The 72,089-nt window shown below is 37.9% G+C and overlaps 1 protein-coding gene across 1 annotated transcript; it reads left to right on the forward strand.

The window, feature by feature from the left end:
- Window positions 1–8,914: 8,914 nt before the first annotated feature.
- On the forward strand, window positions 8,915–51,865 carry LOC127640086 (ankyrin repeat domain-containing protein 27-like; the record flags this gene model as incomplete). The annotated part of the gene is made up of 28 exons (XM_052122481.1): window positions 8,915–8,926; window positions 9,507–9,617; window positions 9,703–9,859; window positions 12,347–12,501; window positions 18,208–18,267; window positions 18,342–18,395; window positions 18,518–18,583; window positions 19,061–19,137; window positions 30,962–31,089; window positions 32,550–32,628; window positions 35,636–35,768; window positions 38,621–38,704; window positions 38,991–39,115; window positions 40,020–40,102; window positions 40,235–40,350; window positions 40,589–40,681; window positions 43,416–43,613; window positions 44,527–44,586; window positions 45,281–45,400; window positions 45,899–45,943; window positions 46,038–46,157; window positions 46,369–46,566; window positions 47,064–47,183; window positions 48,122–48,295; window positions 48,388–48,484; window positions 48,601–48,679; window positions 48,970–49,021; window positions 49,922–51,865. Coding segments are annotated over 28 exons (3,189 nt in total), but the record flags the coding sequence as incomplete, so codon positions are not given.
- Window positions 51,866–72,089: the final 20,224 nt, after the last annotated feature.

Genomic DNA, 72,089 nt, shown 5'->3' on the forward strand with positions numbered 1-72,089 from the left:
GCGTGAAAATGCCAGTAACTGAGCAGATTGTGAAATACTCAGACCGGCCAGTCTGGCACCAACAACCATGCCACGCTCAAAATTGCTTAAATCACCTTTCTTTCCCATTCTGACATTCAGTTTGGAGTTCAGGAGATTGTCTTGACCAGGACCACACCCCTAAATGCATTGAAGCAACTGCCATGTGATTGGTTGATTAGATAATTGCATTAATGAGAAATTGAACAGGTGTTCCTAATAATCCTTTAGGTGAGTGTATATGATAATAATTGAAAAAAGATTGGCCCTTTTCTTTGAGGACAGTCAAATTACATTTCTTAACAAGTTTAAGAAAATTCACCTGTGTGCTTAGAGTTGGCCTGATTTGACTTTTATAATGTTTCAGTTTGAAAATACTCATTACAACTGCAGCCCATGTGAATCCTTCGAAAAGTGTGCACATTGTGGCTCTGTGTGCTAACAAAACTCAAACGTTGGCATAAATTTGAGGCCTGTTTGAAAAATTATTTATGCTATTCCATTTGTTGACGCTGTAGTGGTGCAGAAATTACACAAATTAAAAGTATACTAAAAGTTAGCGCGTGTCCCATTATAGTGAGTATAGTTGGGGATTTCTGTGAGCGTGTCTCAGTTTAATGTCATCCGGAAAACACGGTCTGCTCGGATCTGGTCCGGATAACCGGAGCCTGGTTCCCCTCAGCCCAATCCGTTATGGCCCAGAGGAATAGATCACATGGCACATCTCACATTTTTCAGGGTCTTAGCAGACAGTCATCCAGACAATAGTCCCATAATACTCAGATTGAGAGGTGGAGGACCTACTGCAAGTTAGGAATATCAGGTTCTTGTCCCCTGGAGCATCCATGTGATTTTTTTAAATTTTATTTTATTCTTCTTCTGGACACCCTGAAATTGATCCTCATGGCTTTCCTCTTCCTCATCCATCATTTGAAGGATTTAAAGAGGAAACTATTCATAGTGTCGCAAGCTCTCTTTAGCTATCATAAAGATGTGAGTACATTTTGGTCTTGTCAGATATTCTAGCATTCCCATCTCTGTACCTGTTTGGATTATTTTATGCACTTCAATTTGTTCTCTCAAAGAATAATCTTGTCTTTAATCTTTAAAGGTCAAAACATTACACACACATTTAAAGGAAATGAGCAGAATTTTCTGTTTGTTTTGTCTCCCACCTAAGTCTGGACATAACTGGGGAATTCCTGTAGTAAAAACTTGACCAAGACTGGGTCAAAGATATAAATGTTGTGAGCAGAACTGGAGCTATCATAATGATATTTTTTTTTCTTTTCTGAGACGGTGAATATTTATGGTCTTTTTTTCTTTTTTTTACTCCTATTACTGTTGTTGAAGGGTCATATTATAACAAATCAAATTGTCCTTGAAAGATATGAGCTTGATGCTCTATGAAAACATACTGTAATTTTCTGAACTAAAAATTGTCATCCCGTCCAAAAAGGTCATTTATTGGAACTAATACTCAATTACACAAAGTAAAATTTTGCCAATTTCATCATTTTCTGCAGACGTTTCTCTCTCCTTATGGTCATTCATATTTATGTAATAAATACAGATGTAATTTCTGTAGTTGCATCCACTGAAAGACTTTCTTGCCTGTTTCAAAAAGCTTGTGAAAGTGACAGCACTTTGGATCATGAAAAAACTTTTAACCAAATAGTACATAGGTAAACGGCAATGGTGTTGATGTCAAAGTTGTTGTGATCAGATAATATCATATTAGATGGATAGGTGGCTACCAAGCCTCATAATGGTTTACATGACAGCAGGACTATCTAGCCAATAGCCTGCTAATACTTTCCAACTAGCTGATTTTAGAATTGTGATTCAGTTAGCTTATGGTGTGTGTAACTTTGCCAAACTTGGTGCGTTTTTAGAGAGACATACCTGATCCGATTGTCTAGATGATTGTCTCAAACCAGCCCATCTGGCACAACTATCATGCCATGGTCCAAATCACTGAGATTACATTTTGCCCCATTCTGATGGTTGATGTGAACATAAACTGAAGCTCCTGACCCGTATCTGCATTTATTTATGCACTGAACTGCTGCCAAACGATTGGCTGATTAGATAATCACATGGAGTATTTCTGTAACTAGAATTTACTCTGAATGGTGCCATAAACAAAATACATCCAATAAGTGGCAGTTCTGTGGATGGAAATACCTTTTTGATGAGAGAGTTCAACAGAGAATGGCCAGACTGGTTTGAACTGACAAAGCCTACGGTAGCGATCTGTTGAGAAGAATATCATCACAGAATGCTATTCTGATATGTGAGTTAGTTCTGTTTAATATAATAGCCTATAATATGACTTTTCATTAGCCTAGTTAACCATCTGGGGTCTGAGGGTGTATTCAGCACAAACTGGGCTACAATAATATATGAGCAACATGTGTGTACATGTTTGTATTTTTGAGAAAATAATGTTTATGCATGATTGAAATAAGGCCATATAACACATACTAAACATTTGTCCACAAGCCTTTTGAGAACTGGATCTTGTAGCCTAGAGTTTTTGCTACAAAATGATGTGAAAACCATCCTGATCACTCATTCATACAAAACAATATAGTAATTGAACTTTTGTAAGACAATTTTAGTGTTGAAAGGTAATATGCGAGGAGGCGTGAACTATCACAAATATATATTTGTTTCACACCTGAGGATAAAAAAAGACCACTCCCCGGGGCCTATCAATGAGGAATGTGACAGAGAATGAATGTGAGTAGACTTAATGATCAAAATCAAGTTTTAAGTTAAAAGAAGTAATCTGACTATACATTTTCTTTACATAAAGACTTTACTTAATTTTAGACCTACACTACCATTTAAAAGAATCTCTTCTGCTCACCAAGACTGCACTTCTTTGATCCAAAATACAGTAAAAATGGTGATATTTTAACTATTTTTACAATTTAAAAGAATAGTTTTCTATTTGAATATATTGTAAAATGCAATTTGTGATCAAAGCTGAATTTTCAGCATCATTACTGCAGTCTTCAGTGTCACATGATCCTTCAGAAATCATTATAATATGCTTATTTTCTAATATGGGCATATTTAAAGTGCATTTTACTCATTTAACCTGAACACATATTTGCAAGCACAAGCTTTGTTGATAATGAGGCAGCATAAACAGTAGTTAAAATATTATCTAAACATTCATATTATTTTTATATCATATTTATATCATACAGCATACAATTTAAATACCTGCTTTAGCCGAAACAGCATTTGTAACTAAAACTTGCTTATTAGGACATATTTCAATACTCTGAATCCTGGCTGGCAAGTCTGGAAACAGTCCCACTAGTAAAATATGTGCATGTTTATATAAAATAGCATGTCAACTAATATGTAAGTAAAACTGAAAGACTTATTCGAAATTGTATCCTCGGCTGGATCAAGTCACTCAAATACAAACTTTCATCTGAGTCCCGCTCTTCTTCTGAGGAAAATTGTAACTCTTCTTCACTATATAGGAGTTTTCTCACTTGTGTATCGTGCTGTCTTTCAAACGAGCAAAAAAGTGAATGAACTTTGTTTTTAAGGCACAGTCGGGTGCGTTTACCATTTGCATTTATCGCCTCAGCACATTACTGTATGAATAGCGCGTTCTGCTGTTGGGTGTGATCACATTTGAGATAAATTAGCTGAGCCAGGAGAAACTGTACATTGCTTTGTTTCATACAGATTACATTGCAGGAGAATATTTGTTTTAAATTTTAATTGTTTTATTTAAAAGTAGAAATCTTAAGCTTTCTTTAGACATATGTTTCATGTTTGTGTGATAAGTATTCGTGGAGTTTCAGTTCATTTTTGTGACGTGTTTCAGAAATATGCTCGTGAACACGGAGACTGCTGACAGCTCACCCTTTTTATTTTATTTATTTTACAAAAGCACAAGATTTTGTTGTTAATGTGAGTGTACACAAATAAAAGTAGAGCCTTTATAGTTTCTAATAATGTCTCACAAGGGGTGCTATTGTGGACATTGAGTATATTGCAGAGCAAGTAACTTCAAGTCAACATATTTATAGCAACTTACATAAATGAAATCAAATTTAGTTTAATGGCACAGAATTTTGAAGGGAAGTCTATTGCCCCCTTGAGTACTGAGGTTTGAAATCACAAGAATTCCTGTTATGTATCTTCAACTAGAACGCGCTTTGACAATGCATTGTTTCAAGCGTTCGCACCAGTATATGCGTCAAGTATTTTTCAGGCCTAATGCTTGGGGTGAGGATGGGGTTTATTTGAATCTCTTACCCTATATCAATAATAGTGACGCTTACAAGCGGCACTAAATATTTACTCAGAGTAATAATAAAAAGAGCAACATTTTGAATAATTGTCTGAAGAGAAAATGTAACGAGGAGAAACAGTTAGTAAGGCTAAATTTCCTCTTGTCCATCTATTTCCTCCCTTTCTTGACTTTTCTTTTACCTACTCCTGTTCTACGCCCTCATGATTCTCTCTCTATCTCTCTGTTTCTGTCTTTCCCTCTCTTTAAGGAACCAGAGTCTGGGACACATATGGCTTTGTATGATGAGCATATCTTGAAGAACCCTTTTTACCTGCATCTGGAAAGACACAGACCGGACCTGCTCAACAGGGTGGCAGAACTCCATGGCATTGTGAGTGACTGCTGTACTTCAGACATGATTACATCTAGTGTTGGTTAAAGTTTGAGGGACAGTGGGGTTCAAAAATCCACTTTGAAAATCTGGCATTCAAAATCTAATCTAAACTTTTGCACCAATTTTAGGTCACTAGTCAAATAAATGTGAGTTTGATGACATTAAATGAGAAAGATATAAATATAAGATGAAGAAAGGTAAATAGAAGCATTTTCATAATGCCATTGCGCATGTGACTGTGGATGCTCTCTGTGCAGATTCAGCACATGAATTGATTTATGAGAGTTGTTTCAGTCTCAATTACATGTCCATTCATGCAGAGGGCTCTTTACTGTTGTGAACTAAAGTGCTATGTGGTCATTAAAGTGTTCTCTTTAAAATCATTTAATTTACTCTCATGATGTTCCAAAATCAGATGACTATGGCCATGTCACCACTAATATGTTTCTGTATGAAAACTCTGTTTACAGTTTTCTAACATCATTGTGTTCCAAAGTATGGGGTAATGGAGAACGTAATTCTAGTGTGGATGAGAGGTGTAAATGCAAATAAAAATTGTAATGTAGAGAAATTATTGGGTTTTCAAACTAAAGATTTTAGGGTGGATGTGGCCTTTATTTGTTCTTTGGAACACAAAATTGGATATTTTGCAGACTGTCCAAATATTTTTTTTTGCAAAGCTTCATAAAAGTAGTCCATATGAAACATTGTGATCTTGTAACATCTGAGAACCAAGGAGAAGATTATCATTGAATAATGACTTGATATTTGTCTGTTTCTCCTAGGGCTGTGTGATATGGATACAAAAATTATATCTCAATATTTTTCAGCCTATTGGTTAGATTCGATATGTACTGTAGGCTGATAATTACAGTTGAAGTCAGAAGTTTACATACACCTTAGCCAAGTACATTAAAACTCAGTTTTTCACAATTTCTGACATTTAATAGTAGAAAACATTGCCTGCCTTAGGTCAGTTAGGATCAGTACTTTATTTCAAGAATGAGAAATGTCAGAATAATAGTAGACTTTAAATTGCTTAACTTGGGTCAAATGTTTTGGGTAGCCTTCCACAAGCTTCTCATAATATGTTGCTGGAATTTTGGCCCATTCCTCCAGACAGAACTGGTTTAACTGCATCAGGTTTGTAGGCCTCCTTGCTTGCACATGCTTTTTACTTCTGCCCACAAAGTTTCTTTCGGATTGAGGTCTTGGATTTGTGATGGCCATTCCAATACCTTGACTTTGTTGTCCTTAAGCCATTTTGCCACAAATTGTGGCAGGTGTGCTTGGGGCCATTGTCAATTTGAAAGACCCATTTGTGACTTGCTGGCTGATGTCTTGATGTTGCTTCAGTATCCACATAATGCTTTGTCCTCATGATGCCATCTATTTTGTGAAGCGCACCAGTCCCTCCTGCAGCAAAACACCCCCACAACATGATGCTGCCACCCCCATGCTTCTTTCTTCTTGGGATGGTGTTCTTCGGCTTGCAAGCCTCACCCTTTTTCCTCCAAACATAACATTACATTTTTGTTTTATTAGACCAGAGGATATTTGCCCCCATGTACACTTGTGAACAGTTGTCTTTTTTATGGTGGTTTTGGAGCAGTGGCTTCTTCCTTGCTGAGCAGCCTTTCAGGTTATTTCTATATAGGACTCGTTTTACTGTGGATATAGATACTTTTCTACAGGATTCCTCCATCATCTTTATAAGGTCCTTTGCTGTTGTTCTGTGATTTGATTTGCGCATTTCACACCAAATTACATTCATCTCTAGGAGACCGAATGCGTCTCCTTCATGAGCATTAGGATTGCTGCGTGGTCCCATGGGGTTTATACTTGCGTACTACGGTTTTACAGATGAACCTGGTACCTACAAGCATTTGGAAATTGCTCCCAAGGATGAACCAAGTCAAGTCATTTTTATTTGTATAGCGCCTTTCACAACACACATCGTTTCAAAGCAGCTTTACAGAAGATCAGGTATTAACAGAAGATAAAACTGTAATGTCTATGAGTCATGATTGTTTAGTTTGATAAAATACGATTGTGAATTTTGTTTAAAAATAAGTCATTAAATAATATTGTATTTATAACCCCAGTGAGCAAGACGAAGGCGACTGTGGCAAGGAACACAAAACTCCATAAGATGTTGATTAATGGGAGATATATATCCTTGGGTGAAACCAGAATCACTGTGGGGGCCAGTTCCCCTCTGGCTAACATCATGAATATAATGCCAATATTACTTATGTACCGTATAGTGCAAGTAATGGTTCTAAATGATTAAACTAAGTGTTAAGGGACAGTGTTTAAACAAATATTTTGTATGAACTGAAAGATTCATTACTAATGTCTTTGAAGTTCATCCTGTATCTGCAGAAGTTCACATAGGTGCAATTGTCCTTGTTAATTGGCTGATGAAGGCTTTTGTTGGCAATTGTTAGTCTATGCATTCCATTTTGAGAGTGTAGTCCATCAATAAACCGAGGTGATTGTAGGCAGAGATCAGTGAGGTGCATCGCAGTTCAACCTGGCCGGTAATTTCGGTGAGGTTCGGTGGGGTCCATCCTAAGTAAGCCTAACATAGCAAAACGTAGCAGTGGAGTCCAACACGAAGCAGGAATGAAGCTGGATCCAGCCGGTTCTGGTGACCTCAGGATAGGAGTCCCGAGGATGAGACAGGGAAACAAATAAAATAATATTAGCATAGATGCCATTCAATTATTGCAGAGATATAGATCATGATCAATGTTTCTGATTCCGGCTAACCTAACTAAAGCAGCCTAATTGTGGATTGAAGGATAAATTAGTAGGGATGCAGCGAAATTAAAATTCTGGGCCGAAACCGAAAATCCAGGATGCACTTGGCCGAAAACCAAAATTAACTTTTATATTTTTTAAATGAAAAAAAAAAAATAAATAAATAAAATTTTATTAATATTATACTTTTTCATTAATTTCATGAATCTGAATTGAAAAACTACAAACCAATAAAATAAATTGCACTTTTATTGAAAGTAACACACCAAAATTGGACAAAAAAATATATTAAAACTATATTAAATATTATTCTTCATTCAGTTCTGTAAAAATCAAATTTTACAGATTTTATTAACAATTATCCAAATAATGTAAAGTTTTAGAAAACTATTATATGCAAAACAACAGTCAAGTAATGAACTTAGCTAGCATCTTTCAAAAAGTTTAAATATGCAACAGTAATTTTAATTAAAACAAAAGGCAGAACACAGAATTGCAGAGGGCCTCTATTCCACTGATCTATATATACTATAATATATAATTATATATATATATCGATCAGTGCTCTATTCTGTTTATGTAAACGTATGTACACTTTAAGTGAACATTATTGTGCAAAACAACAGTGCAAAACAGCAGTAATTGAACTAAATCCAACCTCAACTGTAAACGACAGATGTATCCTCATGTGAAGAACAAGTGTAATGTTATTGCTATACACATCATATTGGACCGCTTTCTATTTAAGTACAAGTGACAGGTTTCTCTTCAAGAACAAAAGTTGCTAAACTTTCTGACAGTCTCTCCTGTCAGAAAGCTCATCAAGAACATGAGATGCTGCACTGAACAGTCTCTCACTCTCTGTGCTGGTGCTTGGGCAGATAAATACCTGTGCGCAATCCATTTAAGCAAAGGAAAGCGGTCTTTGTTTATGCGACCGTAGTCAAGGGGATTGTCGCTTCTGGCAATGGGTAGTTCAGCTAGATACGTCTCAAGTTGTGGCACTGCTGTGGATCGGGGCACTTTCCAGTAGAATCTCTTGCTGTACTCTGTACATCTTGAAAGTTCTGCTGAACAAACACTGCAGATCGCAAATTTGATGTCCTTATCAGAAACTTTGAAGAATTTCCACACCGTTGATATGATCGGCTTTTGTTTGGTAGCGCCGTGATAAGGGCTAGATAGATCCAGAGTGAAATCTGAGCACTGAGGGGCGGGGCGAGGAGGTATATATTTTCGGCTCATATTTTCAGCCTTTTTTCTCTTTCGGCCAAAAACTGAAAGTGCCATTTTTGGCGGCCGACATTTCGGTCCATCCCTATAAATTAGGTGTAAGCTTGGCTAAATAGATGAGTCTTTAGTCTAGACTTAAACTGAGGGAGTGTGTCTGCATCTCGAACAGTGACTAGGTAGAACAGACTTGTGGAGGTCCTCAATATTTTTTTCTGAGGTCTAGCAAAGAGGCACTGAGTTTGAAGGTAGGCCTTAAAATACATCCACACGTACACCTCCAATTCAGTACACCTCCTATCAGAAGCTAATTGTGTAGGTTTGACATAATTTTCTGGAATTATCCAAGCTGCTTAATGGCACACTTAACTTTTAAATTAGTTAATTTATGTTAAGTTTTGTATGTAAACTTCTGACCCACTGGAGTTGTGATAGTTTCAATTTAAAGTGAAACAATCTGTCTGTAAACAGTTGTTGGAAAAATGAATGCCATGCACAAAGATCATTGAGGTTCTGTTGTGAAGATTCAATATATTGCCCAGCCCTAGTTCCTCACACAAAGCTATCATATACTTCAGAAGACTTGGATTATAAATTTTGAGTCTTTTGCAAAATTGGCTAAACCAATGGTGTGAGTTTGTGGTGAGACTAACTGTCCACCAGTGGAAGACAGGGGGTGTTGGTGCCAATAATGGCGCTGAAATGGCTTGCATTAGCTTAAAACTAGGTAGATTTTCAACACCTCTGGCTGGTAGGTTTTTTAATTGATTCATTAGATTTGGCAGTTTTGAAATGGGATACAGAAAATGTATGAAACTGCTTTTATAGATTCTGGTACCATGTCATGGAAGTTTACGGGTCGGCTCCTTAACAGCAGCCCAGTTTGACGGATACGTGCTTCAACCTGCTGAGCAGGGTTACCAGACGCTAGATGGAAAGGTATGTGTCATCCAAATAAAATCTCACAGAAGTTCCTCATGTATCTTCTTAACTGAACTGCTGTTTTGTGTGGTATATATTCCAGGATGTGTCTATAGAGAATAACCAGGTACGACTTGCTGCGGGGTCTCCGAATCCCATTTCGGCCACTATACTGTTTGAAGAGACTTTCTACAATGAAAAGGAGCAGGCCTACAGTATACTATGCATTGCACGGATGCTGGACTCTGACCACAGCCCTGGTATTGCATTTATTTGTTCGAACTTCATCCTAACGTGGTAGGACATGACAAACTTGGAGCGTCAAGTAATTTTTTTTCTGTGCTAACTGAAATGTAAATGCTTTGTTTATTGACAAAATAACAGCCAATCAGAACAAACTTGATATTTAATATACAGCACACCAATATTTTTCAACCTTTATTTATATATATATATATATATATATATATATATATATATATATATATACAGTGGGTACGGAAAGTATTCAGACCCCCTTAAATGTTTCACTCTGTTATATTGCAGCCATTTGCTAAAATCATTTAAGTTCATTTTTTTCCTCATTATTGTACACACAGCACCCCATATTGACAGAAAAACACAGAATTGTTGACATTTTTGCACATTTATTAAAAAAGAAAAACTGAAATATCACATGGTCCTAAGTATTCAGAACCTTTGCTGTGACACTCATATATTTAACTCAGATGCTGTCCATTTCTTCTGATCATCCTTGAGATGGTTCTACACTTTCAATTGAGTCCAGCTGTGTTTGATTATACTGATTGGACTTGATTAGGAAAGCCACACACCTGTCTATATAAGACCTTACAGCTCACAGTGCATGTCAGAGCAAATGAGAATCATGAGGTCAAAGGAACTGCCTGAAGAGCTCAGAGACAGAGTTGTGGCAAGGCACAGATCTGGCCAAGGTTACAAAAAAATGTCTGCTGCCCTTAAGGTTCATAAGAGCACAGTGGCCTCCATAATCCTTAAATGGAAGACGTTTGGGACGACCAGAACCCTTCCTAGAGCTGGCCGTCTGGCCAAACTGAGCTATCGGGGGAGAAGGGCCTTGGTGACAGAGGTAAAGAAGAACCCAAAGATCACTGTGGCTGAGCTCCAGAGATGCAGTCGGGAGATGGGAGAAAGTTGTAGTAAGTCAACCATCACTGCAGCCATCCACCAGTCAGGGCTTTATGGCAGAGTGGCCCGACGGAAGCCTCTCCTCGGTGCAAGACACATGAAAGCCTGCATGGAGTTTGCTAAAAAACACCTGAAGGACTCCAAGATGGTGATAAATAAGATTCTCTGGTCTGATGAGACCAAGACAGAACTTTTTGGCCTTAATTCTAAGCGGTATGTGTGGAGAAAACCAGGCACTGCTCATCACCTGTCCAATACAGTCTCAACAGTGAAGCATGGTGGTGGCAGCATCATGCTTTGGGGGTGTTTTTCAGCTGCAGGGACAGGACGACTGGTTGCAATCGAGGGAAAGATGAATGCGGCCAAGTACAGGGATATCCTGGACGAAAACCTTCTCCAGAGTGCTCTGGACCTCAGACTGGGCCGAAGGTTCACCTTCCAACAAGACAATGACCCTAAGCACACCACTAAAATAACAAAGGAGTGGCTTCACAACAACTCCGTGACTGTTCTTGAATGGCCCAGCCAGAGCCCTGACTTAAACCCAATTGAGCATCTCTGGAGAGACCTGAAAATGGCTGTCCACCAACGTTTACCATCCAACCTGACAGAACTGGAGAGGATCTGCAAGGAGGAATGGCAGAGGATACCCAAATCCAGATGTGAAAAACTTGTTGCATCTTTCCCAAAAAGACTCATGGCTGTATTAGGTCAAAAGGGTGCTTCTACTAAATACTGAACAAAGGGTCTGAATACTTAGGACCATGTGATATTTCAGTTTCTCTTTTTTAATAAATGTGCAAAAATGTCAACAATTCTGTGTTTTTCTGTCAATATGGGGGTGCTGTGTGTACAATAATGAGGAAAAAAATGAACTTAAATGATTTTAGCAAATGGCTGCAATATAACAGAGTGAAACATTTAAGGGGGTCTGAATACTTTCCGTACCCACTGTATGTGTGTATGTATGTGTATATCGATATTTATGTATTTGCTCTGAAATAACCTATTTATTTATTTCAATCTGAGGAACCATCATTTAGACTAAACAGCCATTTGTAACAAAATACCTATTTATTTAATAAATATTTATAGCTAAATACAGTAAAAATAAAAGAATAATAATAAAAAATATCACTTTTCTATAAGGTTCCATTCGGTAACATTAGTTAATGCATTTGGTATAATGAACGAACAATTAACTATATTTTTTACAGCATTAATTAATGTTTGTTAATGTTGGTTCATAAAAATACAATTGTTCATTGTTAATTCATGTTAGTTTATAGTGCATTAACTAGTGTATACAAATACATAAAAATGTATTAGTACTGTATACAGTATGTTTAACATTAACCAAGATTAATAAATGCTGTAAAAGGATTGTTCATGTTAACTAATGTTAACTAATAGAACATTATTTTAAAGTGTTTTACAATAAAGACGTAGTTTTTAACTGACAGCAAAATCATCATGAATATTCAATATTTCACCTAGCCCTAAAATATTACAGCTTCTTTGTTTGAATGCTAATTTGATTGAATTGTTTTCATATTATTTTGTTTATGGTTGTTTCATAGAGGAGCTAAGCTCTGTTTCTGGTCCATACTATCTGAAGAATATCGATGATGTGAGGGAATTCTTGGGCCATCATGCTGAAAAACTGGTCAAATATGTGGCCGCCTTCTGTCGTTCTTTTAAAGCACAAGAGAGGAAAGGCCTCCGATATCAAATAGTAAGAGAAACTTCTTTTTGTATTTGCTTTTAATCACTTCTCACCTCTTTCCTTTTTTCTTTTTTTGTGTTATCTCCCTTTTATCCCTCCCTATTTTACACTACAATATTTCTTACATCTCATTTTGCTCCATTTTCCACTTGCCTTGATATTTTACTTCCATTTTATTTATTTATATATTTGTTGTGCTTTTATTCTCTTAAGTGCTAGTCAGAGCCTAATGACATATATTATTTCCCAAGAGAAGTGGGAGTTAAGGAAATGCCCCAGTAAAATAAAGAAATAAATACATTCCTAAAGGATTGCAATAAGAAACTTGTACAGGATTCCTATTGGAATCATAATTTAAAAACAGTCCTATGGGATCCTAATGCAAATTTTCTAATAGGATTCCAACAAAACAAAAACATAATAGGACTTTTATGATTACCATTGAGTTAAACATGTAAATAATAACTCTCCAGCAGCAAAATAGTATTTCAATACACACAAGTAGAGTTCTGATAGAGATTACACAATACGAATCAAATATACAAATACATTTTTAGACATTTTCCTTTTATACGAATCCTGACAGAAAACCTTACAGACTATTATAATTCTACTTGCTAAATTTAGGTATAAGGAATACTTAGTAATGTGCCAGAAGCAACTTTACCAATAAAATGTATAACAATAAACCCCGACAGGGTGATCTTGACCCCGACACGAAGCAGAGGACTCTTGTATCACTCCGAAGGGGTTTCTTTTTAGGCAATAACAACCGGCTGACTGTACATTATCCCTCTTATTTCATGGCTACTAAATAAATAAATAAATGGACATAAAATATTGATTTGCAATGAAATTGTCATTTGAGATGAAGGAAATCATTGAACAGCTGGAATTAACCTCTGGTTTGTGTCGGAATTCTGTTTGTTTTTGTTCTGTGAAATTAACCATCTGACTGCTCATTATTCAGCCATTTACAAGACTACTTGCCAAATAAACAAATAAATGGGCATGAAACATTGATTTCAGTTTAAATTATTTTATTAGCTTACTTGTAGAGACTGCACAGTGATCTGAGAAGCAGGAACAATGGCTCGCAAATACCGGGATGAGTGGTCTGATACGTGGATGTGAAAAGTGCTCCATTACAAAGTTTCACAAGCATCAGAATAGTAGTGTCCAAGACAGATTAGAGTGCAACAAGAATATATATAATACTATTTATTTTTTATTTGCTATGAGTGAAATGTGAATGGAAATTTGCTTTAATAAATTTTTTGAAGGCAGATAGTGAGTCTGCTTCACGGATGGAGTTGGGAAAGTCATTTCACCAACGTTGTACAGTGGAACTGAAAGTCTGGGAAACCACTTCTGGTGGGAACGAAGCTCTGCAGAAATTATTTTAGGTACGCTGGAGCAGACCCAGTGACTGTTCTGTATGTCAGCATCAGAGTCTTGAATTTGATACATGGATCAACCGGCAGCCAGTGGAGACAAGGATTGGTGTAACGTGCACACTCTTTGGTTCATTAACGACCAGACGTGCTGCTGCATTATGTATCATTTACAGGGACCTAATTGCGCATGCAGGGAGGCCTGTAATGAGAGCATTACAGTAGTTCAGTGTAGTTATGACAAGAGACTGAACAAGAAGTTGTCTGGCATGTTCAGATAGGAAGGGTCTTATTTTCCTGATATTGTAGTGTAAGTCTACCTGATCATGCTGTCTTTGAGATGTAAACTGTGAAATTGAGTTGGTTATCAATGGTTACCCATAGATTTCTGACCCAGCTGAACAGTGATGTTGTGTTCAACAGCAGGGTTGGCTGGAAAAACGAGGAGCTCAGTCTTTGCTGGGTTAAGTTTCAGGTGGTGATGTCTTCCAAACAGGCCGAGATTCGAGCAGTCACTGTGGTGTTGTTGGACTTGAAAGACAAGTAGAGCTATGTGTTATCGGCATAGCAGTTGTAAGAGAACCCATGTGCTTGAATGATGGGTCCCAGTGATGTTGTGAATAAAGAGAAGAGATGTGGCTCAAGCACTGAGCCCTGAGGTACCCCAGTAGGTACTGTAGCTGATGTGACTTGGACACCTCACCTCTCCAGGCTTCATTGAAGGAACTATCTGAGAGATAGGACTTAAACCAGTCAACCACAGTTCCTGTGATGCCCAGAGTAGAGAGGGTGGATCTTATGGTTGACTGTGTCAAAGGATCTGGATCCAACTCTTGCCTGTCTCAGTGACACAGTGACAGATAGCAGGGCAGTCTTGGTGGAGTGTCCACTTTTGAGACCTGACTGATTGTCATCCAGCAGCTTGTCCTGCGAGAGATAGGCAGAGATCTGATTTACAACTGCCCTTTCAACTGTTTTTGCCATGAATGGGATGAGAGAGACTAGTCTGAAGTTTTCTACTTGTGTGGGGTTAAGTACAGGATTTTTAAGCAGCAGGGTTACTTGAGCCTGCTTAAATGTAGTGGGAAAAATGTCTCTAAGTAGAGATGTGTTAATTATTTGTGTGAGTGCAGATAGGATGGATGGAGAGAAGGCTTTGAGAAGGTGAGAAGGAATGGGATCAAGGGGACAGGTGGTGGGGTGGTTGGAGAGGAGTTTAGAGACTTTGGTTTCAGTCAGAAGAGATAACATGGATCTAGAAGAGCTGCATACAGGAGGTGGGTGTTTGAGAGGGTGTGGTGCTGAGAATGTATTGCTGATGGCTGTAACCTTATTGGTAAAAATTGTGGTGAAGACATCTGCTGTCAGATCGGTTTCAGGAGGTGGAGGACAGAGGAGCGTGTTGAATGTTCTGAATAAGCTGTGAGTGCCATTTGATCTAGTCCTGTATTAGGAAGATTGCAGGTTTAACGTTATCTGAAAAAGATGGAAGCAGAGACTGATACTTACCCAGATCTGCTGGATCTTTAGATTTTCACCATCTCCTCTCAGCCACCCTGAAGTCAGTCCAATGTTCACGAAGAACATCAGAGAGCCATAGGCTAGGCGGTGTCATACATGCTGCCTAGAGAAGAAAGGACAGAAGCTGTTTAAACAGGATGTTAAAGTAGATCCTAGTGTGTCTGTTGCAGTGTTTACATCCAGGGTAGAAAATAAGTTTTGTTTGGCAAGAGAGGTAGAGACAGCAGTGGATAGGGTGAGAAGAGAAGAGGTGCATAATTAATAAGCCTTGTTTAGTGAAGGAAGCACACCTGATGGGAATAATGCTTCATCACTGAAACACAGGGTGCACCTCTTCTCGGGGAGCCGGCTTCAAATCTCCATTTGTGCACACCCTTGCATCCTCGCATGCCTAGGACCAGAGCTGGGAGGGTTCAGAGCTGGACGAGGTGGTGTGCTACCGGACCCGTTCCTTGGCCCCCCGGACACGTTAATGAGTCGCCATGGGTGAACAGCTCACGTTGCCGCCGATGGGATAGATGCCGGGCCGCCTTCCCCTCATGCTTGCCATAGGCCTGGGAAGACCAGTTATGCCGCCGCCCCCCTCATGCCGTGGACTTCGGAGGGGAGTGTGAGTGGCCGATTGACCCAGCCCACGCTATTCTATGGACACTACTGCGCCCTTTCACGGAGCCCTGTTTCACCGTGAGGATGCCAGATTCCCCTTATATTATGAACACTTTTCCCCCTTGGACACTTTATTACCTCTTTTGGAAATTTTACATTTATTATTATTTACAATAAATGCCTCTTGAGGCTTGACACCACACCCAATGTGTCTGTCTTTTGCTCACTCTGCCACACAGGAAATCATGTACCGAGCGAGCATTATGGCTGGTGGCATTGTCATGCTGTAGGGTCATGTCAGAATGAGCCTGAAGGAAGGGTACCACATGAGGGAGGAGGATGTCTTCCCTGTAATGCACAGCATTGAGATTGAATGCTCGGTCCGATGATGCTGTGACACACCGCCCCAGACCATAACGGACCCTCCACCTCCAAATCGATCCTGCTCCAGCATACAGGCCTCGGTGTAATGCTCATTCCTTCAATGATCAACTCGATTCTGACCATCACCCTTGGTAAGACAAAACAGAGACTCTACAGTGAAGAGCACTTTTTACCAGTCCTGTCTGGTCCATTGAAGGTGGGTTTGTGCCCATAGGCGACGTTGTTGCTGGAGATGTCTGGTAAGAACCTGCCTTACAACAGGCCTACAAGCCCTCAGTCCAGCCTCCCTCAGCATATTGTGGACAGTCTGAGCACTAATGGAGGGATTGTGCATTCCTGGTGTAACTTGGGCAGTTGTTGTTGCCTCCTGTACCTGTCACACAGGTGTGATATTCGGATGTACCGATCCTGTGCAGGTGTTGTTACATGTGGTGTGCCACTGCGAGGATGATCAGCTGTCTCGCTGTAGTGCTGTCTTAGGCGACTCACAGTACGGACATCGCGATTTTATTGTCCTGGCCACATCTGCAGTCCTCATGCCTCCATGCAGCATGCCTAAGGCATGTTCACGCAGATGAGCAGGGACCCTGGACATCTATCTTTTGGTGTTTTTCAGAGTCAGTAGAAAGGTCTCTTTAGTGTCCTAAGTTTTTATAACTGTGACCTTAATTGCCTACTGTCTGTAAGCTGTTTGTTTCTTAATGACTGTTCCACAGGTGCATGTTCATTAATTGTTTATGGTTCATTGAACTAGCATGGAAAACATTGTTTAAACCCTTTACAATAAAGATCTGTAAAGTTATTTTGATTTTAACAAAATTATCTTTAAAATACAGTGTACTGAAAGTTTATATACACGCCTTAATGCTGCTTAGCACAACAAAGCTAGTCCATTGGGTAACCGAAACTAAGGGTCGCTCGAGATGAAAAACGTGGGAACAAACGTGACTTTAGTACACCGTAAACAAACAATGCTAAACTTTAGCAATAAACAACACTCTAAAACAAGCGAAGAACTGAAACTCTAAACCTAGCAGTGAATACCCCAAGGACAAGTCTAAACAATGTAGCACACACACACACGCTTAAGCAGCGTGAGTTCAACACAATACAACACAGTAAATAAACAGCACAAGTCTAGTGATAAATACTACTCCAAAACAAAGTGACAATGTAATAAATGCACACTTACAAGCAACTGCAGACTCCTTTAGATGGATTGCTTTTCCAGCGATACATAATAATTATTAAATGGGTCCTATTTGCTAACATTTATTGGTCAGCTGATGAGACGAAAAAAAATGCTCATATAGATACTTTGATGAAACAATGTTCATTATGCATTTCAAGGATTCCATTTTATTATTTTTTGTTTTAAAATCTGTCATACCATTTGATAATATAACTGCTGTTAAAATTGCCTCTGAACTCACATCCATTAAAGAAATTATTGCACTGTTGCCTCTAGCTACCAAGATATTGTCATTCATTAACTAGCAACCTGGGAGTTTAAATAGACACTAAATAGACCACTTTGTTTGGATTCAAAGACATTGTATCTTTAGACAGCAGAAGAAAAATGTTGGGCATCAACATTAAAAAATATATTTGTTATACTTCATAATCAGTTTGTCTCTGGCAGAGACCGAATTCTAGTGAGCATGTGCTAATAAAGTGTCATCAATTGACTTGGCATGACTTCATTGACCTAACTAAACCCGGTATCCCCCACTGTAATAACAGGATGATGTATTAAACTATGCTTTTTAAAATTTCATTTTGTATAAATGTAATGTTCTCAATCCTTCAGGACTCTGTAAATACCCTCTACACAAAATGTCTTCAGTGCGTGTTAAAAGACTCTCATCTGGTAAGTTGTTTTAACCTCAAATCACTCTAATACTGATATTCTCTGAGAGGCTAATGGTGTAAAACTCGTTTCAGAAGCTGTTTTCGAGAGAGGAGATACAGATGACTCTAGTCAAACAAGCAGTGGAGGTCCGTTGTCAGATTACTATGTTTATTGTCTGTTTCTTTCTCTCCCTTTTAAATGTTTAGCTTTAAAAAGAAAGTCCTATAACTGTGACAGATTTCATATTTGTCTTTTCTTTGCATTGCAGATGTACATCCATCATTGCATCTATGATCTACTCTTTAGTTTTGTTGGGACTCTTGAAGCAAGTCGGGTACTGTTTTCCAAATATAACCTTATTTTTTTACCTGAATGTGTTTTTGTCTTCTTTACAACATGAGGACGCACATACTACTAGTCATCATGAGTGTTCTGAAACTGTGGAGTGCAACAGTCATGTTCCCTGGAAGTAAAAATTCCATTTATTTTCTCCATAGAGAAAGCTGTGGTGATTTCAGCATAATTTTTTAAGGGAGGAATTCACAATGTAGCAAATCACTTTAATAAACAATGTACAAAAGTATACACATAAAACACAATAGACAGTACACAAACATAATACTGATGATAATACTGATTTACAAAATGTTAGCATAATTAAGCAATTAATTGTGGCTGAAAAACATTTTAGAGCTTTTTAAAGCCAATTTTTCAAGTCCACCTCGAGAATCAAAGCCACTGAAAAAGTAGGCAGACGCTGTTGCACTCTGTTTTTTTTTAATGATATTTAATGAAAAATGTCTTATGACAGGATGCATCATTCAACAAAAGAACACGGTCTTTAGAGGATCTGCAGCAGAAAGACCTTGGTGTGAAGTCAGAATTCAGGTGAACTAACTTTCTTTTTCTGTCACTTTGTCATTATTTTGCTATTTCATTAGTAGAGTTTGATACGGCAGGTTGCTCATACTTGGAGTTAGTGATTTTACAAAACCCTAATTCTAAGTTTTAAACTTGTTAAGAATAGTTGTGTTGTAACTAAAGCAAACTTTGAGTTTGCCAGACAATAAAATGGGTGAAAATGTTTTAGAGACTTAAGGCCGATTTATACTTCTGCGTCGAACCTATGCCATAGCCTGACCAGCGCCTCTTCAAAAATGTAACCGAGTACCACATTGACGCAGACCACAACAACTGTGATTGGTCCATTTTAACCAGAGACCGCCCCCAGGATGATAACAATGATGTCTGAGGTATTGTCACTTTGAAATAGGGCAAAAAGAAAAAAGAGACTTGGGGAAAATCATGGAAAACATTGTCACGGCAACTGTTTTGCATGGGCAAGCACCACTTACATTTTCTTCAGAAAATGAAAATTTTGTTTTTACAGCTTTTATACTGTGCAAATGATCTTTTGTGTAGTAACAAACCGACTAAGTTGATCAGTTTTTCTAGATCATTTTTTTTATATATTGTTTATATATTGTCTATACTGTGTTTTGTATTTTGTAAAGAAGATACTACAGAGATACTACTGCTGATTAAATGTAGTAATTAGGGATTGGTTACAGTGATCAACTAGTTGAATAATCATCCAACAACTGACTAGTAGATTAGTGTGGTTCACTAGTTTAGTTAAATAAACATTTTTTTATCAAAATTAAATTTCACAGAAAATGACTTTTTAAACAGAATCGCATAATGCCTTGCAGTCATACAAATGTTATAGAAACATTAACAAAATTATGAATAACCCTAAAAAGGAGAGACCATAATGAAACCTGCTATTTTTAAACACATTAGGGCCAAAATAATACAATTTCATGGTTTTTAATGCATCTCCTAGAACACGCTGCCCCTTTAGGGTGTATATACACTCCCCTAAAGGATTATTAGGAACACCTGTTCAATTTCTCATTAATGCAATTATCTAATCAACCAATCACATGGCAGTTGCTTCAATGCATTTAGGGGTGTGGTCCTGGTCAAGACAATCTTCTGAACTCCAAACTGAATGTCAGAATGGGAAAGAAAGGTGATTTAAGCAAATTTGAGTGTGGCATGGTTGTTGGTGCCAGACGGGCCGGTCTGAGTATTTCACAATCTGCTCAGTTACTGGGATTTTGACGCACAACCATTTCTAGGGTTTACAAAGAATGGTGTGAAAAGGGAAAAACATCCAGTATGCGGCAGTCCTGTGGGCGAAAATGCCTTGTTGATGCTAGAGGTCAGAGGAGAATGGGCTGACTGATTCAAGCTGATAGAAGAGCAACTTTGCCTGAAATAACCACTCGTTACAACCGAGGTATGCAGCAAAGCATTTGTGAAGCCACAACACGCACAACCTTGAGGCGGATGGGCTACAACAGCAGAAGACCCCACCGGGTACCACTCATCTCCACTACAAATAGGAAAAAGAGGCTACAATTTGCAAGAGCTCACCAAAATTGGACAGTTGAAGACTGGAAAAATGTTGCCTGGTCTGATGAGTCTCGATTTCTGTTGAGACATTCAGATGGTAGAGTCAGAATTTGGCGTAAACAGAATGAGAACATGGATCCATCATGCCTTGTTACCACTGTGCAGGCTGGTGGTGTAATGGTGTGGGGGATGTTTTCTTGGCACACTTTAGGCCCCTTAGTGAGCCGGGCGAGGCCGGGCATCGTTTAAATGCCACGGCCTACCTGAGCATTGTTTCTGACCATGTCCATCCCTTTATGGCCTCCATGTACCCATCCTCTGATGGCTACTTCCAGCAGGATAATGCACCATGTCACAAAGCTCGAATCATTTCAAATTGGTTTCTTGAACATGACATTGAGTTCACTGTACTAAAATGGCCCCCACAGTCACCAGATCTCAACCCAATAGAGCATCTTTGGGATGTGGTGGAACGGGAGCTTCGTGCCCTGGATGTGCATCCCTCAAATCTCCATCAACTGCAAGATGCTATCCTATCAATATGGGCCAACATTTCTAAAGAATGCTTTCAGCACCTTGTTGAATCAATGCCACGTAGAATTAAGGCAGTTCTGAAGGCGAAAGGGGGTCAAACACAGTATTAGTATGGTGTTCCTAATAATCCTTTAGGTGAGTGTATATACAGCTCTGGAAAAATTAGGAGACCTCTGCAAAATTATCAGTTTCTTCAGATTTACTATTAATAAGTATGTGTTTGAGTAAAATAAAAAAAAATTGTCTATAAAGTACTGACAACATTTCTCCCAAAAATAAAAATATTGTCATTTAGAGCATTTATTTTTAGAAAATTACAACGGGTCAAAAACCTTCATGACCGAAAGAACTAGGTCGCGAGTACAAGCGGCCGAAATGGGCTTCCTCAGAAGGGTGGCGGGCTTCTCCCTTAGAGATAGGGTGAGGAGCTCAGTCATCCGTGAGGAGCTCGGAGTAGAGCCGCTGCTCCTTTGCGTTGAAAGGAGTCAGTTGAGGTGGTTTGGGCATCTGGTAAGGATGCCCCCTGGCCGCCTCCCTAGGGAGGTGTTTCAGGCACGTCCAGCTGGGAGGAGGCCTCGGGGAAGACCCAGGACTAGGTGGAGAGATTACATCTCCACACTGGCCTGGGAACGCCTCGGGGTCGCCCAGTCAGAGCTGGTTAATGTGGCTCGGGATAGGGAAGTTTGGGGCCCCCTGCTGGAGCAGCTGCCCCCGCGACCCGACTTCGGATAAGCGGTTGAAGATGGATGGATGGATGGATACAACGGGTCAAAATAACAAGACTTTCAGACTTTGAGTATTGCAAAGAAAACAAGTTAATATTCATTTTTAAACAACACAATACTTGCTTGATTCATGTGTCCTTCAGAAAGACACGCATCTGCCCGATTCCAGCCATACTGAAGCAACCTCAGATCATCACCGATCCTTCACCTGGTCTTTCAATGTTAGACGGAGACCTGGAGAGGCCTACAAACTACAGTGTCTCGCACCCACTGTGAAATTTTGTGGAGGATTGGCAGTGGTGGACAGTAACGAAGTAAATGTAATTCGTTACTGTACTTAAGTAGCTTTTTTGTGTATCTGTACTTAACTGAAGTATTTAAATTTGGGGAGACTTTTACTTTAACTCCACTACATTTCAAAGTCAAATATCGTACTTTTTACTCTACTACATTTTCAAAATCAGTCGTTCCTTTTTATTTATGAGTGGATAAAAACGTAACTGGTCAAACGAGCCACCAATCACAGTACAGCGCGCGCGCTTTGTTTTGAACTTGCCTTGGCGGCATCTACTAAGCGCGAACCAGGGGTGCGTTTCCCAAAAGCATCGTTAGCCAACTATGGTCGCAAGTTCCGTCGTTATCATCATAGTTCAACGAGTCGGTGTTTCCCGAAACCATCGTTCCAACGAACATTCGCAAACAGCATTGCAGAGTTGTGCGGTTGGAACGACAGCTCTCGACCTGTGGTTAGAAGCAGAGTTTCTTGTTATTATAACATGTGGGCTTAATAAATTATTATCTTGAGCCAAATAAGCAAGATGACATTCAGTACAATCAGTATCTTTTATTTAGAAGACATACAAATTTCCTTTATGTCTTTTAGTTTGTCAATAGATTTAAAGCACCGTTTTTGAAGAGTGCGCATGTGTGAACGTGCTCTAGTGCGTAAGAACGAGCCTATGATTGAATCTGGAAATACTGAGAAAAATATGAGAGAGTCCTCAGATGACATGTCCGTAATTTATAGCAAAACATCTAGCATTAATTCGATCATTAATTCGAACAGATTCATTAAAAGTAGTTTTTACTCCACCACATGTGTGACATCATTAACCAACGTGGTTGAACAACCAATTTGTGACAATACGGTTTTGGGAAACAGTCGTGACTAGCAAGTTGATTTCTTCAACAGTGCATCGTACTCACGGTAGTGGAGCAGCAAGTTACGTTGTTGTACGGAAACGCACCCCAGAGCCATTAAATATGAGAGTTGCTAACATAGGCGGTTGCGACAGTGATCTCGCCGCCAGCGTCACGTGATTCGTGTAGCTCTCAATAGTTCCAAACAAATTGCGTTGCCAATGATTTTAAGCGGGGCAGAGAGCAGCAGCTATTATTGCAGAAATTATCGGTAAATATTGACGCATAATGTACATTGCTTATTATGTTGACACTAAAATGACTTGCATATAATAGCATTGTTTTTCTGGAGAGTAGCAGAAACACTGCATTAATACGTTTTTGTGTTTAATTTTGGAGGAAATTGGCTGCTCCCATAACATAGAATATATATATATATATATATATATATATATATATTCTATGTATGTGTGTCTTGCAGCGTGTGTGTGTGTGTGTGTATATATATATATATTTAATGGCATTGTGCAGGTTTATGTGAATGTATCATAACATTAGGATGTTAATAATTATGACCATAGACGCTCGAGAAAAATATATACAGTAAATACTGTAAATGTATTATACCTTATGGGAACAGTCCCTTCCCTCCAAAATTAAACACACAAAAAATGTATTCAATTCAAATATATATATATATATATATATATATATATATATATATATATATATATATATATATATATATATATATATTAGTAGTATATATATATATATACACACATCTGACTAATTAATGTCATTTTATTAATAGATTGGTGTGCCAAGAGTGACATTAGTCTTCATGTAGACTGAGTTAAGCAAGAGTCTTGTGACAAATTATAATAGGACATTATGGCCATAAAAAATCATAGTACTTGGATACTTAAGTACATTTGAAGGCAAATACTTTTGTACTTTTACTCAAGTGAATTTTTAAAGGCAGCACTTCTACTTTTACTTAAGTAATATTTTACCTTGAGTATCTTTACTTTAACTCAAGTACATGGTATGTGTACTTCGTCCACCACTGAGGATTGGCGATGATCTGGGGGTGCTTCAGCAATGCTGGAATCGGGCAGATTTGTCTTTGTGAAGGACGCATGAATCAAGCCACATACCTTGTCCTGGAAGAAAAGTTGCTTCCTTCTGCTCTGACAATGTTCCCCAACTATGAGGATTGGTTTTTCCAGCAGGACAATGCTACGTGCCACACAGCAAGATCATTCAAGGTGTTGATGAAGGACCACCGGATCAGGACCCTGTCATGGCCAGCCGAATCTCCAGTCCGGAACCCCATTGAAAACCTCTGGAATGTGATCAAGACGAAGATGGATGGCCACAAGCTATCAAACAAAGCCGAGCTGCTTATGGACTGGCATAAAGTCACCCAACAACCAATGTGAAAGACTGGTAGAGGGCATGCCAAGACGCATTAAAGCTGTGATTGAAAATTAGGGTTATTCCACCAAATATTTATTTCTGAACTCTTCCTAAGTGAAAACATTAGTATTGTGATTTTTAAAAAATGAATATTTTACTTATTTTCTTTACATTATTCAAGGTCTGAAAACACTGCAACTTTTTGGTTATTTTGACCAGTTGTCATTTTCTGCAAATAAATGCTCTAAATAACAATATTTTTATTTGGAATTTGGGAGAAATATTGTAAGTACAGTAAAAATTATTTTACTCAAACACATACATATAAAGACTAAATCTAGAGAAACAAATTGTTTTGCAGTGGTCTCTTAATTTGTTCCAGAGCTGTAAGTGTTCATATTTGGCTGTGCTTCTTACCAGATATAAACCCATTCAAAAACATTTTTAAAAAGTTACTTTGGTGTCGGAGCCTTTTATAATGTTTACAAAAAAGATGTGTCAAAGACGTGTAACCGGGGTCTGGTAGGTCCATGATTCAGCCCTTGTACTAATTACTTAAAATGTAATGTACAATTGTACTGATTTTCTGTAAAACATAGTCAACCATTCTCCATTCTCTCTCCATTCATATACTGAACCCTAAAAGGGCAACGCCTCCCCTGAGATGCAAACATTCGGTGTCAGATAATAAAAAAAATTATATTCATACATTTTCAATAGAATAGCACAGTTCTAGGAACAATATTTTAAGGAGAGAAATCATGTCAGAACTTTTTCCACTTTTAATGTGACCTATAATGTGAACAATTCAATTGAAGAACAAACTGAAATCTTGGTGGGGGAAAAATTAAAATGAAAAACCTTACAATAACCTGGTTGCATTAGTGTGCACACCCTCTTATAACTGGGGATGTGGCTGTGTTCAGAATTAACCAATCACATTCAAACTCATGTTAAATAGAAATCATTACACACCTGCCATCATTTAAAGTGACTGATTAATCACAAATAAAGTTCAGCTGTTCTAGTAGGATTTTCCTGACATTTTCTTAGTTGCATCTCAGAGCAAAAGCCATGGTCCGCAGAGAGCTTCCGATCAGAGGGATCTCATTGTTGAAAGATATCAGTCAGGAGAAGGGTACAAAATAATTTCCAAAGCATTAGATATACCATGGAACACAGTGAAGACAGTCATCATCAAGTGGAGAAAGCATACCACAACAGAGACATTACCAAGAACTGGATGTCCCTCCAAAATTGATGAAAAGACGAGAAGGAAACAGGTCAGGGAGGCTTCCAAGAGGCCTACAGCAACATTAAAGGAACTGCAGGAATTTCTGGCAAGTACTGGCTGTGTGCTACATGTGACAACGATCTCCCGTATTCTTCATATGAATGGGCTATGGGGTAGGGTGGCAAGACGGAAGCCTTATCTTACAAAGAAAAACATCCAAGCCCGGCTGAAGTTTGCAAAAACAAACAAAAAAAGTCTCCCAAAAGCCTTAGTCAGGGTGGAGGGAATTATGAACAGTTCCAAATACCAGGCAATTTTAGCACAAAACCTTCAGGTGTCTGTTAGAAAGCTGAAGATGAAGAGGAAGTTCACCTTTCAGCACGACAACGACCCAAAGCACACATCCAAAAGTTTTGGAAATGCCCAGCCAGAGCCCAGACCTGAATCCAATTGACATCTGTGGGGTGATCTGAAGAGGGCTGTGCACAGGAGATGTCCTCGCAATCTGACAGATTTGGAGCGCTTTTGCAAAGAAGAGTGGGCAAATATTGCCACGTCAAGATGTGCCATGCTAATAGACTCCTACCCAAAAAGACTGAGTACTGTAATAAAATCAAAAGTATTCAACAAAGTATTAGTTTAAGGGTGTGCACACTTGTGCAACCAGGTTATTGTGAGTTCCCCCCCCCCCTCAAAGATTTCAGTTTGTTTTTCCATTGAATTGTTCACGTTATAGGTCACATTAAAGGTGGAAAAAGTTCTGACATAATTTATCTTTGTCTCATTCTTTTACATCACAAGAACCTGGCATTTTAACAGGGGTGTGTAGACTTTTTATTTCCACTGTGTATATACAGCTGCTGGTCTTATAATTAGAATATCATTATATATCATCAACAAGTTGATTTATTTCAGTAATTCCATTCAAAAAGTGAAACTTGGATAATGTATACATTCATTCCACACAGACTGATATATTTAAATAGGTCATTCCTTTTAATTTTGATGATTATAACTGACAACTAATGAAAAACCCCCAAATCAGTATCTCAGAAAGTTAGAATATTGTGAAAAGGTTCAATATTGAAGACACTGGGTGCCACACTCTAATCAGCTAATTAACTCAAAACACCTGCAAAGGCCTTTAAATGGTCTCTCAGTCTAGTTCTGTAGGCTACACAATCATGGGGAAGACTGCTGACTTGACAGCTGTCCAAAAGACGACCATTGACAGCTTGCACAAGGAGGGCAAGACACAAAAGGTCATTGCTAAAGAGGCTGGCTGTTCACAGAGCTCCGTGTCCAAGCACATTAATAGAGAGGCGAAGGGAAGGAAAAGATGTGGTAGAAAAAAAGTGTACAAGCAATAGGGATAACCGCACCCTGGAGAGGATTGTGAAACAAAACCCATTAAAAAATGTGGGGGAGATTCACAAAGAGTGGACTGCAGCTGGAGTTAGTGCTTCAAGAACAAGACATGGGTTTCAGCTGTCGCATTCCTTGTGTCAAGCCACTCTTGAACAAGACACAGCGTCAGAAGCGTCTCGCCTGGGCTAAAGACAAAAAGGACTGGACTGCTGCTGAGTGGTCCAAAGTTATGTTCTCTGATGAAAGTAAATTTTGCATTTCCTTTGGAAATCAAGGTCCCAGAGTCTGGTGGAAGAGAGGAGAGGCACAGAATCCACGTTGCTTGAAGTCCAGTGTAAAGTTTCCACAGTCAGTGATGGTTTGGGGTGCCATGTCATCTGCTGGCGTTGGTCCACTGTGTTTTCTGAGGTCCAAGGTCAACGCAGCCGTCTACCAGGAAGTTTTCGAGCACTTCATGCTTCCTGCTGCTGACCAACTTTATGGGGATGCAGATTTCATTTTCCAACAGGACTTGGCACCTGCACACAGTGCCAAAGCTACCAGTACCTGGTTTAAGAACCATGGTATCCCTGTCCTTAATTGGCCAGCAAACTCGCCTGACCTTAACCCTATAGAAAATCTATGGGGTATCGTGAAGAGGAAGATGCGATACACCAGACCTAACAATGCAGAAGAGCTGAAGGCTACTATCAGAGCAACCTGGGCTCTCATAACACCCGAGCAGTGCCACAGACTGATCGACTCCATGCCACGCCGCATTGCTGCAGTAATTCAGGCAAAAGGTGCCCCAACTAAGTATTGAGTGCTGTACATGCTCATACTTTTCATGCTCATACTTTTCAGTTGGCCAACATTTCTAAAAATCCTTTTTTTTTGTATTGGTCTTAAGTAATATTCTAATTTTGGAGATACTGAATTTGGGATTTTCATTAGTTATCAGTTTTAATCATCACAATTAAATGAAATAAACATTTGAAATATATTAGTCTGTGTGTAATGAATGAATATAATATCCAAGTTTCACTTTTTGAATGGAATTACTGAAATAAATAAACTTTTTGATGGTATTCTAATTATATTACCAGCACCTGTATATATTTTTTTGAAAGTCTTACCTCCCTAATCTGTTTCTTATAATATAGAAACACATTCTAATGATTAGGGGTAGCTCAAATACCTCAAATATTAAGAAGATTCTATGAATTTTAAGTATATTGTAATTTATTTTAAACAACACTGTATTTATTTTCGAATGAATTGATAGTGAATTCTTTGTCTATTTCTGACAGAGTTCATTATCTCAGTCTGTCAATGTCCATCAAATGCTACATTTATTGTGTTCATGGCAGCCCGGGCAGAGTCTGTTTTCTGCTATCAGGGTAAATTCTACTATGGGCCTCGACAACTTGCAGCAGGAATTGCAGCTGGGTTTCATGACAGGTTAAAAATCCACTGTATTCCTGAATGAGTGCCACTCCACGTTCAGCGTGGTCATTGACAACTTTCAGAGACTCTACTGTTGCTGTAACCTGCTTGTAGTCCTTTCTGTCCTCTTAACAAGTCCTGATCAACTGTGAGAAATCCATCCTGAAGTTCCATCATTCGGAACATCTTCCAAGTTCTTGTCCTTGAATGTATCAAGAGCAACAGTGATTCATGTGGAATGATCCTGATCTTGGTCTCCTTTATTCTGCATGGTGCTCAGCATCAGTCTCTTGATTGACGAACTGACCTACCTGTCAAAGAAAACCAAGCTATCAAGTTCCTGTGACAAGTACCACAAGTGATTGGAAAATCTTTCGTGCTGTTGACTTTGAGATGGCTGAATGGATTGATGAGCATTCAAGTAGTGACTTCAGCAGCACCAGGTCACTGTACAGAGCACCTGATGCTTGAGGTGCAGAGATCCAAGCTTTCAGATAGACACGTACTGCAAAGAAACACACATCAGTCCTCTCACTTCTGAAAGAGTCAGTTTAAATTGAGCCTTGAACATCCAGATCTTGAGACTGTATATGACTGGCATAGTGCATTGCTCCAGGTGACATGAATCACACTTCACTGGCAGGAGCAGTACCAAGAAACACAATCACATGTTCCAAGAATTCTTTATAATCATCTCTCAGCTGACTCTGTTCAAGATGCGTTGGCATAATCAATGGTGTCTTGCTTTGTCTTCCACTAACCTTGCCACGTCATCATCTGCAATCGCTGGTTCATACTTGGCCGTGTCTATGAATCCCCAGTATTGAAGATTTGAACCTCGGGACAAGATGTGGCTCCCATACACACTTGGAACACTGTACCAATTATCAGTTCCATAATGTGGTGCCTGCAAGCCAGTGACAAGAGCTCCTTCTCAAGCTTCTGCTCTAGGAGTACACAGGCACCAGCGATCTGGCCAGAGTTTGAGCTGGTTGTGTCAAAACACATACATCTTGGATGCTGCTGGCTATGTACCAGTTTACAATGGCTCTAAAAACAGCAGCAGTCTGGGCCTTGCCTATTCTGGATGGAAGCTTGGCAAATGAATTGCTGAGAAATTCCTTTTCCTGAAACCAATACTGGCAGGCAATCGACTTTCTCTTTTCCAATTAGTTCAGGGATCAGTTTGCCGTCCCAGTGAACAAGGAGAATGTTACCCTGAAACTCAGCCTTTATTTTTGTAGATCTCTGGACTCAGTGTTCTACTCTGTGTCAGTAAATTGAGTCTTCGTTTAGAGCAAGTTCATCAATGTTCTGTCCCAAGCTTTTGGCAGTTTAGTGACAAAATTCCCATTTATTTATCTAATTATAGATTTATTTATTTATTTAACTATTTACACTTAAAAACATTTAAATTAGCAGTAATTTGTCCTACCAATAGATAAGAATCAAGAAATTTCACATCCATTGACAATCACAAAAAATTCATAAATCTACTTATGTTTTAGTCAACAGTTAAGTAATTAGACACAGATGCGCCTTCAACAGTGTTGATTGGTCAGCATAGTCAGTCCAAACAAGTCTAAACATGTCTGGAATGTGAATTCATGGAAATTTTGCATTGTCAGCAAAACCATGGATCGTCAGATATGAACCAGTTGTGTTCGTGATGATTGGAGAAAGTGGCATTTACTTTTACTTTAAAATTAGGTTTTTCATTTATTAAGGTAATTAATCTATTATCAGTAGTATGTAAAATAACATGACGGCCGCAGCTTTGGAGTATCAGAAAATTCACCATCATTGAGCTACCCCTAAATATTGTTCACTTGTGCTGAATTTTTATTTCATATATAGGAACAACATGAGAAGTTAAGTTCATCATATTTTAAAATTTAAAAAATAAGCTCCACCCTAATGTCACATTTAGATAAAGATTGTGAGTTGATGCCAGAGTTTTTATACAAAGTCACAGGATCTCAGTATATGCATGGCCTCGTTTTTTTTATAGACATTACAGTTTTATCGTCTGTTAATGCTGATCTTCTGTAAAGCTGCTTTGAAACGATGTGTTTTGTGAAAGGCGCTATACAAATAAAAGTGACTTGACTTGACTTTTCAACTTGGCCCACTCGCTCTGTGCTCCTTTCCCCAGAACTGAAATGTTTGTATCTCCTATACAAAAACCTTTTCTAGGGTAAAACACTTATTTTTCTGATGGAACACTACTGCCACAAGGCTCATATTCAAAAGATAATGGATAATTCACTTCAAAAGTAGACTTGTTAAAACTATGGAAATCTCGGATTGTGCATTTGATGGCATCAGTAAGTGAAAACTGTTTAGTGAGATGCCACATCCACAGCACTAGGTGTGAGTGTAAGTAGACATACTGCCACAGTATTACATGTAGTGCTCATGTGTTCTTCTCGCTCCCCTGTAGTGTAAATATTCCTCGAGCTAAGCGTGAGTTGAGTCAACTGAACGTCTGTACATCTCCACAGCAGAAGCTGCTCTGCCTCAGGAAGGTTATCTACACAGTCATGCAGTCACCTAGAAACAGAGACACTGGTATATACCAACTAAAGTTTCTTTCTATCAATATGTACCATTTTTAAACATGATGGTAATACCATGTAATTCTTTGAGACCACTGGTGAAAATGTCACAGATTTGCGTATTTGATTAGCGACCTAATGCAGAATTGAAAATATTTAGATTTTTAAGTCATTATTTTTTATTTTAGTCCCAAAAGGACTTTTATTTCCAGATTTAAATGAGATGATTTGGAGATTTTCAAACGTAGACTCTGTATATAATGGATTGTTATGGTAATCATTCATTGCCATTGTATACATGGTATTACCCATCTGATACCATTATTGTGACATGTTTTTCCATCATGGATTATCTTTTTGCTAAAACTTCATCATCATGGCATGTGTTTATGTTGTCTTGACCTTTTATTTAAAGGAATATTCTGGGTTCAATACAAGTTAAGCTCAATTAGCAGCATTTATGGTGAAATGTTATTGACCAAAATAATAATAATAATAATAATTTCGACTCGTCAATGCTTTTCATTAAAAAAAGCAAAATTCAATGTTACAGTGAGACACTTACAATGGAAGTGAATCTGGCTGATGTTTGGAGGCTTTAAAGGCAGAAATGTGAAGCTTATAATTTTATAAAAGCACTTGCATTAATTCTTCTGTTAAAACTTGTGTATTATTTGAGCTGTAAAGTTTAAATCATAATCTTTACAGTCATTTTATGGTTTTCGGGTTTGTTGACAGTACATCGTTGTGGCAACGAGTTATAAAATTAGCTTTAACTTCACACAGAAAAGGTTAGTAAGTGATTTTATCTCACTAAAATCATGTTTACATGCATAATGTTTATGTCTTGTGATCTATACTTTTGAAACATTTACAGATTGGCCCCCCTATTCACTTACATTGCAAGTGCCTAATTCTAACCCCGATTTTAGCTTCCTTTTTTTTTTTTTAAAGAAAAGGAGGAGCATGTCAAAATACATTTTTGTGGTACTCCATATTATGCCATAAATGCTGTCGATTGAGTTTAACTTGTATTCAACCCGGAATATTCCTTTTTAGTTGATTTGATGAACATCATTCTATTTGACCTTTGGACATCACAGTGTTTGTTAATGTTCATATAAACTTTCTCTTTGAGACAGAGCTCTGCTTGTACAGCTCTTGTAACCGGATTAGCCAGCATACACTCATTCAGAACAGTTAGTCCACTGTTTGACCTTAAATTTAAGTTTTCATGCAGCCGACTACATCGAGGAATTCTCTCCTAATGTGTGTTTGTATAACAACTTGTTTAGCAATCCTCCCATTTTTACCCTCCCATTTTAGAGTGTGTGGGCTTGGTCCAGAAGGGTGAATTTAGTTTTCTTCTGGAAATGTTTTATTTGTCATGGTGTATTATATCTTGTGTAGTCTCATGTGGCTTTATAAAACACTGTAATGGCCTGTGGATCTTCTGTCTCTCTCTCTCTGCAGTGAATATTGAGGCTGTTTGTGCTGATGATCTGCTGCCAGTCATTCTTTATCTGTTAATTAAAACAGAGATTCCTAACTGGTGAGTCGGGCAACATTTATACCTCCTAATTAGTTTATAGGAATTGATTGAATTGTTAAATATACTTTGAAATTTGAGACCCCATGAAATCTAAATTGGAGTTTTGTTGCTATCAGTCAATGTCTGTTGTTTTGTGGTAGTATACTCTTAAAAGTTGACAACATCTTTTAGGGAAAATAGACCAAACATGTTGATGACATCATCTTGCAGATATGCAGATTTGTGTGAATTTCCTTCCCTCTAATATCACCTGACACAGACTAGCTATAGAGCGCAGCAGTGTGATTCTGGAAATAAAATCCCATTCATTTTCTCCATAGGGAAATTGATTATTAACTATAAATTATAAACTTTTAAAGATAGACCTTCTGTGAGCTCTGAGGTTGTTAGCAGAATTCCTGGTAAACTACCCCATGATCCTAAAGGTAGACGATCCACCAATCAGAGAAAGGTGGTAAGCAAACCACAGTCAGAAAAAGCCCAGCAGCGACTTCCCAATTCCACAATACAGTAAAGGTGACACAACCGAATCGTCTCCCTACACTCTCAAACTACTTATATATTTGTTTATATCTGAATATTGTACAATGCACTTTAAATATATTGATTCTTTACTTATAATCAACGACTTTAAATCAATATTTCTGATTACGTTATTCATGAGGGGATGAACTACAATCTTATGAAGCTTTATGAAAGACGTTCAGTACACAGTCTTGTACTTTGTCTTTTTCTTCGATTTTCAAATACTTTGCTTCAATATCAAGTTTATTATGTTGTGATTCACCTTGGGGCTGATTGGTATGGTTCATGGCTTACAACTCTTATGAAGGATTTTATGAAATCCCTATGGGGAAAAGAAATGGGAAAACTTTTTTCCATTTAACTCTTTAGCCAGTAGCAAGTCATGGTTCATGGTAGGGATGTCAATTCTCAGACATTTTCTGAATCGATCGTCATGCAAATTAACGATCGATTAATCGTTAACATTAATACTGCAAAACGCACTTGGAGGACTCCAAATAATACGTTCATGAGGCTACTCTTTAAATTTAAGGAAAATTATTACATGTAAGAAATTAAAGTATAGGCATTTTCCTCTTAAAATATTCTTAGTTCAGTGTATTTTAATACATTTAGACTGTTTAGTACAAATCTTTGAATTTAATTACTGTTAGTAATAACTTTCATACAAGATATATTTACTGTATTGTATACATATGTGTTCATTAAAATACATTGTGGATTGTGGGATATTTCGGACCTTTGATCAAATTTCTTTATTTAAAATGAGTCAAATCACGCGTAAACACAGTAGCCTACATAACATACCATTTCTCATGTGATGATGAGATGTCAGCTGAATGTGCTTTCCCGGTGATCACATAGTTTGGGATGAAACAAGGACAGCAGCAGATCAACTGTGCTTGTTTTCATGTTGTACTTTAACACACTGTCATGGTGTTTGCAGAAAACAATGTTCATTAATCCACCTTTTTCCATGATTTGACTGTTTTCAATCTCCAGTCTCCAGTGTTTTCACTCCCATCGCAGTATATTCTTAGCATGTAATGTGACATTTAGAGTATTACATTTGGAAAAATGGTCAAAAAAACATGTGGCTGTATAATGCCGATACTTCACTGATTAATCGAACGATTATTAGAACTATTATTCGACTATTCGGCGATTATTGCAACGATTAATCATTAGCTCTTAACCGATTATTCAGCTTGTGCCCCGACTTAAAAGGTTGTATTGAACATGCTTAATAACAATAAAGAGGACAAAATCATCTTTTAAAAATACCTCTAAATGACATTCACTGAATTAAAGGGAAAAAAAACACTTTTTATTAAGTTTAATTTCATAAAACAATTAAATGCAAAACAAATCCTATTGTTATCAAGTGTTTTTGTCTTGTTTTCCATTTAAATTTACTGGAGAAGCAACATATAAGATATTTAGACTTGTTTTAAGAGAATGTATCTTAAATATAAGTGTATTTTGTATATAAATGTATTTTTTCACTTGGTTATTCTTCTGTATGTGCAGTAAAGACAAAATACACTTATATTCAAGATCTATTCTCTAAAAACAAGTCTAAATATCTCATATGCTACTTAAGTGAATGCATCTTTTTTTTTTTATAAAGGATTTTTAGATATTTTAAAATATTTTTATTTTTCTTATCATGAAAAAGTGCCTCACCTGAGTGTGTAGGTGGTCCGAGCTTAGTTACGGTGGTTTCATTAACTATTTTTAGTTGTTATAACAGCCAACAACACCAACATAAATTGTGGTTGTTCTTTAAGCTGCGTCTCGACACCAGACACAAAAAACAGGCAATTAGAATCATCATGGCGCCGCCCAGTGGTTGCTCAGGAAAACACAAATTATTGAGCCTGTTTTATCTTCATCTATGCGTCTTCTATGCAAGTCGTGACATCATGCAGCGCACAAGCGCCCTCTAGCAATGGTTGACTTTATAGACCGCCTCATATTGGAATTCATCTTCTAATTGTGGGAGTGGTGGTGGCGTAGTGGCTAAAGCACAGGGCTGTTAATCAGAAGGTCCTTGGTTCGAACCCAGCCACCACCATTGTGCCCTTGAGTAAGACACTTAACTCCAGGTTGTTCCGGGGGGATTGTCCCTGTAATAATTGCACTGTAAGTCGCTTTGGATAAAAGCGTCTGCCAAATGCATAAATGTAAATGTAAATGTGTTCTGAAATTCATTAATTGGCGATCGATAAGCTTAATCAATCAAATTATTAAATAAGATTATCGATTAACCATTTAACATCCCTAGTTCACGGCTGTGATGTGATCTAAAGCTAATTTAAAAACAGGATGAACCTTTCAGTATGTCCTATCTTAACATCCTGTTTAAAAAGGAAATAAGTCAACACAGGACAGAAAATTGCACTTGTCAATTCATTTCATGGGGTCTTTCATTTTGAATCTATAGAGTAGGCTACACTTAATATTTTGAATTTCTCACCAGGATGGCGAATCTGAGTTATATAAAGAATTTTCACTTCTTTAACTCCATCGAGGATGACCTGAGTTACTATCTTGCCTCGTTTGAGGCAGCAGTGGAGCACTTCAGACAGGCTGACTTCACCCAGAGTGCACTGGTAAGAGCTTCACCAGTAGAGTGTAATAGTTAGAGGTAGACTGATATATCTGTGTTGCTGATTGATCTGTGCTGATCAGTGTTGGGTAACGTTACTTTTAAAAGTAACTCGTTAGAATATTGCATTACTCCTTAAAGTAACTTAATTAATAAATTCATTTTTATGGAAAGTAAAGCGTTACGTTTGGGTTATTTTTGCATAACATGTTGATACAACTTGAATGGAATCGTTTTTAATTATACCAAAAAGGCATAAAAACATGAATCAAACTACTTGATTATTATAAAAAAAAAATCTAATCTTTTTAGAAATTAAGAAATTTTCTCTGAGTTAAGGATGGTAAGGTTCACCGATGTGCATCGGCATAAAAGTTAACGATGCGATGCATCGATTTAAAAAAGTGAGCATCATATACAAGTTGGCATTAGTATCGCGATGCATAATTTCTAACATATTTGCATCGGTAAAAAACGATTTATTTATATATAATTATTAGTAGATGCGATATAATTTTATTATTTGGAAAGTGACCAATAAACTGTTTCTCCAGTGCGTTCTCTCATCACCACTGCTGCTACGTGAACATGACGTATCACAACACTACGGAGACCGAGGCGTGTCCTGAGAGTCACATAGAACAGGGGTGCCCAATACGTCGATCGCGATCTACCAGTCGATCGCAAAGGCAATGCTGGTAGATCGCACAAAATTTAAATGTGCTTTCGTTCATTTTTTATAAAAATAAATATAATGCTTTTCCTTCTTTTAGTTTCTGTCTGTCTCGCACTTGAGTAAATTTTGTCCAGGCAACATTTTTGTTTATTCAGTTGCCATGGCAACTAGGTTTACGCCTTCCAAGGGCTTCTGAGAACAGAGCATGAAATTACAAAGGTAGCAGTGTTTAAGACTAGCTACCAAGCAGCTACTGCCCGGATTATACAAAACTGTCTGATTCCATTCAGTGCAAGTCATCAGAATAAGGTAATTGCCCTGACTATTGCAATATATTGTGCTGTAGGTGTTTTGGGTTTAGTTTTAAAACTGAATGATATCAACATTGAACATTATTATATATTTTTTTATTAATTAGAAGATGAATTCCATTTAGTGATACATGCAGTAGTCCCAACAAGCATTTTCTTAATTTAAATGAAACTGTGTTTTTTTTAGTTGGTATATCTTATTGAGTTGGTCATTTAAAAGTGGATCATCACACAAAAAAGTGTGGACACCCCTGACATAGAATATAGATTAACATGGCAGAGGCAGGGCTGCATCTTCCACTAAATAATTACAAATCCAATGTTTGGAAACACGTTGGGTTTTATAAGAGAGATTGAGATTTTGATAAAATCATGCAGTTTGTAAAATATGTCATGCTGCTATAAAATATACAGGCAGAACTATCTTGTCCATTTCACCCAATTTATATAAAGACATACGAGAAGGCTGTAATATCCCTGAAAACTTTAAAATTGTGCTGAAACATTATCAAATTGACACCAGAACTGTGCAGAACTGAAAGCATTAGAAATCAAATATCAGTAGCAGTAGTGAAAATTGAGCATTTACTGTGTACTGTATATAACTAGTACATTTTTAAATTAGTGAAGGGTTTGTTATTGATGATAAAACAATTGTTGGGTGAAAATGTGCTAATTGTGACTGTTTACTGATTTAACGAGCCGGGTCAGTTTGACTCGGTAACTGCTGCAGTGGATCTTCAGTGTCTAGAGGAGAGTTAAAGGGATAGTTCACCAAAAAATTACAATTCTGTTATCTGTTATCTTTTACTCAACTTTATGACTTTCTATTTCCCATTGAACACAAAATTTGATGTTTTGAAGGTTTATAGTGCTATTTTCCTGGTGCAAAATGGGGAAAACTTAGTTTCATAAAAGTAGACCAATGCAATGTGTGCTCAGTATGTCAAGCCTGAAGCCATACGATAGGGTAGTGAAATTAGCAGACCCAAATTTTTGTTGGTATCACAATCAACCTTTGCATGGTTTGAACCTACAACGTTTTGGTTACCAGCCCAGATATTCAGGCTACACCACCTCATGAATCAAGGCACTTGACCCAAGGATAGCTTAAAGGGGACTAAGGAATTAAACATGCACACTCAAGTGCACACACAAGTACACGCAAAATATTATTTAATAAAATATTTTGATATTTTTAGACAATAACATATTTCTTACAACTGGAAATTCTGTTAGTTTATTAGAAAATGTTCATAGCAGTTGTTATATGTCTCAGTGTTTGTTTATCTCTGTGTATGCTGCCTGTATCTTGAATTTAACTCTACTGTGACATTTGGCCATTGGGAAGCCATGTGATCATGAGAAAACTCTTGAGAATCTTACCATTCTCCAGTGTTTTAGAAAGAGTCACATGCTTTTATGATCATGAGAGCTGACCACATTCCACACACATCATGTAGCAAATACTTGACTGCGGTGTAACATGTCATACTCGTGACTTTTCATTTCATTCTTTATTTTTATTATAATGTAGTTTTTCTGACCTCCATATTAATTGAACATCTTCATGTAATGTTTGTACTTTTAGAAAATATTTTTACACACCGCAGGACCATTTAAAATGAACTAGTGAAGAACGGGTTTAAAGATGGTGGCTAGTTACTAAACTTAAAGTGACTAGTTCAATTTCTCTCTCTCTCTCTCTCTCTCTCTCTCTCTCTCTCTCTCTATATATATATACATATACACACATTCAATATAAATTTCAACCTCAAATATTTAAAATACTGATTAAAAAATAAATAATGTGTCGACTGACCAGCTATGTGTGTAAACTGCAGGTGTTTGTGTGAATGTGTGCTGCAGGGATCACCAGACGTACTGTTCTTCAGACAGAAGATGGACCTGCTGTCCCAGAATGCTGTTACAACTATAGACTGTTTGTTTGAGGTGAGCACAACTATTTATGCTCTGCTTTTATGTGTTTTTGAAACGCAAACTCGATTGTACTGGCCACTTCCTGTTTTCATCGTTGCTGCTCATATAGAGAGTCTGTCCTATTTAAATCAAATATGAATGATGTTTCTGTTGATCTGCACATCTGGTCACTGAGAAATTAGCAAATAAAGTTCACTTCATATCTTATTTAAAAGGCCATATTAGTGGTGTTATACTTGTTGCTATTAAGCAGATGAATCAACTGTGTGTGTGTGTGTGTGTGTGTGTGTGTGGGCAGCACATTGCGAGTGGGAATGAGGCGGAGGTGAAGCGTTTGCTGAGTGAAAGTGAGAGTGAGGAGGACGGGAGGAAGATGTGTCACCCGCTCTGCTCCTGTGACACCTGTGACCTCCACATCTCAGGGTCAGTACTGATACACATTAGCAATTCATCCAGAGATCACCTACAGATGGAAAAATGAATGAGAACTTTGAAATTGTCCGGAATCTGCTTAACTGACAAGATCTACTTTCCATCAGCTTTATTTTGAAATCCAAAAAATCCTTGGATAGAAACATAGTTAATGTCACAGAAGTAGTCTAGTCTTGAGATTACAAGTGCCTGGACAAGGATCTATGCACAATGCTCAGACAGGAAGGGTCTTTATCTTGATGCTATAGAGTGCAAATCTACTTGACTGGGCAGTCATAGCCATGGGGTCTATGAAGTTAGTGGTCATCAAACACTACTTGCATGCTGACCTGTATGCCATTACTGTTGTCAACTCTAGCTGAACTGTGATGTTAAGTTCAATTTCCAGGCTGGCTGGGATGGAAAAGCACTCTTCATTTTAAAAGGTTGAATTGGAGGTGGTGTTCTTTCATCCAGGTCGAGATGTCAACAAGACAAGCTGGGATTTGCTAGAATTGTAAATTGTAAAATTGATATCTAAATGGGGATGGAATCTCTGAAAGAACGCTGGGTTAATCCAGAAGGGGGCGGGCCAACTCCAAAAGGCGATGACACCTCCACACACGGTTAGGGTTAGGGAAAGGGTTAGGTTAGAGACTCTTTACTTTTTCTGGTGGATTGGAGCCCCTCCCCTTTTTTGAGTTCTGCCTGCTGCTATATCCTTCTTGAGATTTGAGAAGACACTGTTAGGTTGCCAGGCTGGAGTGATAGAGCTGTAGTGTATTGTGTAGTGTAGGACTAGGACAAGACAAGTTTGTTGGTACACAAAAATAATGAGAAATTATCCTGATTATAAATTAGTACATTTTCTCAGTATGTTTTAAGGTGTTGTTTTTTTGTATTTTGTGTTATGCAGAAGGTTAAACGATCCTTCTATAATCACTCCATTCTCTCGGGATGACAGAGGCTACACTCCTCTACATGTTGCTGCTATTTGTGGTGAGCCTAATTTACAGCTAGATAGATATGTTGAGACTTTTTTAACATACTTATTTTCTCGAGTGGTCAGTAAATAAATAACAACTGGACCCTGTTCTCCATTGGACACTGTATTGTCGTTGTGGTATTCAGGTCAGTCTCGGCTGATTGAGCTGCTGGTGTCAAAGGGAGCTGTGGTGCACGCCACTGATTATTACGCACTCACACCACTACACCTCTCCTGCCAGAAGGGTTACCAGGGGGTCACGGTCAGAACTTGCCCAGCTCTATTTACCCACTTACAGCTGTACCAGCATAAAAAATAATACTGATTCATTAATTTTAACGTATCAGTTATGACATGCTTATGTTTAGTGTAATGCTTATTGTTCCTATTAACCCAATAAGCTCTGATATTGTTCTAATTATATTGTCACGTAATCAAGCCAAACAGATTTGCCAGAACCATGTTTCTTTGTTTGTTTCATCCTACTGTTTATGGTGTAGCTGCTGCTGTTACATTCTAAGGCGAACACAGATGCTCAGGATAACAATGGGAACACCCCTCTACACCTGGCCTGCATGTATGGACATGAAGATGTAAGGCAATCAGTATATGTCATTTTAGCGGTATTCTACAATAGAGATCGACCAATATTGATTTATTTTATTTTATAACATCAATACTGTATTTTGGGTGTGTTTGTAACTGATAATCAATAGGCAGAATGCTATGCAATATTTTATAATAATTTTATTTATGCCTTTTCACACAATATTAACTAAATAATCATTAGCAACAATAAAAACTTGACATTCTTTAGTCTCTGAATATTTTAATAATAACTGTAATATGAATGAGAGCATATAAGATAAATAATAAAATGATCATAGTATTAGTCAAGTCAATTTTATTTGTATAGCTCCTTTCACAACACACATTGTTTCAAATAAGCTTTACAGAAGATCAGCATTAACAGAAGATAAAACTGTTATGTCTATAATGTTGATGAATCCTCATTCTGTAATTAGATAAAATACGATTGTTAATCGTGTTTAGAAATAATTAATTAAATAATAATTGTATTAATAACCCCAGTGAGCAAGCTGAAAGCGACTGTGGCAAGGAACACAAAACTCCATAAGATGTAGATTAATGGAGAAAAATAACCTTGGGAGAAACCAGAATCACTGTGGGGGCCAGTTCCCCTCTGGATAACATCATGAATATAATGTAAATATTACTTATGTATAGTTAAAGTCATGGTTTAAAATGATTAAACTAAGTAAGTGTTAAGGGTCAGTGATTAAACATCGATTGTGTTCGAACTGTAATATTAAATGACTAATATCTTTTAAGTCCATCCTGGATTAACTGCAGAAGTTCACATAGATGTAATTGTCCTTGTTAATTGCCTGATGAAGGCTTTTGTTGGCAATTGTTAATCTATGCATTCCATTTCAAGATCGTAGTCCATCAATAGACCGAGGTGATGCAGGCAGAGATCAGGGATGTGAAACTCAGTTCAATCTGGCCGGTAATTTCAGTGAGGTTCGGTGGGGTCCATCCTAAATCCAAGGTTCAGACAATGGCATATGAAGTATCCCAATGTCTTATGGTTGGAGTTGGCATCAGTTGATCCCCTGAAGTCCATCATAATAGACTGAAGTGATGTTTGGTTGCCACCGGCTGTATTTAGTCATCATCATTCTGTGACACGCAGCAGTGGAGTCCAACAAGAAGCAGGTATGTTGCTGGATCCAGCCGGTTCTGGTGACCTCAGGATAAGAGTCCCGAGGTTGAGACAGGGAAACAAATAAAATAATATAAGCATAGATGCCATTCAATTTATTGCAGAGTTATAAATCATGATCAATGTTTCTGGTTCCGGCAGACCCAACTAAAGCAGCCTAATTGTGGGTTGGAGGATAAATTAGGTGTATGCCTGGCTAAATAGAAGCCAGGCATACACAGATATGCCTGGCTTCTATCAGATAATAAGAACAAGTCATTTGTAACTCTGATAAGTGCAGTCTCTGTACTGTGATGAGGCCTAAATCCTGATTGAAATTCTTCTTATATACTATTGCTCTGTAGAAATGAACATATTTGGGAGGATACTACCCTTTTATAGTATTTTTGACATAAACAGAAGATTTGAAATCGGTCTATAATTAGCCAGTTCTTCAGGATCAAGTTGTGGCTTCTTCATAAACGGTTTGATAATTGCCATTTTAAAGTTTCTTGGGACATGTCCTAAGGATAGCGAGGAATTAATATTATTAAGAAGAGGTTCTGAAATTACAGGAGTTACCTTTTTTAAGAGCCTAGTTGGTATAGGATCTAACAAACATGTTGTGGCTTTTGATGTTTCGATAAGTTTTGTTAGCTCTTCATGACCTATGACAGAGAAGGATTGAAGTTGCACGTGAGGAAAATTATTAGACACTGTTTTCTGAGGTGCTATGACAGATGATTGCATAATTCCAATTTTATTTCTGATTATTTCAATCTAACTGGGCCCCAGTTAGTCAGGAAGCAGACAAACTTGTTAATCCGAATGTCTGCTAGCTGCCTTGAGACGTCACAAAGGTCACATAAACTACAACACATAGACACTGTTAGAATTATAGAGTAGTTTAAAATGGGCCATTATATTTAAGAAAAGTTGTTTTGCAACCTAAAATAATACCACGTTTAATAGATATAATAGTCCGTTTTTAAACTACTCTCATGTCTTTAAAGGTTTATGTATTGATTATAATGCTGTGCGATATCCCACTTGTTCACTAGAATAATCATACATTTTAAAGAAAGTGATGTGCTAATGTAGGTTAGCAAATTAACAAGTTAGCCTGTTATAATGATATCATGCACTGGTTCAGTGCTTTTCACTTTTAAAAGTATTTTGGATTTGAATTTAAAGACTTTTCACCATTTGCCTTTTACCGCTTTTGCCTACTACCCATCTCATGTTACAAGAAAGTGAGGTAATTTTCCATTCACGTGAGACTTACTGTGAAAATTACATATCAAGCGTTTCTGGAACAGATCTCTCTTGAGCCTGAATGGCTGTTATATACATTATTATACCATTAAAGTTACTTACCTGTGAACACCACTCTTTCAGCAGTGTAATGCTACTCTTCTTTGCAGACGCACCAGAAGGTGGCATTTATTGGTCAACCCAATATTTTAAAAATGTTGTCCAATTAAGTAGTAAAGTTTCAATAGTGGTCGATCTCTATTTTAATATATAGATAGAAACTTAAAATAACTATAATAATTGAAAATTGTGTAATATCATTCTTGATATAAATGTTTGTGTGTCAGTGTGTGAAGGGGCTGGTGTACTTTGACCTGCATTCCTGCCGGCTGAATGTGCAGAATGATAAGGGTGACACACCGCTCCACATCGCCGCCCGCTGGGGTTATGAGGGCATCATGGAGGTGCTGCTGGAGAACGGAGCATCAACACTCATTTATAACAAATCCAAGGAGACCCCACTGCACTGTGCCCTCAACACTAAGGTCAATAATATACACCCTTGGTCTTTACACAAGTGGATTTACATGAAATGTCCTCTACAATGAAAGCATGTTGCCCCTTAACATCCGGTTTCCCTTCTGAGCACAAGCCCGAAAATGACATACTACAATTTTAAAATGATTTCTATTTTCTTTGATCAGTTCAAGTGCAAAACACATTTCAGACATCTGATCTTGAGTATTAAAGTTTCCAAATTATGTAGTTATCAATGTTAATACTGATTTGAAACAAGTGGTGCTGTAAAACGATTAAAATTGTAATAGCGATTAAGCGCATAAATGTTTCATTGGTAGTGTCATATCAACCAGTTCAGTTCAAAGAAATAATCTCACTTCCACGAAATAAGAAACAACAGATTTCACAAAATGCATCAAAATGCAGGAAATACATATGCAGAAATTAAATCAGCAATGATTTAATACTACCAACTTATAAATAATTCCACTGGTCTGTGCAAATTCCTCCGCTATTTTTAGCATTTCACTCATTGGTGATATTACACTTGTTGAGCTTCAGTGGTGATTCCATTTTGTGTTTGTTACATTTAATTAACTGCATGCATGTGTTAATTTCAACAGTAAAAATGCTACTGCCACACACTGATTTGTGTAGCATAATAAGGGATAAAGGAGCCTGAGATTGGTTTGAATTTTCAGCATGAACCAATCACTTGGAACTAGAATTGGTTTTGCAGGTTTAATACAGTTGTGCTGAGAATTCTGACATCTCCCTAGGTTTTTATCAGCAAGAACCTTCTAATGCAGTGAGATATCGGTGTATTCATCATGGTTTAGTATCTCTCAACTTAAGGAACTGAGTAGAGTCTCAGATTCACTTTAACGCTCATCAGATTAAGGCTTGTCAGTAGTAAATATAATTGTGTTCATGTTGTAGATCTTGTCATTACTGGAACACAGATACATTGACTCCAGTAAAAGGGAAAGTGGATTTGAGGTGAGTTTGAAATTGACACTTATTTATGAATGTCAAGCACAGTTTATTCTAGTTCAGTCATGACTACTCTCTGAATAAATGTAAGGTGTTATAATGTATATTACAAATTAATATGGTCTTGGCAGACGTATTCTGCTTATGCTGCTGCTTACACTGCTGGAGAGCAAGTGCAAAGATTTATTACTGTTAAACATGCACAGGCATGCTGCTGCAATTAGACATGCATGCAATCCCCTTGACCAGTTCTAGACAAGTGGTGCTGGGGAGGAGGAAGTTTTCAGAGAGAAAAAAATTGGTAAAACACTGCAGTGAAACCAGTTTAACTGCAAAGAACTGTGGAAATGTAAATGTTTGACAAAGAGAGAGTATGCAAGTTGATTGGCTAACAGATCACTTGTCAAAGAACCTATCAGCTTGCTCCATGTAGCTTCATGACTGAACTGTCTGAAATCAATTCAACTTTCTCTGTTGTTCAAGATGCTTTGCGACTCATCCAAGTGGGTTCATCAGATGTGACACTATGAGTGGAAACATCTTTAGCAACAGAGAAACACATCCAGTTGACTTGAATAACTCAGCGAGATGATTGGTTATCATGGATAACTGGGAATATTCACAGACAACGTATCGTGAGCTTTTCCTGATTAAACTAACCATAACATTCCCAAACTCTTCAAAATATGTTTTTTGTCAGTCTCCGAGCCGTTCTCCTCAGGCGTCTGACTTTAGCAGCAGACGTTCATCTGTGTCCAGCACGTCATCAGTGAGTGTTGAGACCTCACTGCCAGAGATTGAACGCACAGGACACAAAGAGGTACTGACAGCACCCTCTAGTGGACCAATCATAGTACTACCAATCTCATGTTATAAGAAAATATGAAAGGAAACTAGAGGTGTTTCAGAATTGAATTATAACTCAAGTTAGAATAACCACTTATGTAAAATACATGACAAATAAAATCAAGTCAAGCGCTTTTCACAACAGATGTAGTTGTAAAGCAGCTGTACAGGAAATTATGCTATTACAGAAAATAAAGCCAATAATATTTGTGTCGTCATTGTGCTATTTGATAAAAATATGATGTGCCTTAATTAAATAATATTTGTGTTTAGACCCCCAGTGAGCCAGTCAATGGCACTTTGGCAAGGAATAAAAAAAACTCCATAAGATGTTGGTTATAAAATAAATAAAAAAATAAGACATAAACAGGGCCTGGGTAGCTCACATGGTAACTGCCCAGTAAAAGCAACAGTGAATTGACAAAACATTGGGACAAATGAATGGTTTCTCACTCTTGTTTTTAATGAGCAGGTAGAAAAGCTGTTGAGAGCAGTGGCTGATGGAGATGTTGAGATGGTGCGCTCAATTCACACAACAGTTACACTTCAGCACAGAATTGCAGATGTATCTCTTTGTAGATGCAACATAATTGTGTTTGAATGTATTTTAGGTGCGTTATCTTTTGGAATGGGTGGATGAGGAGCCAGAGGAGGAGGAAGTTGGCATGCCAATTAAGACTGAGTTGTGCCATCCACTGTGCCAGTGTTCCAACTGTGAACCAACACAAAAGGTGTAAATACACAAACACACATTGTAAAATAATGCCCCGTTACCTGTATATTAAGACATTATAATGCTTTAAGGAGACTATTTATTTGATGCTGCTATGAAGGCCTCATGTCATTCCAAATGTTTATGACACAATTTCTTCCATGAAATACAAACAGCAATTTTTTTAAGAATATCCTTGCCGCTCTTTTCCGTTCCATTTGTGTATTCAGAAGATAGCCCGTCTGCAGCCGGATGGATTGGGTGTGAACAGCAGCAGTGGTGACGGTTTCACTCCGCTCCATGTGGCAGCACTGCACGGGCACACCGCTCTTGTCTCTCTGCTCATCCGCCACGGCGCCAACACCAATGCCCTCAACAATCAGAGTGCCACTCCTTTGCACTTGGCTTGCCAGAACAGCCACATACAGGTGGACAAAACCTAACCAATCACAGCTTGCCTTTTTTCCTATTCACTCTTCCCATAACTCATTACTCATCATATACATCTTACATGATTGATTTCAAAAGATTCACACTAGCTTTGTATTAAACTTCTATTTTTGTGTTACCATGTGGGCAGTTTAAATTAAACTTGATTATGTAAAAAATATTAATTGGTTTGATGAAATACTCAAGCTACCGTGTACCTATTTCAATATATATTACTGTCTATGACACCAAAATGTGCCCCTTTTAATTTAATAAATGTCTCTTATTGTGTTTAATCAGTGCATGATGCATTATAAATAAAAAATAAATAAATGAAAAAACACCTGTGAAGCAACAGACAAAATCAGTCCAACCCTACAAATATTCCTCGGAAATATGTCACATTATAGAAATGATATACTGGTACTGTAAATGCCATATCATGTTACTTTTAATGGTCTATAGTGCCCTCTCCTGGCTGTTTATGTATCTGTAGGTGGTGTCTGCTCTGTTGGAGAGTAATGCCAAACTGAATAAGAAAGATCATTATGGAAACACTCCATTGATTCATGCATGTTTAAAGGGACATCTGGAGATTGCCACTGTTCTGCTGGAGGTACTCTAAAACGTATTGCATGATATTTATATTAATGTCGTTCTAGTATGGATCAAAATTTTACAAATGTTATTTTTATTTATTGTTTTGTATTTATATATATTTATTTCCATAAGTCACGTCAAGCTCAAGCATCTTTTAAAGGGATAGTACACCCAAAAAATGAAAATTCTCTCATTTACTCATCCTCATGCCACCCCAGATGTGTATGACTTTCTTTCTTCTGCTGAACACAAATGAAGATTTTTAGAAGAATATTTCAGCTCTGTATGTCCTCACAATGCAAGTGAATGGTGACCAAAACTGAGAAGGTCCAAAAAGCACATAAAGGCAGCCTAAAAGTAATCCAATCTATATTTTACTTTAAATCTCCAACCTTTGACAAGCCACAACCAGTAGGTGGTTGAATGTAAAAGTGAAAGTCACTTCCACACCAGAATGTAGATGTGAAAGTGAAAGTATAGATTTACAGTAAAAAAAAAAAAAAAAAAGGATTTAAATAATGGTTTCTCACCCACACCTATCATATCTTTTCAGAAGACATGGCTGTAACCACTGGACCTTTTGAATTACTTTTATGCTGCCTTTATGTCCTTTTTGGACTTTCAAAGTTCTGGTCACCATTCACTTGCATTGTAAGGACCTACAGAGCTGACATATTCTTAATTTTTTCTATTTCAGCAGAAGAAAGTCATACACATCTGGGATAGCATGAGGGTGCGTAAAAGATGAGAGAATTTCTATTTTTGGGTGAACTATCTCTTTAATAAATCGAATTAGTTTTTGAACCTCTCACTGTAATTTGATTCAGTACTTGTATGCCAATAATAGAACTGCACCTTTAGTATTCATTTGGATGTTTATTATTATGACTATTGGTTAATAATCGGTGTAGTGCTGAATGAAACATGAATGAATAAATGTTGTGTTCTCATTAGAGTGGTGTGTTAGTGAATCTTGCTAATAATCATGGAAACACGGGTCTGCATGAGGCCGTGAGGGGAGGACACGTTCAGCTGGTGGAGCTGCTTCTCCACAGGAGGGCGCTGGTGCACATACGCAACAAGAGACAGAGGACCGCCCTCGACTGTGCTTATGAGACCGGCGGCAAGGTGTGCGTTTGAGTCTGTCATTATATTATAAAAACAGATAGCTGTGTCAGACAGGACAATAAAATATCAGTATTTGTTCTATTCTTTCAAAGAACACCAACATTCAGAGGCTCTTACAGAAAGCCTGTACTGATGCTGTGGAGTCAGATCTGATTAAATCACACTCCAGTGGAGTAGAGGGGATTCTCGGTGAGAAGTCCTCTCCACATTATTAGGCCAGGATGCATTATATATTCTGTGTACATACATATAAAGTGTTATGTATTAAATTTGTGTAATTAACCTGAAACCTGTTTCTCCTGTAGCACACTCAGTAGTGCACAGAGTCAGACAGCATGATAATCCTTACTGTGGGAGACAAGAGACAGACCACACCACGCAACGGTATGTTTTCCTAGTTTAATGCACTTTTTTGGATAGTGCATAAAAAATGGTGGATGGAAATCAAGATGTAAATAACTATAGCATCTGAAATGTTGCTCTGGTTATTCTGAAATGCTGGACACAAAAAAAAAAAAAAAGACTAAAATGAATGCTTTCGCTCGCACATATAAAGCATCGGCCACTAAATCTGTGACATCACTAGATGGGATTTCCACAGTATCATTTAAACCCTATTAAAAGTTCAGCTATTGTTTTCAGTATGGATTATAAAATATTTTTGCTCTTTGTAGGACTCAAAAGAGATTGAACAGGGCTGTGACCATAACGAGTCTATCGGAGCAGGTATTCTGCATATTCACACTCAGTTACTCACATTTAAAGGACTATTCACACCTAAAGCACTAAATGAAACAAACCATCCATACATCCCTCCCATCCCAGTCCTATACTAATCCCATCCCATTCCAATGCCATATCGTAGTGTCATATATGACAATTGGTTTACTATTTACTTTTTTTATGCATCCAAAAAGTTCATAAATTGTCTTACCTGGTAGCTCGGTGAGTATTGACGCTGACTATCACCCCTGGAGTCGCAAGTTTGAATCCAGGGCGTGCTGAGTGACAGCCAGGTCTCCTAAGCAACCAAATTGGGCCAGTTGCTAGGGAGGGTAGAGTCACATGGGGTAACCTCCTCGTGGTGGTGATCAGTGGTTCTCTCAATGGGGCGTGTGGTGAGTTGTGTGTGGATCGTGGAGAGTAGCATGAGCCTCCACATGCTGTGAGTCTCCGTGGTGTCATGCACAACGAGTCACGTGATAAGATGCGTGGATTGACGTCTCAGAAGCGGAGGTAACTGAGACTCGTCCTCCGCCACCCGGATTGAGGTGATTAACCGCACCACCACGAGGACCTACTAAGTAGTGGGAATTGGGCATTACAAATTGGGAGAAAAGGGGATAAAAAAATAAATAAATTGTCCTACCTTGTAGACAAAAGTCATGGCTGTACAAACTTTTTGGCTCGACGTAAATTAAATTTAAACGAATGAACTCTAAAATCTTGCCGTGCAGAAAATTTGTGCCATATATTAAGGTTTAGTTGAAGCCGTTCAAAGGGATGCATAGTTTCATTTCAAGCGTTTGTCATGTCGGAAATTCGTACAAGTTTGGTGTATATAGGCCTTTACTATTAGAATGAGCCAGTGAGTCAGTTAACTCCTGATTCATCTGTTCATCTCAGACTCCAGACAGTCAGAGTAACAGACAGAGAATGAAGAGAGGAGAAAAGGTGGACATCAGCGGTCCGTTCTGCCATCAACAGACACAGCAATCGCCAAACACCAAAACCAAAAGTCTGAACCGCAGTCACACTATCAGCCAAGACCTGACACAACACTCTCTCCAGACCACACAACACATCTTCTCTGAGCACGAGACACAGGAGGAGATTATCAATGGACCTCACGACACCACAGACTCATGTGACCATTCTCCTGAAACCACACCTGACCCAAAGCAGTTCAACTGGGACTCAGCAGTGGGGAGAGACGACGAGGAGGAGGAGTGGGACGGCCAGTCCAGAGGGAGTGATGTGAATTCAGTCATCACAGAGATGGACAATGTTGTGTTGTGATGCTCCTCTGATAGGTTCTGTTAATCATGCAGCCGGACTAAATCTAAATCGATCATTACTAAATCGGTTCCACCATTGCCTCCTGGTCTTAATGGTGTTGTTGTGTTCAAACCTGATGTAAACTTCATTGACGTGAATATGCCAAACGCATAAGTGGCAATGTGTTATCCAATGTTAAATCATGTATGTTCTCATGCCTGTGGTTTATGAGAGATTTTTAGAGAACATTCCTTTAAGGGTCAATATGTACATTTTGAAAATTGCTCCACAGCAAAAAGAGGAAGTGACAAACATGACTGGAACTTTTGGAAATGTAATTATTTGATCTTTAATATTTTTGCATGTGGCTACAGCGGTAAAATGATCTAAAACTATAGCAATGATAAGTGGTCTCATAAACGCAACATAATGAGCTCGGAGAACTATATTTGGGATATTTATTGAATTTAGAAACGTTCTGAATGTATAGCATATAAAGGGAGACATCCGGAGGAAACTGGGCAGAAACCATGTCAACTGTTTCTTAAAAAGATAGTTCTCCCTAAATTAACAATTCTGGGATCATGAACAACATGATGGTTGGTAAATTATGACAGAATTGTAATTGTTGGGTGAACTATTCCTTTTAGAAGCACATAAACAAATTCATAACTAGCACTTTTAATTTTCTAACATTGTAAGATAATATTTTTCCCTAAACTGTGAAACTTTTGTTTTCTCTCATTTTCATGAATCATTTTCACATTTATTTCACTCTTAATGTCTCATCGGCTAAATGTAAGTTATACAAGCAGTACATGATGTCATAAAATTGTGTTATCACAAGTGGACTGTTACTCACACTGGATATTTTCTTTTTCACATGTTTAGGAGATATTCTTTTTCTTCTTTAAATATTAACGTCTTTATTTTTTTTCCATCATTGAAATACATCCTGTTTGGCTTTGTTTTAGTGTGGATCTCATCACTGAATCTGTTAATTATCACTTTTAATAATTCGAGCAATTGGGTTTCGAGAATTTATGTGTTAGGTGATGTTTTTAAAGGTCGCCGATGTCTTGGGACAGGGGAAAAAAACATATAAAGTACATAAGGACAACAGTTTATATATTGCTAAACATTGCATAACCAAAAAGATGATCTATTTTGGGGTCAGCATTGGGTATTATTATGAACCACGGCTCTACTGATGTCATGCACTTTATTCTTTCTTTAAGAGCTGAGCTCATGAAACATGATTGATTGCAGTTTGCAGGACATTTTGCCACTAGTCTGGTATAATCTAGAGTTAGAGACTTTGCATTTTGAGTGATAAATGGAAGTGGATTTTCTTCAAGTGTGTCTGAGAGCAGGGCTTGAATAAATGCGGGACAGAAATTATCGTAATGTCTTTACAAACTTAAAGTGTGAAGAAGGAAAAAAAAGTTTGTGTGTGAAATGACATGCATTTTTGAATGTATAGATTCACTGTGGCAATCTGAAGAACTCAAGAGCAATTATTTTTGTATTATTCCACTTGAGTTTTAATTTTAGCCCAATAAACCCATGAAACAAGAAAAGTGTGTCCCTTAAAATGTCTTAAGCTGTCTTTACATTGCAAGTAACAACCATTTAAAAGCAATTAGGAAATATAACAGCAGACACATCAACAAAGGACCGCAGTTATTATGAGTAAAAATAATAACAGTCATTTCAACATGAAATGGAAAAAACTGTTTGTGATGGAATGTAAAAGTATTCCAGAAAATGCATTTCCTCTTGTACTCTTAAGGGGCTCTGTAGAAAAACCCCAAAAGGATCAACCTGAGATATTTTAGATGTTTGAGATATTTTAAAGGCCAGATTGAGCTCACCGGGAAATCAGTGACTGCAGCTCAAAATTTTCATCTGCAAAAATCGCCCTATGCTTTCCAAATTTCACATTAATAATGAGTACAAATATAATAATGACATTAATGTACGCCTAACTTAAACACTAAACCTAACCTCTGAGAATAACAGTGTTATTACATATATGTTAACCATAAAGCCATAAACCATCATTTCAATTGTAATCAGTTGAGATCACAGTGTTTCTGTTACCGCATTAATGGATTCATTCTTTATAGAAAACTTTCCTCTTGAGCCAAAATGGCACCTAGTGTGTCTCAGCTTGTGCTGATAGCTGGAACGATTGATGACAGTGAGCCAGATAGACATAAAACTTACAGCCTGCTTGATTTAATGAAAGAGATGTAGGGAAATGTAGTCATTACCATTATAAAGCACAAGCCTGGTTTCACAGGCACTCATGCATCAAGACCACAGAGAAAGAGAGATTAAACCACTTACACTAAACACATAGAAACAGAGAGAGCACCTCTTAAAAAAAAAAGTGCATTAAATGATTGAAACAGCCTTTCTGAAATGTTTTACCCAAAGGCTCACTGTAATTCAGGTGTGCGAGTATTTATTGAGAACAAACTACAGTGGCGGTTCTAGGGGGCCGGGGGTAGTGCCCCGCCCCACCCCTGACAGAAGCCTGCTCCCCCTCATGTTTTGACAGAAGAATTAATGCAAGTGCTTTTCTAAAATTATAAGCTTCACATTTCTGCCTTTTTAAATCCTCCAAAAATGGGGGGGGATTTGTGTAATAAGATTGTGTGTGCTGTGTAGTGTGTGAGAGCAGACACTGGAGGGCAGTATTACATTAGAACAGCACAACCATAAACAACACATTTCATTCAATCTAAGTGCATGAGTGTTGAACTATATTAACTGTTGACTAGTGGAGCAATCTAAAAAGATACATGGACTCGAATACAGCTTAGAAAACTTTAAAAGCACAGCAATTTAAAATAATATTTACATCATCATAATAATACAAAAAAAAGTCACATAACACCCAAAAATATGTACTTTTAAAATAAGTAATAAATACATAATTTTATTTAAAATCAACAAATACATTTTAACAACATAGATTATTGTAATAGCCACATTATATATATTTAAAAAGCACTTTATTGTAAGTATCTCTGTTTATGCAGTGATGCATTTCAAAGACACACCAACAGAGAAACACCAAACAATTACGTGACCATTACCGTCCTCATACAGGGAAGTGAGCAGAGCGTGTCAACATACACGTGTATTGACAACATTTCAGCCCAAAGACAAAAGTCCCTGTCACATGACCGCAGTATTGGCAGCTTGTCCAGTCTCAAGGTATATGTCCTCTCCATGTTCACCTCAGCAAACATGACAGAGACACGGCAGACACACGGATCCATACTGAGAGATACAGCGTCACTTTGTCAACATGTGAGAACTATTAGACTCTTGTGACTTTATTGAGCAGAGCCAAATAATGATGCCAAAAATATGTAGTATATAGAAAAAAGGATGGATGCACTGAATTTAATGTCCATGTTGTTTTACAGGTATTTGATGAGGTATACTGGGTGACAGATGCAGGAATTTCAATTAGACATTCAGGTAATTACAATTATTTCAGAGCAGTTTATTGGCTGTGAGCTTAAGAGTTTAAACAACTGCAGGACAAATACCGGAATAACCCTTTAATATTCACTCCTAATATTCACCTTTAATATTCACTAAGTGTCACTCCTTTAATCATCGTCTTGTTTCAACCCCTGATGCTTTCTTGATTCCATGGCACACAAAAAGTATTTTTCCTATTAAAGTTAAGGTTTAGGGTTTGGGTAGGGGTTAGATTTTATGGGTAGGGTTATATTTGGGTTAGGTGTAAAACATTATTCGTTAGTTTGGGTTTCTTTTTTCTCTTTGGGATAAAACGGTGTATGTTTTTGTATTACGACTTGATGCACAGTGCAGCACAATGCAGCAAGAATAGACTATTATAGTGAGATTAAGGGATTATGCCATTTCGTTATTCAGTCCGCTCTGTGTTCATGACTGTAATGTCTTGCCTCACTTGTGTTGTCTTGTCATATTGATGTCAGAAGGTTTTATCTAGTCTTATTTACCTAAAGTCCTCTGCAAAAACACTTTTCCTCTCTTCATGCTTATTTACAGCACATATCATTTAATAAAGCTAACAGACAATTAATAAATGCTTGATACGTGTCAACTTTACATTTAGGTACATTTTCAGTGGTTATTATTATTGTAAGTTATTATTTATTATTATAAGTAAGTGTTAATAAGCATTTATAGGTATGAGAAAAAATGCCTCACTATTTGGCAGGTAGTTCATGAAAGTCACAATTTTTATGCATGTTGTTATAACTGCATATTAATGACTTATGTAAATGATTACGTAAATGTAAATGATTCATTATTAATAATTAATAAGCCCCTTTATAGACCCTTTATAATGATTGTGAAGCATTGCTGGCTGGTTTAGGCTGTTAATTAAGTAGTTAATGCCCCTCCCCCTCATCATCTATGCGCCCATGTTGTTCCAAACTCGTATGACTTTCTTCCATGGAACACAAAAGGAGGAATAGTGGTATCCTCAGTCACCATTCACTTTCATTGTTTGGAAAAATAGAGATGCTATGAAAGTGAATAGGGACCCAGAATAACAATCTGCCTAACATGTTTTGTGTTACAAAGAAGAAAGAAAAAAAAAAATGAAGTTTGGAACAACATGAGGGTGGGCAAATGATGGCAGAAGTTCTTTAAGTGTTATTGTATGTATATGACACACAGATATTTGGCCACTATAAATATTTGACCACAGAAACCATCAACAAAATCAACCACACTGCTCCATAACCGTGTGAGATTGTGTGTCCGTGTCTCGGTGATGGGCTACCTCTCTGTGTGCTGTGAGCATGTCGCTTGACAGTCATTGCCGGGGGGCGAGGCTTGCACTGACAGCAGCAGAGACGCTCATTTGAGGGGGAGCCGTCACAAATGTCACATACTCCAGCACTGCTCCCCCTCCCTCCCCGATCCCGTCATGACTGCACTTTCACTGGAAGCACGCGGCCCCTCACGACTGCCTGACGAAAGTTTTGGCGGACTGAGAGAGAACTTTCTCTGACAAGGTGACAGTTCTTGATGCATCCAGCTGTCCAGTCTGGTGGCCATCTCTGGAGAGACGCACAGGAGAGGGAGAGGGTCCCTAATCACTAATTTACTGCCAGCCATGGCATTCTGCCGGGGGGCACATACACACAAATACAACGCTGTGTACATGCTTGTGAGGGCAGACAGGACAGGGTGAACCTGCGCTCGGCTCTGCAGCCTGCCTTGCGTCTTTTACTATCAGACTTGTGAAAAAAAAAAAGAAAAAGAAAAGATAAACATCTGGACTTGTTTCACATATATAAACATGGTCTACCTGAGCTTTGCATGGACAAAAACAAGGAACATGATTTAAAAAGTATTTTAAAAAGTCCACAATAGGCAAACCTAGTAACATTATATTGCTCAGAAGTTGCTATTTCACTTCCCATGTGACTTCTGTGTGCATTTACCATTTCCCTTTTGAATTCTAACTAGTAGTACTTAATAAACAAGCTTATTACTTTTTTTTCTAGAGCAAATAGTTTTCCTAAAAATTGATGTCCACAAATATGGACAGTGGGACAAAGATTCTTTAAATAGTATATTATATGAGTATTGGTTTTTCATGTTTTTGAGACATTATAGACATTGCAGCAGATTTTCTTAAAAGCTGAATAAATAAAATTTTGCATTATAAAATTCTGAATCTATGTAATGATTGTCTTTGTTCCGTGTCTTTCAAACATCACCTGCAGCATGAAACTGAACTATTGGTCGGATTTTAGGAGTGAATGCACTTAGCTGCATAGAAAGCTATAGGATACGCCCTATTGAGTGAATGACTTATCCTCCAGTGTGCTGTCTGTCTACACTGGTCTCAGAACAGTTTAAAATGCACCTTATTTTCATCCTAACTCCATATAAAGCCTCTGAAAGCAACATTTTCCTGCTTTTGCATGAATATATTTATTCTCAATGTGATAATGCACAGTAAAAATACAGGAATGCATTTACTAATGTTAATGAATAGAACCATATTGTACAGTGATTATAAAATACAATACACATTTTTTTTTTTTTTTTATGAAGCTAATTGAACCACAGATGTGTCAATGTTAAAAAAATAAATAAAAAATGTTTTGTCAACTTTTGAGGGAACGTGATCCTAATTTCCACATATGTGGACTTTGTTTATCAGTGCGCTGACATGCAAAACATATGTGGACGCTGAGGTTATTTACGTCTCAGAAAAACATTGTCTAGACATTTCTCCTAGAATTCCGTTGGAGAAATAAAACTGTTCTGCGGTCTACTTAGGCTTTCGATGCTTTTGGGAAACGAGGCCCAGAATGGTTTGAGCTGACAGGAGGGCTACAGTAACTCAGATAACTACTCTGTACAATTATAGTGAATAGAATAGTATCCCAGAATGCACAACACGTCAAACCTTGAGGCAGATGGGTTACAACAGCAGAAGACCACGTCAGGTTCCACTTCTGTCAGCCAAGAACAGAGAACTGAGGCTGCAGGAGACATTTAATCTAATTTCTGTCAAAGAGAATCAATTAAAGAGGGATTTTTCTTTCAAATGTTTAAACAGGACTATTTGTGTGTATGTGAATATGAGATGTAAATGCAAACAAATGAAGATTCCATCGGCATGAGAATTTGCAGTCAAACTGGCATGCAGAGGTCCAGGAAAGAACAAACAAATAAATAAAATGCACAAGACACACTAAAACATGTACAAATTGTGCTTAATGTGATAACATATGAATGAACTGGTTTGAAGTAAAAAAATATGAATCAAAATGTCTGAACCAACCTGAGTACATTAGGTTAAACCAATAAAAGTCCTTTCTAAGGGTTAGATCAGTAACAGTTGCAGGTTACAGATCTCTCTAAACTCTCATTAACTGCTGCTGCATCACTATGGCCTGTAAATCTCCATGCAGTGGAATTTTCCAGTTCACCACTTGTAGAAAGTGACGGAAGCCCTGCATTGTTTTCTTAGTTAATTGGTCCTGACCTTTTTTCCAGGCTCTCTGTCTCTTTAGCAGGATGGCTGTGTAGATCACCGCTCGGCTTATCTAATTTCATTAATGTGATGATCTGTCCATTGGCGGACAGCTTAATGGTCATTATTTGTGGTTCCCTTCAAATAAAACTCAAACTGTAAATTGCAGTCTGTGGCAATTGGGATCTAAGTGCCACCCTGCATTACTATATAATATCTATTCCTTTAATTAACTGAAAGCCACACTGACATTTATTGGATTGCAAGTTACTTGTTAATGGCAATAAATTGTGGAGACGGAAAAAAATATCATTGCTTATTTTACATCAATAATTTGTGGACCTTTAGGTAATGATTATTCATTATTCTCTCTACACGGCTGTCATGTTTGTTCAAGTGTTCAGAGGTTTACTTCACAATGGTGGAGAGAGACTGCAAACATGTCACCGTATATGCTGGGAGATTCAAATGAGGTGTTTGTGTCACTGTAAAGTCATTAGTGTGTAATATTAAACACAATTCATAGCACCTATAGCAATGATATAAATATGATTGCAAATAAATGTATTAATTATTTGGGGAACGTATCTGCAGTACATTACATTAAATAAGGCAGTTTGGCAGCTGAGACAGGTTGGCTACACTTAAATAAAATGTGCTGTTGCTGGCCGAATTTAATTAAGGTAACAACGAGGGATTATGTTATAAAAATATGGAATAAAAATAATTAATGAAGCAATTTAAGATTTTCCTAGTTAAGTGGCACAGTCCCAAAGCCTTATATTGAAGGAGGGACCTGGGCCAGTTTGATCTAATTAGTATTCATATGTATTCTTACACATAGTGTGGTATAGCACGTGTGCCTGTATGCATAGACACTGAAATGTATAATATTGAAGCATTGACAGCATCTAAAATGTAATAATTTTGCATATGAACCAATTTGGAGACATACAAATGTTAAGGAATCCATATTGAATCCATGAATATTGATTTCATGAAATTAACTGGTTCATTTTATTGTATTTATAATCAATGAGATTAATTAAATTCTCAATGCCATCACATTTATTTAACACAGTTGAGCTGCATTTAATTAGCTTCAAAGGATTATATCACTTTACCCAAGAATAAACTTTAGAATGTAAAAATGAATAAAAGAATGGGAAACACTTTACAATGAGGTTCAGTTCATTAACATTGATTAATGCACGAAGTACCGTGAACTAACAATGAACAATATATCTTTGTTAATGTTAGTTGATAAAAATGTAATTGTTCATGTTACTTCATAGTGCATAAACTAATGTTATCATATACAACTTTGAATAAAAAATAAATATGAGTATATGTTGAAATTAGGGTTGTCAATCTTTTAAAATCATCTCACTGGTATCATGGTACATCATAAATGCCATATTTTTAGGGCACTGTCAAGTTAAAAGGAGTGTACATATTGAATATTCCTATATTCTGTTGTGTTTCCTGAATGAGCGGTTCTCATTCTATGGCTGTGCTGCTTGTGAGGTTTCTTGAGGAACGCTGCCACCTATTGAAGTGGATCTTAAAAACAGATGTACTTCAAGCTTGAATTATGCACAGAATTTGCATACGCATCAGGGAGCATGATTGATTGCATAATTTTTTACATACATGTAGCTAATCGCACTTAGTTAATTAGCATTAACTAAGCTAAATAAATGCTGTAAAAGTTTTGTTCATTGTTAGTTCATGTTAACTACTTTTAACAGATGAAACCTTATTGTAAAGTGTTACCAATGAAAAATGTTTTCTACCATTTAGAAAACATTTGCAGTGAGGTCACTAATCGCGACCATGAGGAGGTTACCCCATGCGACTCTACTCTCCCTAGCAACCGGGCCAATTTGGTTGCTCAGGAGACCTGGCTGGAGTCACTCAGAACACCCTGGATTCAAACTCACAACTTCAGGGGTGATAGTCAGCGTCAATACTCGCCGAGATACCCAGACCCCCCAGGAAAGGGGATTATTATAAATAATAATAATAATCATAATAATTGAAAACTCACTCATGCAGCAAACTCTTCATTGCTGCCACTGGTTTACCATATAGAAGTGTTTGCCAGAAGCGGCAAATTGTCCATTGTAGCCAAAGGTTTGTTGTAGGTTTCCCACTTTTTACTGTTTTTTACTGTTTAATTAAGGGAATAATATGCGGCAAATCGCAAGCTCATTTGCATGTGAAAATAATAAGTGACAACTGCTGAATTTGTATTATATAATTTTTTAATTTGTCTTAATGTACTGTACAAAATAACTTATATCCACTCTCCCAAAACAGGAGGTGTTTTCCAAACCGCTCGTACGCTTCCCTGTCTCTCAAACCTTCTACACCATAGACTGCAGTTGTGCTTTCTTCATGTGATGCCTCTTAAAGTCACAGTCACTCAGTTGCCACCAGCTTGCCAATTGTATGAACATATTCCCTGTCAGTGCGCTGCAGTCTGCGGTCGCTGTCTCTTTGCCTGCCATCGCGGTGATCAGACCTGCGGCATTCAGTGATCTGACAGCGCTGCCACTCTGATGACTGCCTCAGTCCTGAGCCCAGCGATGGTTATGAAAGCTTCACTCTAACCACTCCAAAGTCAAAAAGAACAGTCAGGAGCATTCAGACACGTCCCCCCTCCTCGTCCACCCCCCGCTGATCTGTCCAATCATGGCACAGAAGCAGCGGCTTACAAACTTTGAGGAAGAGAACATCAGGCAGGCAGTGGAGCACATTCAGTACAGAGCATGACGGGTAACGAGCGACAGCACCAGCCGGGGTCTCGACCTCGTGAACCATACAGCCACCCTGGAGGGAAAGGCGTGTTGTGATGCGTCAAACTCGCGTCAGTCACGCTTGATCAAGCGCAGCAGACGGACATTTTTCGCTCCATCTTCTACTATTGTGAAGGAGATTATGAGAACAGGAGACAAGAGACGGGCTTGAAAGTGAGCAGTCATGACTGTGAGTCACATTGCAAAAAATGTCCCTCACTAACTGTAGAAGTGAGCAGCAATGACAAAACACTGGCTGTTTTGAAAGGCAAGCGAGAGGAAAACTCAAACACAGCAAAGAGAACAGAATGCAGAATGCAGCTTCGCCACGAAACTCATCCTGCACCCGTTTTGCTGTGGATATGATACCTCAATTTGTATAAGCTGTTAAGCTTGATATAATCTAATAAAGTGTGTTTATGCAAATGTAAGTTGTTGTAAAGGGATATCTATGATTAATAGTGGTATTAACAAACCATGTAACAGGTTGATGAACACACATTCTCACACTTTAACACACTTCTAACACCTGAGATATGTGGCGATTTATAATGAAAACTACCACCATCTTTACTGCTTAACATACTGGGCCGCATACAGTACAGAACATAAAACATATGACATTTTCAACAGCCACTATGCAAACAGCCAATTTAGATAAAAGAAGGTCCAGTTTACAACATTCAAACTAAATGCAGAGACAAATTTTAGAAGTAGTAAATCACTTTTATTCCTATAACTCATAAACAGCTGTTACATGCTGTTTTTGGAATGTGACAGCACGTACTGTGAGGTCAAAGGTCAATCCCATGCTTTCAAGAATCCTTATTAACTGCTGTTTCCTGCTGGGTGATGTGGCAATATTTGGGCTTCTGTAGAGATTGACAGGTTGTCATCAAACATTGACGTGAGTAATGGTAAAACTCATACACTGATAGCAGCTAAAATAAAATATAATTTCGTAAGAGTAATTAAAAGGAGGATTTCCACATACACTTGAGCAAGTGGCATAGTAAATGTTAATACATGTTAAAAAGAAGTAGAATTAGAATGCAAGCATCACCTTAAATAATGCCATGTTAAGTACATATTTATAAATGCTGCTCATGTAATTACTTATGTAATTACATTGTAATTGTAACACTGACAAAACAAATTGTGAGCAAAATGTATCTCTAGTGTGTAATGTCAATATAGGCTTTATGATAGCTTCGCTAAACCTGTTGAAAATAAATTTCTCATAAAGCCATCATGAAATTTGCTTTGTGGTCTACAAATGAAATAATAATAATAACTTTATTTTATAAATGTCAAGGTCACTTTAGAAAATAAAATTATGACATGACAAAGACAACTAAACAAATGAAAATATTAAATATCAGTAAGACAGCCCATTAGCACTTAACATAGAGATAAATTACCATAATATTCAGCACCATCAGGGCCATCATTTTCAGAGCCATTTGTAACTGTTATAATGCCACCTATTGTCCAATCTCTTCACTATCACGTCATGTATGTATAGTATATTTGATGAAAATCTGAGATTTTAGGCTTTTAGGTAAACTAGACCACGGCCATATTTATGCAAAATAAAAAGTTCAACATTTCTTGAAATTAATTTATAGATTGTTCCTGTACAGGTTTTGTTGATGCTGAAAGTAAAACCTAGGTCTAGTTATGTTTTTTTTTTTTATAGCGCTACCAAGTGGCCAAGGCAGGCAATTTTTTGTGTGTGTCCTCAAATTAATCCCATACATAAGAACCCAAAATATAGTGAAAATATCTCATTCAGTTCAAGAGGTAAAAACATTTAAGTATAAATGACCTCGCACACTTAATATGTTTCGGCGTACCGTTGCGACAATGAATCGAAAGTTTAAACTTTTTTTTGATAGTTATTGATATTGGGACTTCAGAGAATCTTTCTGCACTGATTTGGTTGTGATAGGGTGAATGACCTTGGACTAGTTCAAAATAGTAGTTGCAAAAAATGTAATATTTTGGAAAGACTTTCATGATGGAAACGGTTCAGGAGTTATGGACCAAAATGGGTTTGTCTTTGTTATAACACCCCCCAAACCCCCATCGGCCAATCAGGGTGAGTCCATGCACATGAGTAGTGATTACAAGTACCAAATTTCATCTCTCTAAGCATTTACGTTTGGTCTCCACAATCGGTTTTAGAGAAAAATTATAATAAAGGTGAAACCCTACAATTACAATTAGATTTCAGCACTTCATGCTTGAACCACTAAAGATACAAAACAGGGTAAGGGAGAACATAGCAAACAGCTTACACACAGCAAAACAGTATGTCATTACCTAAACGCAAGAGGAAAATCACTGGAAAAGGAGATTTAATTTAGATGTAATAATTATTATTGAAATAAATAAATCAAATGAAAAGTTGATAATTGCAAATCCACGGTTACTGGATTCATAAACATTGATTGTGGTGCTAAATTTAGGATTGGGTGCCACAAATAATAGCTGCCACCAGCTTGCAAATGAGTTAACATGTTCCCGGGAATGCCATAAAAGATAGCGGAAGCTCACACTTTAAGTCTGTTTAAGCTAAAACTGCTAAATCTGTATAGTGCTGTTTTAGGGTCGACGCGGTCAGTGTGTGATGTGGAATGTGAGGTCAAAGGTCAGGCTCATGCGTGAGTGAATGCTTATTAACTGTGTTGTTTCCTGCTGGGTGCTTTGGCAATATTTGGCTTCCTGTAGAGATTGACAGGCTGTTGTCAGGCAGAGAGAAACATGTCATACCAGCACTAACAGTGTCATATTTTGGCTTAATTGTCAGTTGAATGTGTGCTGTTTATTTAATTAGATCTAGAAGAATTCTAGTGAGGCTGTCAAAAGTGTTCGTTCCTGTAGAGGTCGACAGATAGTGAATTTTACTGATACCAATAACTAAATTGGGCAGAACCTGCAGATAACGTTTAATCCACTGATAGTTTTTAAAATTGATACTGAATGAACAAATTGAAAAAAAAATGCAGTTACAAAAATACTCAAATCAGCCCGTCTGGCACCAACAATCATCCATGCGATTATCTAATCAGCCAATCGTGTAGTAGCAGTGCAGTGCATAAAATCATGAAGATACGGGTCAGGAGCTTCAGTTAATGTTCACATCAACCATTAGAATGGGGAAAAATAGGTTCTCTGTTACGTTTGCAGGTAAGTGGCGAGAGAATGATCTATGTGCAGGCTTTTTAATGAAAACCTAGAAGAACTCAAAACAGGACAGCAGAACAAACCGTTACAGAACGAAAGGATAACAACACAAGGGCATATATACACAAGCACTAACGAGGTTAACAAGCTGGGGTCACTCAAGGGGAACACAGAGAACAGAAACATGACAAATACTAAAACCAATCTTCAAACTAAAAGTCTTTATCCTTCTATCGACCTCTAGTGGCCGCTAGGGAGAATACCCCTAAGTGTTACAATCTCAGTGATTTCGAACATGGTACGATATTCTAAATAGTCAATAGTTTAATTATGCTAAATATTACTTAAATGCATTTGCATATACAATCACCTAAAGTATTATTAGGACACCTGTTCAATTTCTCATTAATGCAATTATCTAATCAACCAATCACATGGCAGTTGCTTCAATGCATTTAGGGGTGTGGTCCTGGTCAAGACAATCTCCTGAACTCCAAACTGAATGTCAGAATGGGAAAGAAAGGTGATTTAACCAATTTTGAGCGTGGCATGGTTGTTGGTGCCAGATGGGCCGGTCTGAGTATTTCACAATCTGCTCAGTTACTGGGATTTTAACGCACAACCATTTCTAGGGTTTACAAAGAATGGTGTGAAAAGGGAAAAACATCCAGTATGCGGCAGTCCTGTGGGCGAAAATGCCTTGTTGATGCTAGAGGTCAGAGGAGAATGGCCGACTGATTCAAGCTGATAGAAGAGCAACTTTGCCTGAAATAACCACTCGTTACAACCGAGGTATGCAGCAAAGCATTTGTGAAGCCACAACACGCACAACCTTGAGGCGGATGGGCTACAACAGCAGAAGACCCCACCGGGTACCACTCATCTCCGCTACAAATAGGAAAAAGGGGCTACAATTTGCAAGAGCTCACCAAAATTGGACAGTTGAAGACTGGAAAAATGTTGCCTGGTCTGATGAGTCTCGATTTCTGTTGAGACATTCAGATGGTAGAGTCAGAATTTGGCGTAAACAGAATGAGAACATGGATCCATCATGCCTTGTTACCACTGTGCAGGCTGGTGGTGGTGGTGTAATGGTGTGGGGGATGTTTTCTTGGCACACTTTAGGCCCCTTAGTGCCAATTGGGCATCGTATAAATGCCACGGCCTACCTGAGCATTGTTTCTGACCATGTCCATCCCTTTATGGCCACCATGTACCCATCCTCTAATGGCTGCTTCCAGCAGGATAATGCACCATGTCACAAAGCTCGAATCATTTCAAATTGGTTTCTTGAACATGACAATGAGTTCACTGTACTAAAATGGCCCCCACAGTCACCAGATCTCAACCCAATAGAGCATCTTTGGGATGTGGTGGAACGGGAGCTTCGTGCCCTGGATGTGCATCCCACAAATCTCCATCAACTGCAAGATGCTATCCTATCCATATGAGCCAACATTTCTAAAGAATGCTTTCAGCACCTTGTTGAATCAATGCCATGTAGAATTAAGGCAGTTCTGAAGGCGAAAGGGGGTCAAACACAGTATTAGTATGGTGTTCCTAATAATCCTTTAGGTGAGTGTATATACAATAGCATATATTAGTATTTACTGTATAATAATCTTAAAAATTATATTTTCATTTGTGTAAACAAATCTTTTAGACTGGTACCTAATGAGGCACATTTTAGGTTTGGTTTTAGGTTAGGCTAGATGAGGAAATTCAGCCTATTCGTTTGCATTTAAAATGATCTTGTTTGCTTTATTCAGTGTAGTTTGCCCGATAAAATTAGCAATTTAAGGTGCAAATGGTGTCAGGGTGTTTCACAGTAGAGATAATCATTTCAGATATCTTTGATAAAACACCTTTGACAGATCTTGTCAGCTAAAGGCGATTCTTGCGTGAAATCGACTTTGAGGATTCACAGAGTTTTTCTAAATAATCGTGTATCATCCCTTTTCTTTAGATAATATTTGGTTTGCCTTTTTCCCAACTAAATCTTATTAGCCATCTCGGATACACACACAATCAATTTCAATGAGCGGAAATTAAATGAGAGCTTTATGTATTTGACAAATGGATAATTGGCCTTACTTAACCCTGACCTTAAAATGCCACTTTGTCAGAGCATAATCTCCTCAGAATTATTGAAGCATTCAATTAACCAGATTAAATGACACAGGCCTGCAAACAGACAGCATCTCTCTCTCTCTCTCTCTCTCTTTCTCTCTCTTGCTTTAATTATCTGATGGTGTTTGTTGTGGAGATGTTTAATGGGACTTTGCTGTATTGTATGGATCAAGCTCTCCACCCACTGTGTGGCTGTTTCAAAACCTTTGAGCTGCCTTGCTATCTACTGCATACATATCCCAATTAATAAGTTATTTGAAGATGTCTATGAAGGCAGCAATAGTGCACCTCACATTAAAGGTGGAATCCAATACACTTTTTGTCAAATTCCGTGTATATCTCTTCACAGTTTGCTAGCTGACCGTAGGCCTACTGTGTGTGCGCTGAAAAAAAACCTGGTGTTTGTACAAAGCCCTGGCTCTGTGAATTGGAAAATAAACAAAGTGGATCGAACCGATCCACACAACACACTGAATTTGGGGGGCGGAGCTTCTGAATGAGCACTGAAGGGAGGGGTGTGATTGTTTGGCTTTCTCAGGAATCGCTTCACCTTTAAGTGCACACCAAACTTGATGCACTTCAAACAATTTATTTCAGTTTAGTTGTTAGCATGTTGCTAAGCTAATGTTACAATATTCTCATATGCAATGAAATAGGACACAAATATTAGACCCTTACAAAAAAATCTAAAGTAGCTGCAAACTTGCCTCAAATTTGCCGCTGCAAATGAGCGTGTGATTCGCAACAAATGTTTGCCAGAAGTTTGCAGCTCTTAATCGGTAGTGGTGAACCTCCAGCAAACATTTGGCAACAATGGACAATTTGCCGCAAGCTTGCTGCCAAACTCATTTTCATGTGAAAAATATCTGTGGCGAATTTGCGGCAAGTTTGCAGTGAACTCTCAATTTTGTAAGGGGAAAATATTATTTTTTTGAATTAGATAGAATTATTCTTGAACCATCATTTGAGTGGTGGCAATTTCTCAGGGCCAGCAAAGCCTTCTCTGCTGGTGTAACATGCCTAATAAATACATATTTTTTCATCCTTTCATTCTCAATCACCTTTTTGCATAAGTATTTTCAATTGCATTCCACTCCTAATTCATCGACAAGCGAATAGCAAAAAACAAAAAAAAATGATCCATCAAAATGTATTCCTAGATGCTTACATGCAAAGTGTGACAACTGTTTCACAAATCAAATGCCCGAAGCCAAAGCAGCATGTGAGTTTGAGCTCCATCCCGTCCGGCCTTCAGAATTTCCTATAAGAATCCCTCAACAGTGCGAATGAATGAGAGTCTAAAGTCAGATTGTCAGATTTATCAGCCAATCAGATTGATTTATTTGTTCTTGTCTGTGTGGTCTTTAGGATGTCCCAGTCCAGGCCCTCTAGCTGGCCTTGAGTGAAGCAATCACACTTTGAAATTTGAGAGCGAAGAGCGCAAGGTCTTGCTGACCAGTCGGCCATCATCACTGCTGGTATTGCTGTAGAGAAAGAGATTCTTATGGATTTACAAACCTGAGATATTCTGCATGATTGTGCAATTGATTAATTAAACAGGAAAGTACTGTTTTTCTTTTCAAGTAATTTGGTGAGGGCTTTTTGCATTGTTATAGCAACATCAGGAGTTTTTTAAGTGTAAATTAGGCTGCTTGAGCATTCAATGTCGGGTCTAATTTTGAAGAGTAGTCATGTACCCTGACGAAACAAAATTTATTGCAAGTAAAATTTAAATCGCAAATATTATTAGAGAGCATTTTCTTCGTATTAGACCTCGTTGGATCTGGATTTCGTGCATGGACGTGTTTTTAAAATGTCAGCTGGTATTATTAGTTGACTGACACGTAATGTATGATAGCATAAGGCATCTTATTCATTGTGAAACTGTGTTTCCTTAATGGCACGAATCACACTGAAGGCCTAGATTAAAATGCACGGGCCACGGCTACATCTGAGTATTGAATGGATATTTACAATCAACTATTCTGTGCTTCGCCAGACTTCTTGGAATTAATTTTAATAATAATTTTTTTTTTACACTGAAATTATCATGGTTCCTGCAAAGCAGCCTTAGGCCTAAACAGACTGATCTCAGAGGGAATTCAGCAACAGTAGATTGACAGTTTTGCTGCTAAAATTGGTCTGTACTTACTGAAAGTCAAACCGCTGCCCCCAGTGGCCGAAGCTGGAAGTGCTCTTGAAAATATGGGCACGTTTGTGCTCCAGTTTCTGGTTGATATGTGCACATAAGGTGTGTTTTTAGTTGAAAATTTGTATTTTATTTACCCCAAACAGCATTCCTAAACCTAACCGTCAGTGGAGAATGTTTTTAAAAAAATCTAATAAAAATAACCTTAGAGAGAAAATACATTTACGATTCACACTTGTCACTGATTATGTAAAAGTGTTTACTTTCTCATTTCAATGCAGGACAAGAACTCGTATCTCTGAGGCTGCACAGTGTTACAGTATATGTCGCTCCACTCGAAAAGGTAAACACACAAATGCAAAAATATGTGATGGCAGATGCCGCTTGTCAGTATCTCAGCAGACTTGGGTCAATGTCAGAGTACTGCAACATGTTGACCTCCCATGTGATCATGAGGGCCTGAAACACTCTACACTAGTATTTCAACACAAACAGATATAGGCAAGATAATTTTTTTATTTTACTTATTTATTTTTTATGCAACTCAAGTATATGTAGCCTTCTAAGCATTGTTGCAAGGAGTGCTGTAGTGGGCATTAGCACACTGTCTGCTTCTTTGGTCAGTTTTCATGGCGGAAAGCCAAAAAAGACACATCGTGACGACAATCAAACAATTTTAATAAAAATATGTAGGCGAGAATATAACAATAATAAAAAACAATATTCAACAGCAAGATGTTAACAATGCACTAGTTATGTTTTTTCTAGTATTTAAAGCAAAATATTGAAATAAATGTTTCAGATAATCCAGTCAAGTCAAGTCAAGTGAATCCAGTCATAGTATGTTCATGATCTTCATGCTAGAGCTGCGCGAGTTAAAAGACCTGAACACTGTTAAACTGAACGGAGATAATTACCTCACTTAAACACATCCTTTATACTGTTTGAGATTAAAGCAATATCACACTCGCATGGTCCTACATCAGCATGACTGTGATTCGGGCACAGGTGCAAAACCGTAGGTAATCATAACTGTGCTGATTGTGAGTGTGATATTGCTTTTATACAACAGTTCAACTAACAAATAAACTAGAAAATGAGGGACTGTCACAAAAAACACACTTGTGCATGGAACTACTGTCTTATACCTGGATCAGAATCTGAAATTGTTAGTTCAAAAGATGCGCACAAGCCCCCTTTACTAATTTGAAAACATCACTTTAGGACTAAAACGAAGGCCAAGGCTGTTTCTAAAAAGACATTGGACAAGCAAAGATGTGAGTGAGTGTGTGTGTGTGTGTGTGTGTGTGTGTGTGTGAGCGAGAGAGAGAGTATGTTTCCTTTGTCTGTCTGCATCTCCCAAGCAGTGATGAACAGTAAAGCTATATCTGTTTAACGTGACTCCACGGCTGTAGTGTAGTGTCAGCTTGCTGAAGATTGGTGAATTTTGGTAAAATACAGATTTTCTCTGTGTAAAAAAATAGTCGTCCAATCGGTGGGTCCCCCCTTGAGTATTTCATGGTGGCCGGTGTGCACTCTCCTCCGCCATCTTGAATGTTTTTCCCAATGTGGACACTCAGGTATCCAGTAGTATTCGGTAAGTGTATGTGCAATTACTTTGTTAGTTGTGTCTCTCAGCTGTGATAAGTCTTAATACTGAAGTTGTTAGCTTAACTGTATTTCCCAGCTGTAGTAGTGTAGTAGTAATCCAAGAGATCGTGGTGTGAAAGACAATGCGGATGACTTCAAAGAAACCGCTCGTTGCCTGACATGCGCAGTGCATGTCAAACTTAACTGACTCAACAGATAAAAATGGTCTTATGTCTACATCTTCTGTAGCTCTTTTACATATCTGCGCTCCTCTTACACTTTAGTTTAGAACACCACGAACACAAGAGGAGTGATACAAACAGTGAAGCATCCGAGTGCTGATGGTGTGAGACATCTGTCAAAACTTCAATGACTTTTTTGTCAAAAGGCAATAATTATGACTAAAATAAAAATCTGTGCAAAAATGTATTCTGTGTCACCTCCTTGAGTTTGCATGTTAAGTATTTTCAACTGGACTGCACGGTAACAATGCTTTTGCATTTTTGTAGAATATGTTTCTGGCTTAGAACAAGGCAAAATAATGTTAATGACAAACTTTTGGACAGCTTTTCTGTCTGATGCATGTCTAATGATGCCATTAAATGCTGCCTACGTAGGCAGCTTGCTAGTTTATGGAAAAGAGCCTGTGTGTGTGTCAACCTGAAAATGTGCCTCTCTGAGAGTGGAGCCTTAACCAGACTGTCAGACCCTAATGAAGTGTCCTGGTGAGCCATATCAAAAAGGCTTCCCATCAGACACACTCGCAGGGTATCATTCCGATAAGTGGTGACGCCGATGGGATCAACGGGAGGGCTGATGTGATTTGACAGATGGGATCTGTGATGCCTGCGTATTGAGGTCTCTCTAATCGATTAGTTTTAGTTAAGTGCACTCTCAGATGATTGTATCACATCTTTATCGTTCCCCTCCAAAACTCTGTGAATCTCTCATGCCTTCCTCCCACTCCGTGTGGGCCGCCACCTGTTTGTGCAGGGAAAATCTATTATCTGAAATGATCAAATCTCAGCACCACTTATTCTGTCTCACCACAGTGTATGACATTCACTTCAATTACGAGACAGAAGATCCAGTAGACTGTGTGTTTTGGGCACAGCTGTTTTTTGGAGAATGCTGTTTGTAAGAGAACAAGAAAAGAGGCTTGGTTATTACTAGTGTGCTGTATCTCTCGCAACGTTCCCAGGGGCAGTTGTTATGGTCAGTACCTTTGGGCATGGTTTTTGGCACTCGACTGTTGCTCTCAGGGGCTCATTATTACAGCATCACCAGCAGCCCCAGGAGGGGGACTGGCCTCTCTGTCTCTCCCTCACTGTCTCTTCTTTGGACTCTGGATAGACACAGCTCCCAATGATAGCTTGGTACTCTTAAACTTCTGGAGGATTGTACGGGCACTTGCAAAAATGTGCTCATTCCCCATTATCCTCTGCTTTCCACCTCGGACAAAATATATAATACTTTATTTAATGCAATAGTTTGTAAAAAAATTTACATTTTGTCATCATTTACTCACCCCCTATTTTGTTACAAAACTGTTCTTCCATTACACACAAAAGAAGAAATTTTGAAGAATCACTAGTGGGTTATGTATATATATATATATATATATATATATATATATATATATATATATATATATACATACACTGATCAGCCACAATATTAAAACCACCTACCTAATATTGTGTAGGTCCCACTCGTGCATCCAAAAGAGCATCAACCCACATCCCAGAATTGCACTCTGAGATAATATTCTTCTCACCACAGTTGTACAGAGTGGTTATCTGAGTTACTGTAGACTTTGTCAGTTCGAACCAGTCTGACCATTCTCTGTTGACCTCTCTCATCAACAAGACATTTCCATCCACAAAACTGCTGCTCACTGGATGTTTCTTTTTTTTATTTTTGCACCATTCTGAGTAAATTCTAGAGACTGTTGTGTGTGAAAATCCCAGAAGATCAGCAGTTACAGAAATACTCAAACCAGCCCATCTGACACCAACAATCATCCATGCGATTATCTAATCAGCCAATCGTGTGGCAGCAGTGCATAAAATCATGCAGATACGGGTCAAGAGCTTCAGTTAATTTTAACATCAACTATCAGAATGGAGAAAAAAACTTTGCTCTCAGTGATTTGGACCATGGCATGATTGTTGAAAAAAAAATATTTCAGAACTTCTTAAACTACTTCAAAGATTTCTCATCAAAACATCCTCCACGTGCAGCAATGACATCTTTACAGATTCTTGTTATTCTAGCTGTCAGTTTGTCCAGATTCTCAGGTGACATTTCACCCCACACTTCCTGTAGCACTTGACCTTTCACCCCACACTTCCTGTAGCACTTGTCATAGATGTGTCTGTCTTGTTGGGCACTTCTCACACACCTTACAGACTAACTGATCCCACAAAAGATCAATGAGGTTAAGATCCATAACACTCTTTTCCAATTATCTGTTGTCCAATATCTGTGTTTCTTTGCCCACTCGAACCTTTTCTTTTTGTTTTTCTGTTTCAAAAGTGTCTTTTTCTTTGTAATTCTTCCCATAAGTCCTCCTGAGTCTTCTCTTTACTGTTGTACATGAAACTGGTGTTGAGCGGGTAGAATTCAATGAAGCTGTCAGCGGAGGACATGTGAGGTGTCTATTTCTCAAACTAGAGACTCTGATGTACTTCTCCTCTTGTTTAGTTGCACATCTGGTCTTCCACATCTCTTTCTGTCCTTGTTAGAGACAGTTGTCTTTTGACTTTGAAGACTGTAGTTACACCTTTGAATGAAATCTTCAGTTTTTTGGCAATTTCAAGCATTGTATCTGTAATGTATACATTGTCTTGTTTAACCGTTGCCCTTTGTTTATCATTTTTGTCACTTTTGTAATTCCTTAGTTTTCACTTTTGTCCC

Source organism: Xyrauchen texanus, chromosome 49 (assembly GCF_025860055.1).
Source record: "Xyrauchen texanus isolate HMW12.3.18 chromosome 49, RBS_HiC_50CHRs, whole genome shotgun sequence".
Taxonomy (NCBI): domain Eukaryota; kingdom Metazoa; phylum Chordata; class Actinopteri; order Cypriniformes; family Catostomidae; genus Xyrauchen; species Xyrauchen texanus.